Here is a 71733-nt window from a genome sequence, read left to right as displayed (position 1 = left end):
CCGGAGAGAGCCATCTTTCTTCACTATTGGAACGATAGGAGTGGCCCATGAGCTATGGGTAACTGGTATTAGGACTCCATTGGTGACCAGGCGCTCCAGGTCTGCTTCAACTTTTGGCCTGATGGCATATGGCACAGTTCGGGCTTTCAGATATTTTGGTGGACTGCCAGGTTTAATGTTCAATATCACAGTGATTCCCTTCATACTTCCCAAATCATCTCCAAAAACAGCAGCATGTTTCCTTAGTATAGGGGTTAGACTGGTTTCTTCTTTAGTCATCCAGTGCACTTCTGCCCAGTTCAGCTGAATCTTCCCAAGCCAAGACCTACCCATTAAGGCTGGGTAGTCACCTCTCACCACAAACAGTGGCAATTTAGCCGCCTGTCCATTGAGCTCCACCTTAACATCAATAGTGCCCAACATGGGCACAGCTTCACCTGTATACGTCTTCAGAACAGTTTTTGTTGCCTTAACGGAAGATGCTGTAGCTTTTCCTTATACACAGTCTCAGGAACCAGCGAGACAGCTGCACCGGTGTCTAGTTCCATGCGTATAGGTTTGCCCTCCAATAAGGGGGTTACCCAGTATTCATGTGAGCCCGCTGCCAAAGACAAAACATGCAGTGGCACTTCCTCTTGTGAGGAGGTGTCACTTTGATCATCCTGGGTCTGCTCTAGGGTATGCAAGGTTCCTCTTTTTGTCAGCCAGACCACAGGCCTCTTTTTCTTTTGTTTACAGGCACACTCAATGCCTTTTTGCCACAGTGTCGACACACCAGGTCCTTACACCAGCATTCTGATGCCTGGTGACCCAGCTTACCACAGAGGTAACATTCTTGACTCTGCACCGTTTTGTGGGTCAGTTCTTGTGACACTTTTTGCACCCTAGGGGATGCACCGATGTATTGTGCCTCCCTTGTAGCCAGTTCCATGGAGACAGCAATATCAACAGCCTTCTGTAATGTAAGCTGAGCCTCTGTCAGTAGGCGCTTCCATATAGCTTCACTGCAGAGGCCACACACTAACCTGTCACGCAGGGCATCATTTAACATCTCTTTAAATTCACAGCGTTCTGCTAACTTTTTTAAAATGGCTACAAATTGTACAACTGTTTCATCTTCCTTTTGGTCTCTTTTGTGGAACCTATATCTTTCAACAATTACCAGTGGTTTTGGGGAGAAATGAGACCCCAGGATTTCCACAATGTCACTGTAAGATTTAGTCTCAGGCTTAACAGGGTGTAGTAAGCTGCGTAGCAGAGAGTAGGTTTTAGCCCCTACAACAGTTAAGAATATTGGCACCTTCTTCGCTTCTGTAATGTCATTTGCAATACCAAAAAGCTCAAAACGCTCAGTATACACATGCCACTGCTCTGTATTCTCATCAAAAGGCTCCAGGGGCCTGGTCAGAGTAGCCATGATTTTTAGTTTCACTTTCACAGTCAGTGCAAACAAGCAGCTTTTTTTCTTTGTTTGGTCTTTACCTTGACTTCTACTTCCTTCTGTTACTGGAGCAGCACCGGAATCTCACCCTCGTCGCCAGTGTTATGTCCTAGGGGCAGCCGGTGTAGGAAGCAATCACTTGAGGCCAGAGAGCAGACAGCTAACCAAAACCTCCATTTTATTTACAGAAACAGAGAGCTCACTCAGCCGGTTGAAACTGTCTGAGCTATCCCTTAATAGTCTAACTCAGTTGCCATAGTAACAAAACCCATGACAACCAAATACACAACAACTGTGAGCTCCAGTGGGGAGTGTCTGTGTCTTACTATGTCTGTCTTCTGTACCCTTGTCAAGAGCATTGGTGTTCAGTGTGGGGCAGAGGCTCTGCTGCTAGAATAGGAGAGCTGGGTTTACTTCCCGTTAACCTCCTTTGTCTTCTTGGGTTGTATCAGGATAGCCAGAGCTTAGCTGGCCAGTTCAACTCCTACTCTAAGTTGAAAGGTGCTAGTGGGTGTAAAACACATTCTGTGGCTAACAGCTCTGCTTGTTACTCAATTTTTATCCTCTACTCGCTATTCCTTTGAAACAGAAATAAACACAGTTGCAATAGCACAAATGGATTGGAAATCATGATATTATTCAAAACTATTGATGCTTCCCACTTTTGCTTACAACTCCATTTCCAATAAGGGGCAGTCAGAAATTTTTGTTTGAATTTTTGTTTTCAAAAACAGGATTTTAAACTAAACAAAAATGGTCACGGAAAGTGTCTGTGATACTATTTTTTTTTTAAAAATTGGAAACCCCAGTTTTCTTTTGTTTTCAAATTAAAATTTTTAATTTTCAACAGTTTTCAGCTGAAAAAAATAGTTTTGGGCTGCCAAGTCTCCAAATTTTTTCTGATTTCAGGTTTCTGGTGCAAAGTCAAAATTTTCCACTGATTTTTTTTTTCTGACTGGATCTAGATGTATGACTAAATAGACAGCAAAAGTCGTACAGAGTTCAAAATGTAATTTACATGTAGGGTCTTATGTATGCTCTGTATATTAATCCCCAAATATATTTAATTGAAATAATGAACTTACTGTGCAGGCCATTGTGGATTTTTCCCAAACCTGTGATGCATTCGATCCTCCAGTGCCAGGATTCTTTGGTCATTATCTATCTAACTCCATTGTTAACACTACTGGAGTATCTAGAAGCCAAAAGCTAAGCTATGTAAGAATAATTTCTCCTCTCACTCTTAGACTGATCTGACAGAGCTAGGCACAGACCTGTTGCCCTCAGTAGATGAGCTGTGTGCAGCTGGCTTTGAGCTTCACTGATATTAAAGAACTGATGCTGTGGAAGGTGACTTATCCATGTCTATTTTCAGGCTTATGGAACTCACTCCCCGGAGCTCTGCACAGCTCAAAAGCAGAGGCCCAGAGGCAAAAGTTCAAAGAGTCATAGAGAAAGCCAAAAGGAGCCATTATGATCCTATAGTTTGACCCTCTGCATAGCACAGGCCCTAGAATCTCCTCCAAAGTTCCCCAACTCCAGCCCAGTTCTATGTTATCTGTGGGTTAGGATTACAAAGGTATTTAGGCACCTAAAGATGGAGACAGGTGCCTAGTTGGATCTATCAAAGCTCCTAAGTGAGCCAGGTGGCTAAGTCCTATTGACATTCAATGGGAGTTAGGAGCCTAATGTGCTTCGGTGCTATTGTAAATCCCAATAGGTCTGTATCTCCATTCTTAGGTGCCTAAACCCCTTGCAATGCTGGTCCTGTGTCTATCTCATTAACTTCCAAGGCCTGGGCTTCTCTTGAATTTCAGAAACATTAAGCCTGAATTTTGCAAAAGAGTCTAATGGAGTAAGACATGAACTCCCTTAGACTCCTTTTAACATCCCAGGCTACGATAACAAGTACTGCCAGGTAAGAGTGGGTAGAAAGGTGATCAAGACACTAAGTTAGCTCAATTCTTTGTGCCTCAGTGTCTCCAGGCCTAACATGAGACTTATAGTGATTCCTTAATTAGGGCCTGACCCACAATTTTTTTTTCTCTAGGTAGGTGCTGTGAACCTTCTCTTTGTTAAGCTATGTGTTGATATTTTGTTTGTTTGTTTGTTTGTTTTATGGAAAATTGGGTTTTCAGCTAAAAAAAAATTCTCAAAATATTGTATTGGAAATATTGATTATTCTTGGAAAACTGAAAACTAAAAAAAATGGTTTTCATCTTAAAATGTGCATTTTTCATCTGAATTTTTTTGACTGACAAAAAGTAAAAAATAAATACATAAATAAAAGTCATATTTTGAGGTGTCAGTGAAAATTCAAAATTTTGCAGAGGGGAATAAGATTTCTGACCAGCAGTAGATATTTCATTACATTGATACCAAAAGTCAAAAACAGTTCAGATTGAAATTTCACATTTATGTTCTTAAATTTCCCCTGTATATTAATCCCCCAAAATATAGTTAATTGAGATAGCAAATTTACTGTGCTGGTCTTTGTGGAGTTTGTCTCAGCTTGTGATTCCTTCAATTCTCGACCATCAGTATTGTTTAGTCTACCTACCTGTCATGCACCCATCATTGTATTAGCCCACAGTCGTTTCCATGTGTTCAGCTGAGTTACGCTGATTTACACAGGCTGGGATCTGGCCCACTCTCTCCAATGGAACTATGTCAATTTACACCAGTGGGGGATCTGTCCCATTACAGTTTCAAATCCATATTCTGTGCCTGTGAATCTGAACTGAAGACAAGTAACAAGTTCCTAACTCTTCTGCACATCCTTAATTCTTTGCCTTTGAGATAAATTAGAAGTGTGACTTTTAATGGTTAAGGATCGATTCATTCAATCCTCGGGACAGAACTTGGAGGAATTCAGTGTTGCTAAGATTTTCTGTATCTAGTCTTCCTTTTCTATTGGGATGAATGGCCCAACTTTCTTTCTTTCTTTCTTTCTTTCTTTCTTTCTTTCTTTCTTTCTTTCTTTCTTTCTTTCTTTCTTTCTTTCTTTCTCAGCAATTCCATTTTTTTTCTTACCTCATACAACAGCTCATCAAGCAGCAGGTGCAATGATTCATGACATTAGTATATATCAGCTGTAATTTTACTGAAGTCAGTGGGACCTGATCCCCAGTTTGTGTAAATTGGCATAGTGCTAAGGAGCTCTGTTGCTTTGCCTAAGTTGAGATTTTGAAGAACTTGCAAAAGAAACAAAACATAATAATAAATAATAATAATAATAATAACAACAGAAGCAGGAAGCCTGTCAAACAGTCAGTGGGCCAACTGGATGATTGAGATGCTAAAGGAGCACACAAGGAAGATAAGGCCATTTCAAAGAATCTAAATGAATTCTTTCTGTCAGTCTTCACTTCAGAGATTGTGAGGGAGATCCCCACACCTGAACCATTCTTTTTAGGTGACAAATCTGAGGAACTGTCCCAGAATGTGGTGTCAATAGAGGAGGTTTTGGAACAAATTGATAAATGAAACAGTAATAAATCAGCAGGACCAGATGGTATTCACCCAAGAGTTCTGAATGAACTCAAATATGAAATTGCAGAATTACTAACTGAGGTATGTAACCTATCGCTTAAATCAGCCTCTGGATCAGATGACTAGAGGATAGTTAATGTAATACTGATTTTTTTAAAAAGGCTCCAGAGGCAATCCTGGCAATTACAGGCCAGTAAGCATAACTTCAATACCAGGAAATTGGTTGAAACTACAGTAAAGAATAGAATTATTAGGCACATAGATAAACACAATATGTTGGAGGAAGAGTCAACATGGCTTTTGTAAAGAGAAATCATGCCTCACTAATCTATTATAATTCTTTGATGGTGTCAACAAACGTGAGGACAAGGGTGATACACTCAACACAGTGTACTTGGACTTTCAGAAATCCTTGACAAGGTCCCTCACCAAAGGCTGTTAAGCAAAATAAGCAGTCATGGGATAAGAGGGAAAGTCCTCTCATGGATCAGTAACTGGTTAAAAGATAGTAAACAAAGAGTAGGAATAAATGGCCATTTTCCCTATTGGAAAGTGATAAATAGTGGGATCTCCCAAGGATCTGTACTGAGAACAGTGCTGTTCAACATATTCATAAATGACCTGGAAAAAGGGGTAAACACTGGCATGGCAAAGTTTGCAGATGATACAAATTTACTCAAGCTAGTTAAGTCTAAAGTTGACTGCGAGGAGTTACAAAGGGATCTCACAAAATTGGGTGTCTGGGCAACAAAACAGCAGATGAAATTTAGAGTTGATAAATGCAAAGTAATGCACACTGGAAAACAGTCATGACCCTGTGTAGCAGGGTGGCCCCTGCTCCTGCCCTGAGGGGTTTAAAAGTGGCCTGGCAGGGCTTGAGAGCTGCTGCTCTAAAAGCTGGGTTGATTGAGGGAGTGGCTGCAGGTGAGGCCATGCCCCAAACTGAGCCACAGCTGGCCCCTATAAAAGGCCAGGGAGGCCAGAGGCCCAGGCAGACTCTCTCTGCTTTCAGAGGGAGAAGGGCCTGGCTGCAGGGAACTGAGATAAGGTACCTAGGGTGAAGCAGGGCTGGGGAAAGGCTGAGGAGCTGGGGAAGCTCCAGCCTAGAAAACCCCAGGCTGTGGCCTAGCATAGGGCAACTGGTACTGGAGATTGCAGAGGGAAGCCCAGGTGTAGGCCAAGGCAGCAGGTCCAAACCCCTTTGTCTGTGATGAGTAGGCTGATACTGCAGTCTGCCCCATAGTGTGGGGCTAGACAATGACTGGCAGTAGCCAATACTGAGGCAAGGTGGGGATAGAGGGTGGGGGTTCCCCAAGGAGGGGAGACCCAGAGAAAAAGCGGTTACTGCCAGGGGGCAGCACCCCCATGTAAAAGGGCACCGGGTCCGGGGAGGGACACGGGGGCCTGAGGACAGGTGGATCACCAGCCTGCAGAAAGTGCTCCAGCGCTGGAACGAGCTAATTCCCAGAGTCACCAGCAGGAGGTGCCGCAGGGGTGAGTCCGACCCGTCTACACCCTGGCAGCAGGTAGGGGATCTTGGGGGACAACTACTGCACTGGTGGGGTGCAAAATAAACTTTATTAAGAAAATGCAAAAACAGTGAAAAATCAATAGTGAGGGTTATGGGGTTTGTTAAGGTAGACAATTGTGGAGGGGTTTCTTTTAGTAAATAGTATAGGGGGTTTCAATAGTGGGGTACAATACAGTGGGGTACAATACAGTTGGTAACCAATTAACACTGAGGTATAAATGTAACAGGTAGCTAATGATTTCTATGTAAAGGGTGTGTCACAGCAGCATATAACCAACTAACAGTTATGGGTAAAATGTGTTAAATAACCAACAACTCTAGGTAAAAATGTGTTACAGTGGTGTAAATGTAAATTGTGAGGTGTGTCAGAGAGAAAAAGGGTAACCAATGGAGTTTTATGCTAGATTTCAGCAATACAATTGAGGTTTGGCAGCAGTAGGAGCGGGGTGAACACGTTGGGGAAGGGATTAAAAGAGAGAGAGATAGAGAAAGGCAGTGGTAGAGGAATGAGGTTGGGGGATGGGGGAAGAGGAGCATGTGGTGGAGCAGAGTCCAAAGGCAGAGGCGCTGCGGAGGGAGATTTAAACTCAGGGAGACACAGAGAGCAGACAGGCTGCAAGTTTAAACAGCAGAGAGACTGCAACAAGTGACTGGGGAGCTCGGGGAGAGACACGGGCAAGCTTGGGGGAGGGGGTTAGGGCAGCGGGAACACAGACTTAACCACAATTATACAGAACACAGCAAAATCTTATCTATGATCTAACTTAACCAAGACTACACAAATTAGCAAGCAACAGAGCACAAGGCAACAATTTTTAAACTTAACTTACAGAGCACAATACAAACAATTCTTTAAATCAAACTTAACCACAGCTATGCAAAAGGAAATTACAACTTATCTAGACTAAGAACCTGATTGCCGGCAGCCCAGGATACAGTCCAGGAAGGCACAGCTTAGTAGCGGCACAGGCTTATTTTTAGCAGCAAAGGCGCTGCGGAGCAAGAAACAGATTACAGATACAGACCAAGGAGTTAGCTTGGGTGTGTCTGCTGGGGAAACAAGGCCAGCAGCTAGGACAGGGGGAGTTTGCAAGAGGGAGTTCTTACCAATCCCCAGGACAGCAGCAAGCACAGAGACAGGAACAGCAGTAGCATCGGAGGATGGAGAGAGGACTCGATTCGCTTACAATAATCAGGAGATCTCCAAGCACAAATTCGTTGTTCGTGGGAGGGGAGTTTAAAAATGGGGGTACGCTCAAAAACAAACAAGAGCGGGGAGAGGGCCCCCCAAAGACCCCTAGCTGATCAGACCAGGTGGCAAAGCAAGGACCTTCTCTGAGGTCTGATCAGAAAATGTCTGGCTTTAAAGGCAAACTTAGGCAGTTTCCCACCAGTACTTTTGATTGGCTCCTCTTGATACAGGGGAGGAGAAAAGGCAGGGAAAGGCTGCAGGTAAGCATAGGCATGCCTGGGCATGTTCTGAGCCACAGGTATGACTCGTATGCTTAATTAGTTGGCCACTTCAGGTCTTGCATTTCTGGGCAGCGCTCCCCACACCGAGCCCGGGTCTGAACAAAGGAGCCAAACAAAGAAGCAAGAAGCCCCCTCCCTAGGCAGAGCAGTGGCTCCAGTTAGTCTGTACAGGCCATTCCTATGAATAGGGCTGTGACTTTAGTTAGCACAATGGCCGGGAGGGGCGGCCACACAGGACAAACAGAAAGGAGAGGGGGAAAAAGGAATGCAGCAGGGGGACAGCTGTAACAGACAATCCGAACTATACATACAATATTATGGGGTCTAAATTAGCTGTTACCACTCAAGAAAGTGGAGTCATTGTAGATATTTTTCTGAAAACATCTGCTCAATGTTCAGCGGCAGTCAAAAAAGCTAACAGATTGTTAGGAACTATTAGAAAAGGGATAGATATTAAGATAGAAAATATCATACTGCTTCTATATAAATCCATGGTATGCCTACACCTTGAATACTGCATGCAGTTCTGGTCACCCCATCTCAAAAAAGTTATATTAGAGGCAGAAAAAGTACAGAGAAAGGCAACAAAAATGATTAGAGGTATGGAAAAGCTTCCATATGAGGAGAGATTTAAAAGATTATTTTAAAAGGGCCTATTCAACTTAGAAAAGAGATGACAAAGGGAGGATATGATAGAGGTCTATAAAATCATGTATGGTGTGAAGAAAGTGAGTAGGGAAGTGTTATTTACTCCTTCACATAACTGAAGGGCCCGGGGGTCACCCAATGAAATTAATAGGCAGCAGGTTTAACACAAACAAAAGAAAGTACTTCACACATCGCACAATCTACCTGTGGAACTTATTGCAAGGGGATGTTGTGAAGGCCAAAATTATAATGAGGTTCAAAAAAGAATTAGATAAGTTCATGGAGGATAGGTCTATCAATAGCTATTAGCCAAGATTATAAGGGATGCAACCAGTGATGAACTCCCAAAATACTAACAACCAGTTCCCTCCTCCTCACCCCATGAGGGGGTCATGCCCCCCCCGGGGGACTCCTGCCCAATCCAACCACCCCTTCTCTCTGTCCCCTGACTGTCCCTGGATTCCCTACCCCTAACTGCCCGCCACCGCCCCATCCAACCCCTGCTCCTTCCTGACTGCCCCCCTGGGGTCCTTGCCCCCGTTCAATCCCCCTGTTCCCTGCCCTCTGACTGCCCCGACACTAATCCACCCCCCCAACTCCCCTGCCCTCTTCCAACACGGGGGCCGGACCCCGGGGACCGGGACAGGAGCCGCGCTGCCCGGCCGAGCTCGCGGCAGGACCCGGGGGCCGGGACAGGAGCCGTGCCACCCGGCCGAGCTCGCGGCAGGACCCAGGGGCCGGGGCAGGAGCCGCGCCGCCCGAGCTCGCGGCAGGACCCGGGGCAGGAGCCGCGCCGCCCGAGCTCGCGGCAGGACCCGGGGGCCGGGGCAGGAGCTGCTCCGCGCTGCCCTGCGAGGTCGCAGCTGGACCCCGGGGGACAGGAGCTGCCCCGCCCCGCCCCAGGGTCCTGCCGCGACCGCGCCAGGCGGTGGGGCGCCTGGAGTCCTCCTCCCGCTGGCGCCCCCGCCCTCCAGCCTTGGCCCCAGCTCAAACTCAACTGCAGGAAGCCTCTGCTTTCTTCTCAGCCCTTCCAGGCTTCCCGCCCGAACAGCTGATTTGCGGGAAGCTGGGGAGGGGGAGGAGAAGCCAGAGGAGCGTTCAGAAGAGGAGGCGGAGTGAGGTGAGCTGGGGCCGGGGGGAGGGTAGGGAGCTGCTAGAGTTTTTATTAAATTTAAAAGCCCTTTTGGAACTAGTTGTTCCTCCAGGAACAACCGGTTCTAAACGGTCTTCTAAATTTAACAACCGGTTCGCGCAAACCGGTGTGAACAGGCTGCAGCTCACCACTGGATGCAACCCCAAGCTCTGGGTTTCCATAAACCTCTGACTGCCAAAAGCTGGGACTGGACGTCAGAGGATGGATCACGCAATGGTTGCCTGTTCGGTTCATTCCCTCTGAAGCATCTGGCACTGGCCACTGGTAGAGACAGGATACTGGGCTAGATGGACCATTGATCTGACCCAGTATGACCGTTCTCAGGGCCAGCTTTAGGCCTATTCCACCAATTTCCCTGAATCGGGCCCCGCACCTAAGAGGGCCCCACACCCAGTGAGACTCCCTTCCCTGGCTAGAGATGCCTTTTTAATTTTTACTCACCTGGCGGTGCTTTGGGTCTTCGGTGGCACTTGGGTGGCGGGTTCTTCGCTCGGTCTGGGTCTTTGGCGGCGGGTCCTTCAGTGCTGCTGAGGACCTGGAGCGAGTGAAGGACCCATCGCTGAAGTGCCACCGAAGACTCGGAGCACTGTCCAGTGAGTACAATCCCCACATGTTTTTTAACCTATGTTTTTTTTTGGTTTTTGTTTGTTTTTTTAGTCATCCCTGCCAGGGGCCCATCGAAACTGTTCAAATTGGGCCCCACACTTCCTAAAGGTGGCCCCAGCTGCAGGGAATACATCACATCTCTCTATGTGAGACAGATGCATGTATATCTATGATTCTCTATAGAGATAGAAAGAGAGTCATGTACCTTTATTTGCTATTTTTCTCACTGTCTCTGATACTATGGGATAGTATTAAAATGGAAAAAAGTGAATGATGGTTATGAAGGAGATTAGAGAGATACAATGTCAGATAGTAAACAGTCAGTCTGAAACCTTTAGAGTTCACTTAAATAGCTGAAAGCTAAGAAATAAAAATGATGACACAACATGACAAAGCACCAGGTTTAATTTTTAAAGCAAATTTTACTTAACATTTTCTACTGATGCCCAGGCATATTTCCCTCTATGCCCTTCCCTTCCCTTGTATGGTGACAATGAATACATGATGTCAAGTAACACACAGACTGAAACAATGTTAATGTCAGCTTTTGCCTTTTGGCCCTGCTCCCCCAGCTGGAGCCCCACAACTCCGCCACACCGCTCCCGCGGCCGAAGTCCTGCAATCCCGCTCTCCCAGCCGGAGCCCCACAATCCCACGGCCCCGCTACCCCGGCCAGAGCTCCACAACTCCATGGTCCTGATCCCCCAGCAGGAGCTCCGCAACCCTGCAGCCCCGTCCTCCCCACCGGAGCCCCACAACCACGCGGTCGCGCTCCCCTGGCCGAGCGCGGCAAGTCCCGCGGCCCCGCTACTCCGGCCGGAGCCCCACAACCCTGCGGTCCCGCAATGGGAGATGCTGAGTAGAATAATAGAATCTCAGGGTTGGAAGGGACCTCAGGAGGTCATCTAGTTCAACCCCCTACTCAAAGCAGGACCAATCCCCAATTTTTGCCCCAGATCTCTATAAATGGCCCCCTCAAGGATTGAACCCTGGGTTTAGCAGGAAAAAAGCTCAAACCACTGAACTAGCCCTCTCCTTAGGGTTTGTGCTAAGCCCTACCCCTGTTGCAGTGAGAGATGCCTCAGTGTAGGCTGGTGGAAGGCATCCATCTTAGCTTGTGATCCAAGGGTCAGGCACATATGGTATTTTTTTGCAATGTGGCTGAGCCTCTAGCTCATAACTGTCAGACCGGTGGCTCGGATACTCAGCTGGTATGTGGGAGAGCCCTAGTTCAAATCCTTCCTCTGCCTGATGAGGAAAAGGGACTTGAAGAGGGATCTGCCATCTCTCACGTGAGTCCTCTAACCACTGCACTGTTGGATATTCTGATATGGGTGCCCTCAATTTGATTTGTTCCATCTTGAATAAAGATGTCATTGGGACAGAGAGAAAGCAAGCATCAAAGTGACTTTCTAGCCTGGTGGTTAGCACAATCCCCTGGGCGGTGGCAGACCCAGGTTCCCGTCCCCTGCTCCAATGACTCTGTAATTATTTACTGATAGGGAGCCCCTCTTGATAATACCCCATAGCACTGATGATGTGGAAAGTGGCACTCAATCCTTTCTCAGAGCAAGTCCTTGTCGGTGTTTTTCTCTCTGCTCATCCACACTTTTGCCCTGCTATTCAATCCCAGGTGACAGGTTTAAGTTTGGGGCTGTGGCTGGGTCAGGTGACCAGGAATCACAGGAGGGAGCCTGATCCATCAGAGCAAGGGGGACCAGTGGGTAGGACAGACCCAGTGGAGGTCTCTCTGGAGAAGCCCAGAGTCTGGAATGGGCCTGAGGAGCAGAGAGAGCTGGATCTGATGATCTGATCCAAGGGTAAAGACTAGAAGAATTTCAGGGCACAGGGAGTCTCCTGAAGGGACCCAGAGGGGACCCAGGGTCAGAGAGGACTTGGGAAGAAGCTCTCCATAGCAACCAGAGGGGAGGACTGACTGGAGTGACTTGTACTGCAGGACAGGAACAGAACCCGCAGAACCCGCAGGAGCCCAGGAGGAGTGTAATGGCCTGGTGAGCCTGGGGAAAGCAGCCTTGAGAGACTGGCTTTGAGATAAATTTTATTTTATGTCAATAATCAGACCCCAGAAGCAGAGATAAATTTAAATGCACCAATTATAGCAGCAGCAAAGAGTCCTGTGGTACCTTATAGACTAACAGATGTTTTGGAGCATGAGCTTTTGTGGGTGAATACCCACTTCGTCGGATGCATGTGGTGGAAATTTCCAGGGGCAGGTATATATATATATATATGCAAGCAAGAAGCACGCTAGAGATAACAAGGTTAGTTCAATCAGGGAGGATAAGCAGCTGAGGTGTGAGGTAGCAGCTGAGGTGTGAAAACCAAGGGAGGAGAAACTGGTTTTGTAGTTGGCAAGCCATTCACAGTTTTTGTTTAATCCTGAGCTGATGGTGTCAAATTTGCAGATGAACTGAAGCTCAGCAGTTTCTCTTTGAAGTCTGGTCCTGAAGTTTTTTTTGCTGCAGGATGGACATCTTAAGATCTGCTATTGTGTGGCCAGGGAGGTTGAAGTATTCTCCTACAGGTTTTTGTATATTGCCATTCCTAATATCTGATTTGTGTCCATTTATCCTTTTCCATAGAGACTGTCCATCGGCCAAACTGGTAAATCAGCCCCAGCCCCACGGAAGTCGATTAGACCAATTCCTCAGCAGCTGTAAATTGGCATAGTGATATGGAACCAGGCCAGATGACATGAGCTGAATATCTGTGCCCTGATGTCTAGTTTTATGTTTATTCCTGTATCTGAGATTCTCATTGCTCTACATCACAATCCCATCTCAATGCTCATGGAATATTCCAATAATATGGTTAATAGAAAGCTATGAGATAGGTACCCAGCCAGTAAATGAACAGATGAATATTATAACTACACAGGATCACCCCGATAGTGAAGATTGCGCCATGACTTCTGTTTAAAGTTCCACCTCTCTTTAAAAAAATGATACGCTTAGTCAAATTTCTTTGATATCACTGCTCTACAGCCAAAATGCTTCTGAAATAAATGTAGTCAAACTTTACTAATTCTGGGTCACTGAGAACGAAAATGATGTTTAAAATTCTTGATTGGCTCTAGTTTTCAAGTTATGCTATTGGGGCAGTATATACGACCCTTGACTTGGGAATGGCGGAGGATAAGTGAGTTATAAAGGGAAGGGATCTCAATTTAAACCAGAAATGACTAAAATACATCTTTGACTGGATCTATGAATAAATCTATGATTGGATTTGGACAGTACTTGCTTTTTAGGCAAAACAATGAATGATGCAATCTGAAGCTGGTATTGCGTCATACATGATATGAATTGCATCATGTTATTCCTAGAAGTCATGGATGATGCAATCAGAACAAAACTTACATCACTCTGCTGAAAAAATTGCCCTATATCAGCTCTAGAAATCATACAGTGTCGTGCTTTCTTATTTGTCAGTGTTTGATTTTGCAAAGGGACACATTTCTGTTTAGCCAAAGTGAGCAGAGATGCCTCGTACTTTTGTGTGAACAGTGCAGATAACATCTGCTATGTTTGTGGTGAAGTGACTTTTGCATCACAAAAGTGCAGTATAAGCACTATGGTTAAGAAAGCCTATCACCTTTATTTTGGCTGCAAAATTTGAAATCAGGACAAGAGGTGGGCCCCACACATATGCTGCAACACTTGTGCAACAAATCTTCGCCAGTGGTTGAACAGGAAAAGGAAATCTATGCCTTTTGCACTGCCAATGATTTGGAGAGAGCCAACAGATCATACCAGCAATTGTTACTTCTGCATGGTGCCTCCAGTTGGGAAAGGTGTGTCAAAGAAGAAAAGGTGGACTGTGCATTATCCAAACATTCCATCAGCTATACGCCCAGTACCCCACGGAGAAGGACTGCCGGTTCCTGATGCACCAGAATCATTCTCATTTGAGTCAGACGAGGAAGAGGATGAAACTTCTGGTCCTGAACCATCAATGTCACAGGACCCACATTTTCTCCCATCCTCCTCCTCTGAACCACACCTCATAACACAAGGTGAACTGAATGACCTTGTCGGGGATTTGGAACTACCCAAGAGTAAGGCAGAGCTGTTGGGCTCCAAACTACAGCAGTGGAATCTCCTGGCAGGTGATGTTAGGGTTTCCATGTTCCGTGACCGTCAAAAGGATCTTGTCCCATTCTTCTTCATGGGAAGTGATCTTGTAGCCTGCAACATCGATGGTGTGATGGCAGCCCTCAACATCGTTCACGATCCAGAGGAGTGGAGACTGTTCATTGATTCATCGAAGACGAGTCTTAAAGCTGTTTTACTGCATAATGGCAATGTTTTGCCATCAATTCCAGTTGGTCATGCAGTCCATATGAAGGAAACCTATGACAACATGACATAACTTTTGAGGTGCATAAACTATGACCAACATCAGTGGCAGCTTTGTGGTGATTTGAAGGTTGTTGCTCTCTTGCTTGGTCTGCAGACTGGATACACAAAGTACTGCTGTTTTCTCTGCTAATGGGATAGTCGTGCAAGAGATTCCCACTACATCAAGAAAGATTGGCCACTCTGACAGTCATTGGAGCCTGGGCGGAAAAGTGTTCAGCATCCACCAGTTGTTGAGTCAAGGAAGATTTTGTTACCACCCTTACACATCAAGCTGGGTCTGATGAAGAACTTTGTCAAGGCCATTGACAAAACACAAGCAGCTTTCAAGTACCTCCATGGAAAATTTCCAAGGTTAAGTGAAGCTAAGATAAAGGAAGGTGTCTTTGTTGGTCCTCAGATTCGTGAACTTCTTCGAGATGATGCATTTGACCATGCACTGCGTGGCAAGGAAAAGACGGCATGGAAAGCCTTCCAGTTAGTGGCAATACATTTTCTCGGAAACAACAAGGCAGACAACTACAGGTTGTTGGTGGAAAACCTCCTCAAGGCATACAAAAGCCTTGGTTGCAACATGTCAGTAAAGAGACATTTTTTGCACTCTCATCTAGATTTTTTTCCACCGAACTGAGGAGCAGTGAGCGACGAGCACGGTGAGCGATTTCACCGGGATATTGCAACAATGGAGAAACGCTATCAGGGCAAATGGAACCCATCAATGCTTGCAGACTATTGCTGGACAGTGACAAGAGATGCTCCATTTAATGAATACAAGAGACAAGCCAGGAAGCGCCGAGTAGACACTGAATAGGACTAAACTATGTACATAATAGTTTTTTGCCTTTTGTTTCATAATAAATTTTATTTAGATAACCCTTTTGCTGATTTTTAAAGTGTTACAGGACAGGTGACATATTACCATGTAAAGCAACCATAAACATATGAAAAGACCTAGGTTTACAATTTATGATTAAAACTCTACTATCTACACAATATACATAGACATAAAATGTAAAAACTTAAATACCTTAGAAACAGTAGCCAATCAGTTTTTTAATTGTCATATTTGAATTCAGCACATCAAAATACATAATAAATAGCACATTTTATCTCTGAAGCAGACAACGTCTCAAAAATTGTAGACCAGTGTATTTTGCACCAGGATTTTGCACCAGGAGGGTGCAGGGTAGGGTTAGTGACCTAAATTTGGGGTCATTTGAGCTAAGGGTTGTGGAGATATGAGCCCAGTTACAAGTTTCTAGGTTTGTTTATTTTACTCAGAGCTAGAGCTCAAACTACTGATGTGATGCAGGACAAAATGGTCTCAAGCTGTTAAGTTTTACACAATGTAGTACATGGTCCCCACTAAATGTTCTCTGAGCTCATGCAGTCCTCCAGCACTGAAAGAGCTCAGCAAAATGCATGGATGCAAACAGTGTCAGAGTCCACGAAAGCAGATAATGAACGCAATGACAGGAGGGATGAGTGAGATGAGAGGTGGCAGGAGCGAGATGAGAGGTGAAGGCAGTGCGATGAAAGGAGGCAGGATCCAGTGCTGAGGCTACTGGGGGATTAAACTGAAGCCTGGTCTACACTAGGCGTTTAAATCGATTTTAGGAGCGTAAAACCGATTTAACGCCCAACCCGTCCACACTGAGAGGCCCTTTATATCGATATAAAGGGCTCTTTAAACCGGTTTCTGTATTCCTCCCTAACGAGAGGAGGAGCGCTAGTATCGGAATTGCCATATCGGATTAGGGTTAGTGTGGCCGCAAATCAACGGTATTGGCCTCCGGGAGCTATCCCACAGTGCACCACTGACCGCTCTGGACCGCAATCTGAACTCGGATGCAGTGGTCAGGTAGACAGGAAAAGCCCCGCGAACTTTTGAATATTTCCTGTTTGCCTAGCGTGGAGCTCCGATCAGCACGGGTGGCGATGCAGTCCGAAATCAAAATCAAGAAAGAGCTCCCGCATGGACCATGCGGATGTGATCGCTGTAAGGGCAGGCAAATCCGTTCTATCAGCGCTCCGTTACAGAAGACGAAATTCAAAATCATTTTTAAAAAATCTCCAGACAGACGCCATAGCAGGGGCTCAGCGCACTGCTGCGTGACAAGCGTAACGGAAAGCCAAAGAATCAAATGGATGCTCATGGACTGGAGGACTGAAGGTATCCCACAGTTCCTGCAGTCTCCGAAAAGTATTTGCATTCTTGGCTGAGCTCCAAATGCTTCTAGGGTCAAACACAGTGTCCGCGGTGGGTCAGGGCATAGCTCGGCAATCTACGCACCCCCCCACCCACCCCCAGAAGTGAAAGGGAAAACAATCCTCTGACTGTTTTACATGTCACCCTATCTTTACTGAATGATGCAGATAGATGCGATGCTGCAGCCGTCAACACCAACATCCTCACTCCCCCCAGCCATGGGTGGCTGATGGTGCAAAATGACTGGTACCCGTCCTCATCATCAGCCTATTGGCACTCCCCCCGCCATGGGTGGATGATGGTGCAATAAGACTGATACCCGTCATCGTCATCAGCCTACTGGCACATGGGGCAGTGCAAAAGGGCTGGTAACCATGCCGACTAGCATCCGTCAGGTCAATCAAGGGCGCCTGGCCCTAATTTTTCCTTGTAGATGGTGCAGTATGGCTGGTAACCATCCTCATCATAGCAACAGGGGGCTGAGCTCCATCAGCCCCCACCCTTCATGTGTAAAGAAAAGATTCAATTGCCCCTGGACTAGCACAGGGATGCTGGGCTCCTCTCCACACTCCTTACTGTCCTGTCTGGACTATCATAGCAACTGGAAGCTGCCTTCCACTCATTTCTCACTAACAAGTCACTGTGTCTTATTCCTGCATTCTTTATTAATTCATCACACAAGTGGGGAGACAATGCTATGGTAGCCCAGGAAGGCTGGGGGAAGAACGGAATCAACAGGTGGGGTTGTTGCAGGAGCACCCCCTGTGAATAGCATACAGCTCATAATTTCCGTGGGATCTGACACAGAGCAGCTGTGCTCTCTGGCTCTATGATACAGTGGTTCTCTAGTACACTTGCCCATATTCTAGGCAGGACTGATTCTATTTTTAGATACCAAAAAGGAGGGATTGACTCAGGGAGTCATTCCCAATTTTGGCTTTTGCGCCCCTGGCTGATCGGCCAGGGGCACTTATGACAGCAGCAAATGGCACAGTGCAAAAGGACTGGTAGCCATGACTATCTTATTACCAATTTATGGTATGGTAGATGGTGCAGTATGGCTAGTAACCATCTCTGCTGTCATGCAAAAGCAAAAGCATGCTTCTGTGTAGCGCTGCTGAATCACCTCTGTGAGCGGCATCTATTACACATACGGTGACAGTCACAAAAGGCAAAACAGGCTCCATGATTGCCATGCTATGGCATCTGCCAGGGCAATCCAGGGAAAAAAGCCGCGAGATGCTTGTCTGCCGTTGCTTTCCCAGAGGAAGGAGTGACTGACGACATTTACCCAGAACCACCCGCAACAATGATTTTTGCCCCATCAGGCACTGGGATCTCAACCTGGAAGTTCCAAGGGGCGGGGGAGGCTGCGGGAACTATGGGATAGCTACGGAATAGCTACCCACAGTGCAACGCTCCAGAAATCGACACTAGCCTCGGACCGTGGATGCACACCACCGATTTAATGTGTTTAGTGTGGCCACGCACACTCGATTTTATAAAATCTGTTTTACAAAACCGGTTTATGCAAATTCGGAATAGTCCCGTAGTGTAGACGTACCCTGATACTCTCCGGCATCTGGTGGAGCTGCAGGAAAGGCAGTCGGAGTAGAGACCACCACTGCAGTCCCTGTGTAACTGCCCTCCCCATGTTCCATAGCCTCCTCACCCAGATGCCCAAGAATGTGGGGAGGGGCCCTCCGGGGACCCAACCACTCCACCCCAGAAGACTGCCCAAGCAACAGAAGGCTGGCATTCAATAAGTTTTGAAGTGCAGTGTGTCTTGTCCTTCCCTCCTGCCCTCATCCGCCACCCCAACTGCTGCTTCCCTCCTCACTCACCCCTCCCGGGATACCTTGCGAGTTTTCCCCCTATTTGTGTGATGAATTAATAAAGAATGCGTGATTTTGAAACAATAATGACTTTATTGCCTCTGCAAGCAGTGATCGAAGCGCGGAGGTCGGTTGGACTCTACAGGGAAGAAGAGTCAACCAAGAGGGGTGGGTTTTCATCAAGTAAAAACAAACAGCACTGTCACAGTGTAGCCTGGCCAGCCATGAAACCGGTATTCAAAGCTTCTCTGATGCACAGTGTAACCAGCTGTGCTCTTCTAATCGCCCTGGTGTCTGGCTGAGCGTAATCAGTGGCCAGACAATTTGCCTCAATCTCCCACCCCACCGTAAACATCTCCCCCTTACTCTCACAGATATTGTGGAACACATAGCAAGCAGCAATAAAAATAGGAATAATGTTTTCGCTGAGGTCTAGCTGAGTCAGTAAACTGCCCCAGCGAGCTTTTAAACGTCCAAATGCACATTCTACCACCATTCTGCACTTGCTCAGCTTATAGCTGAACTGATCCTTATTACTGTCCGGGCTGTCTGTGTATGGCTTCATGAGCCATGGCATTAAGGGGTAGGCTGCGTCCCCAAGGATAACTATTGGCATTTCTACATCCCCAACGGTAAGTTTCTGGTCTGGGAAGTAAGTTCCTTCCTGCAGCTGTTCAAACAGATCAGAGTTCCTGAAGATGCGCGTCATGCACCTTTCCCAGCCATCACACATTGATGTCTGTGAAATGTTCCTTGTGATCCACCAGTGCTTGCAGCACCATTGAAAAGTACCCCTTGCAGTTTACGTACTGGCTGCCAAGGTGGTCCAGTCCCAAGATAGGGATATGCGTTCCATCTATCACCCCACCACAGTTAGAGAATACCATTGCAGTAAAGCCATCCACTATGACCTGCACATTTCCCAGAGTCACTACCCTTGATAGCCAGACTTACAACACTATGCGGTCCTACCAGTCTGTGCTTGTTTCCAAGCCCAGAATCGGCATTTCAGGGCATGAACCTGCCCCATTACCAACCTGATGTCCAAAATGCCAGGGCTCATGCTCTGAGGGAAGTCTGTGTCCATCTTCCCATCACTATCATGATCATGCTGTTGTCGCTTCCTCGCCTATTGTTGCAGGTTCTTCACATACTGCAGGATAATGTGCGAGGTGTTCGCAAAGCTCACAACAGCAGAGGTGAGCTGAGCGGACTCCATGTTTGATGTGGTATGGCATCTGCAGGAGATCAGAGTTGCAGTGGAAGAGGTGGATGACGATGGTTAGCAGTCCTACTGCACCATCTGCTGACAGCAGTATGGCATCTGCATGGGAAAAAGGTAACTCCACCAGAGAGGTCCTTTGGGGCCATCTGCCTGTCCCAAGTCAGGGTAAAGGAGGAGGGTTGGGCGTGGGGCTAGCAACTTCACCCCGTAAAAAATCAACTTGCTACAGAAACGCCAACAATAGAGATAACAGAGACTTTTAGCCTGGAAAAAGAAGGATCTTCAACTCGAAGACGCATGACGCTGGGTGGTGAAAGCTGCGAGGAAGCCACTAAGCCGATTACCCTTCTTGCAACCAGGAGGATTACCATCGGCACATGGAACGTGAGGACCATGTACGAGTCAGGAAAGACAGTGCAGGTTGCAGCAGAGATGAGGAGCAACAACCTGACCCTACTAGGCGTTAGCGAGACAAGATGGATGCAAGCTGGACAGAGACGACTGCTGACAGGAGAGCTGTTGCTGTATTCAGGACATGAAGAGAGCGACGCACCCCATACACAGGGAGTAGGCTTCATGTTGTCCAAGCAGGCACAGAGAGCACTGATTGGTTGGGAGGCACATGGTCCCAGGATCATCACAGCATCCTTCAGAAAGGATGAAGAGGATTAAGATGAATGTTGTTCAGTGCTACGCTCCAACTCATGACAGTGAAGAGGAGGACAAAGACTACTTTTACAACAGACTCCAGAAAATATTAGAGATTCTCCCAGACAAAGACATCACCATCCTTATGGGAGACTTTAATGCCAAAATTGGACCTGACAACACAGGATACGAACAAGTCATGGGGACCCATGCTCTGGGAGAGATGAGTGAGAATGGAGAGAGATTTGTGGATCTGTGTGCACTTAACAACCTGGTCATAGGAGGTAGCATCTTTCCTCACAAGCGGATCCACAAGAGTATCTGGGTATCGCCAGCAGGCACAACAGAAAACCAGATCGACCATGTCTGCATTAGCAAGAAGTTCAGAAGATCCTTGCAGGACGTTAGAGTTAGAAGAGGAGCAGACGTGGTGTCCGACCATCACTTAGTGGTGGCCAGATTGAAGCTGAAGCTGAAGAAGAACTGGATAGATGCGTCAGACAGAAGAGTGAAGTACAATGTCAGCCTTCTGAAGGACCATATGACCAAGGAAGATTTTGGACTGACACTGAAGAATACGTTTTCAGTACTACAGGATCGGTCTGAGGAAAAGGAAGACAGCATACTCAACAGATGGCAGAAAGTGAGGGAGACACTTAGGTCAGCATGCCAGGAAGTGCTTGGAATTAAGAAACACCAGCAGAAAGAGTGGATCACAGCAGAGACCTTGACTAAGATAGAAGACAGAAAGAAGAAGAAGGCAGCAGTCAACAACAGCAGGACTAGAGCAGCAAAGGACAAAGCTCAAAAAGCGTATGCTGAAGCCCACAGAGCAGTGAAGAGGAATATTAGGAAGGATAAGAGAGATTATGTGTATGGACTGGCAGCAGAAGCGGAGCAGGCAGCATACAACGGCAACATGAAACAGCTGTACGATACTACCAAGCGACTGTCTGGAAAGTTCAGCAAGCCAGAACGTCCCGTTAAAGACAAGCAGGGAAAGTCTATAACAGGAATAGAACAACAGATGAACAGATGGGCGGAACACTTTGAGGAACTCCTGAACAGACCAGCACCACCAAATCCACCAGACATCGACCCAGCCAACGAGGACCTCCCATCAATTGCAATAAACCAACCAGAGATGAGATCAGAAAAGCCATCACCATGATGAAGAACTGGAAGGCAGCTGGACCTGACGCCATCCCAGCAGAGGCCCTGAAAGCAGACCTGGATGCTTCAGTGGAAATGCTGTACCCCCTCTTTGAGAAGATATGGGAAGAAGAAGTGATTCCGGCAGACTGGAAAGAGGGATACCTCATCAAAATCCACAAGAAAGGAGACCTCAGCAACTGTGCCAACTATAGAGGAATCACACTCCTGTCGGTGCCAGGGAAGGTCTTTAACCGAGTCCTCTTAGAGAGAATGAAGGATGCCATCGATCCACAGCTACGAGATGAACAGGCAGGTTTCCGGCAGAACAGATCATGCACGGACCAGATAGCAACACTCCGCATCATAGTCGAGCAGTCTATGGAGTGGAACTCCTCGTTGTACATCAACTTTGTTGACTATGAGAAAGCGTTCGATAGCGTGGATCGAGAGACCCTCTGGAAGCTCCTTCGGCACTATGGCATCCCAGCAAAGGTGGTCAACCTGATCAAGAACTCATACGACGGTATACACTGTAGAGTGATCCATGGAGGGCAGCTCACAAACAGCTTCCAGGTGCGAATTGGAGTCCGACAAGGATGCTTGTTGTCACCATTTCTCTTTCTCCTCGTCATCGATTGGATTATGAAGACATCCACTTACGAGCGTAGGAACGGAATCCAGTGGATGTTGTGGACCCAGCTTGATGACCTGGACTTTGCCGATGACCTGGCACTCCTTTCGCACTGTAAACAGCAGATGCAAGAGAAGACCAACGTAGTGGCAGCCACGTCATCACAGGTTGGCCTCAACATCCACAAGGACAAGACCAAGATCCTTAGGATTAACTCCATCAGCAGTGACCCAGTCACACTGAACGGAAGCCCCCTGGAAGAAGTGCAGTCCTTCACCTACCTAGGTAGCATCATCGACCAGCAGGGTGGCACAGATGCAGACATCAAAGTAAGGATTGGTAAGGCAAGAGCAGCCTGCTTACAGCTTAAGAACATTTGGAGCTCCAGAGAGCTGTCTTTGGCAATAAAAATTCGACTGTTCAACTCCAACGTGAAATCAGTCCTACTGTATGGAGCTGAAACCTGGAGGACAACCAAAACAACCATCAGGAAGATCCAGACCTTCATTAATAGCTGCCTCAGAAGGATTCTCCAGATCCGCTGGCCAGACACCATCAGTAACATCCACCTCTTGGAGAGGACCCGTCAACTCCCAGCAGAAGAAGAAATCAGAAGGAGAAGGTGGGGCTGGATAGGACATACACTACACAAGCATCCAACTAACATCACCAGACAGGCACTGCAGTGGAACCCCCAAGGCAAGCGGAAAAGAGGCCGTCCAAAAAACACCTGGCGACGTGACCTTCAGGCTGATAGCAAAAAAATGGGCTATATTTGAAACCAGCTAGAGCAAATGGCCCAGGATAAAGGACTCTGTGGTTGGCGGCCCATACCCCGATTGGGGTGACGGGCATGAAAAAAAATGGGAAAAAGGTGCAAAATGATTGTCTGCCACTGCTTTTATGGAAGGAGGAGTGACTGATGACATGTACCCAAAACCGCCCGTGATAATGTTTTGCCCCATCAGGCATTGGGAGCTCAACCCAGAATTCCAATGGGCAGTGAAGACTGTGGGAACTGTGGGACAGCTACCCACAGTGCAACACTCTGAAAGTCGACGCTAGCCATGGTAGTAAGGACACACTCCACCGACTTAATGTGCTTAGTGTGGACATACTCAATCTTCTTAATAAAATCAATTTCTAAAAGTTGACTTCTATAAAATAAACCTTCTTCCACACTACAAGAAGGATGTGGAAAAATTGGAAAGAGTCCAGCGGAGGGCAACAAAAATGATTAGGGGACTGGAGAACATGACTTATGAGGAGAGGCTGAGGGAACTGGGATTGTTTAGTCTAGAATAGAAGAATGAGGGGGGATTTGACAGCTGCATTCGACTATCTGAAAGGGGGTCCCATAGAGAATGGACCTAGACTGTTCTCAGTGGTACCAGATGACAGAACAAGGAGTAATGGTCTCAAGTTGCAGAGGGGGAGGTTTGGGTTGGATATTAGGAAAAACTTTTTCACTAGAAGGGTGGTGAAGCACTGGAATGTGTTCCCTAAGGAGGTGGTGGAATCTCCTTCATTAGAGGTTTGTAAGGTCAGGCTTGACAAAGCCCTGACTGGGACGATTTAGTTGGGATTGGTTCTGTTTTGAGCAGAGGGTTGGAATAGATCACCTCTCAAGGTCCCTTCCAACCCTGATATTCTATGATTCTATGAACTGATCCACTCAGGGAACGGAAACAGAGAATGTTAAAAACGTTTCCAGTTGAAACAACTTAAAGTTCAAACACCGAGTACTTAGGATGAACTGTTTGTAGATGAGCTGTGGAGTAAGGAATTGTGAGAGAAATTCTTTGGTAAATAATGTTTAATAATTAATTTTTATAAGAAAATCATGATCTGGGCATAGTCTTGGATAGGAAATGAGTCTCAATAATTTGCTTAAACTAGTCATTATCTATATATCTATCTATTTATCTATCTATCTAACAATTCACAATCAAATAGAAACCTATCATTATGACACAATTAGGTTGTGTGTTAGGACAAAGAATGGTCCTTTCTCTCTGTCTATCTAATTTCAGACTCTGCCTTTGTCTGTCATATATGAAGTGTACACAACCATGCACAAAGACAGCATTCTAATACTAATAACAGCCCAATTTCTTTCTCTCAGTTTGGATGTGACTAGATTTACACTGGACGGCATATGGAATACCAGATCGGTGCATGTGATGGCATTTTCCCATTCACACCAATATTACAACCAAATGACCCCTGACAAATAACTTGCACCAGAGTTTATGTTACTACTGAACTTAATCCCTTGTCTTTGGTCCAAGACCTTGTCAGTTTCAAACTGATGGTGTCAATGGAGCTACTCTGCATACGCTCTGGTTTACCTGAGATGGGAATCTCACCCTTATATCTCTGTTGCATTCATTTTCTCCAGGCTGCCTTTACCCACACTTGTATCCTTGTGTGTATTGGCCACTGATCAAATCATGATTCCTTTCAAGTGAGTGGCTAAATTCCAGTTACATCAATGGGATCAAAATTTGGCCTCATTATCCAGAGTCTGATTGTCTTTAGGAAACATTGCTAAAGCTTTCTCTTAAATAAGCCTTTCAACAACATCAAGAATAACACAACACTGATTTATGCAGTGGTGTTGTCGCCATGTTGGTCCCAGGATATTAGGGAGACAATGTGAATGAGGTAAGATCTTTTATTCCTCATCTTCTGTTGGTAAGAGAGACAAGCTTTTCAGCTTACACAGAGCTCTTCTTCAGGTCTGGGAAATGCAAATAGAGTGTTACAGCTAAATACAAATTGGAACAGATTGTTCAGTGTAAATAGTTAACACTTATTGCAAGGGACCATTCAAGGTGAATTGGCCTGTTGACGACAATAATAATAACAAAGTATCTTCAATGGATTGTGTTTGTAAAGAAACACAGATAAAATCCATGTTCATAGGAGAAATATAGACATTTTATTCTTGCTGAATAACCTCCACCCTATGAGTTTCCTCAGGGAAGCTTTGATTTCCTTGTTCCTCATGCTGTAGATGATCGGATTCATCACTGGTGGCAGCACAGAATAAAGAACAGCCACCATGAGATCCAGATTTGATGGAGAACTGGAGGTGGGTTTCAGGTAGGCGAAGATGACAGTGGAAACAAACAAGGAGACAACAATGAGGTGCGGGAGGCAGGTGGATAGGGCTTTATGCCGACCCTGCTCAGTGGGGATTCTCAGCACTGTTTGGAAGATCTGAGTGTATGACAGAATTATAAAAACAAAACCGCTTAAGGCCAAGCATGCACTAAAGATGAGTAACTCAACTTCAGCAAGGTACATGTCAGAGCAGGCGAGCTTGAGTACCTGGGGAATTTCACAGAAGAACTGATTCACCTCATTGCCGCCACAGTAGGAGATTGCAAATGTGTTCCTGGTGTGCAATGAAGAATAGACAATTACACTGATCCAGGCACTGGCTACCATTTGGACACAAGCTCTCCTGTTCATTATAGTCTCATAATGCAGCGGTTTGCAGATGGCGACATATCGATCGTACGCCATGATGATGAGTAAGGCGAAGTCAGCATCAGCAAAGAAGACGAGGAAAAAGACTTGGGCCACGCATCCAGAATAGGAAATGGACCTGGTGTTCATGAGTGAATTAGCCATGGATTTGGGGATGGTGACAGAGATGGTGCCGAGGTCTAGGATGGACAAATTCATCAGGAAGAAGTACATGGGGCTGTGAAGGTTGTGGTCTAGGGCTACAACCATGATGATGAGAAGATTCCCCATCATGCCTGCCAGGTAAATCGATAGAAACACCACAAAGTGCAAAATCTGCAGCTCCCGAATATCAGAGAATCCCAGGAGAAGGAACTCAGTTATGTTGGTTTGGTTGGACATTTTCTTTCTTAGTTCATCATTTCCTGCCTGTGGAGGGAAAGACGAGGGCAATGGTCAGGATTATAGTGAGAGACAGAGTGACCCTGATTCCCCTCTCCATAATCTCTCATGATGTGAATGTCAAAGGTGAACAGCATTCGTCACTTCTATTGGATGGAGTAGCTAGTGTTCCTCACCACTCACAAACAGAGCGCTACTCTGGTGTGTTATCACAGGAGTGTAAATTGGCATCGCTCCATTAAAGTCAATGTAGCTTGGTCAGTTTACACCATCTGAGGATCTGGCCCAATATGTGGCTTGATCAAATGCAGCATGGAGGATGGAACAAAGTACAACTCAAATCCAACAATGTTAGCTGGCAGGGGTTGCAAGTGCTTTGGAGGATAGGATTATCATTCAAAATGATCTGGACAAATTGGTCAGATGTAAATAGGATGAAATTCAATGAGGACAAATGCAAAGTACTCCACTTAGGAAGGAACAATCAGTTGCACACATACAAAATGGGAAATGACATCCTAGGAAAGTTTACTGCGGAAAGGGATATGGGGGTCATAGTGGATCACAAGTGTAACACTGTTGCAAAAAAAGCAAACCTCATTCTGGGATGTGTTAGTAGGCGTGTTGTAAGCAAGAAACGAGAAGTAATTCTTCCACTCTACTCCGCGCTGATTAGACCTCAACTGGAGTGTTGTGTCCAGTTCTGGGAGCCACATTTCAGGGAAGATGAGGACAAATTGGAGAAAGTCCAGAGAAAACCAACAAAAATGATTAAAGGTCAAGAAAACATGATGTGGGAGGGAAGATTGAAAAAATTGGGTTTGTTTAGTCTGGAGAAGAGAAGACTGAGAGGGGACATGATAACAGTTTTCAAGTATATAAAAGGTTGTTACAAGGCAGGGGGAGAAAATCTGTTCTTAACCTCTGGAGATAGGACAAGAAGCAAGGGGTTTAAACTGCAACAAGGAAGGTTTAGGTTGGACATTAGGAAAAAATTCCAAAATTTCAGACTGGTTAAGCACTGGAATAAATTGCCTAGGGAGGATGTGGAATCTCCATCATTGGCGATTTTTAAGAGCAGTGTTTTTCCCCCAAAATATATCTGGGTAGTTGAAGTCCCCCATCACCATCAAGTCCTGTGCCTTGGATGATTCGGTTAGTTGTTTTAAAAAAGCTTCATCCACCTCTTCTACCTGAACATAACATAACATAAGAACATAAGAATGGCCGTACCGGGTCAGACCAAATATCCATCTAGCCCAGTAACCTGTCTACCGACAGTGGTCAATGCCAGGTGCCCCAGAGGGAGTGGACCTAACAGGCAATGATCAAGTAATGTCTCTCCTGCCAGCCATCTCCATCCTCTGACAAACAGTCTAGGGACACCATTCCTTACCCATCCTGGCTAATAGCCATTTATAGACTTAACCACCACGAATTTATCCAGTTCTCTTTAAATGCTGTTATAGTCCTAGCCTTTACAACTTCCTCATGTAAGGAGTTCCACAAGTTGACTGTGCGCTGTGTGAAGAAGAACTTCCTTGTATTTGTTTTAAACCTGCTGCCTATTAATTTCATTTAGTGACCCCAAGTTCTTGTATTATGGGAATAAGTAAATAACTTTTCCTTATCCACTTTCTTCTCATCACTCATGATTTTATATACCTCTATCATAGCCCCCTTTAGTCTCCTCTTTTCCAAGCTGAAGAGTCCTAGCCTCTTTTATCTCTCCTCATATGGGACCTGTTCCAAACCCATAATCATTTTAGTTGCCCTTTTCTGATCCTTTTCTACTGTCAGTATATATTTTTTGAGATGAGGAGACCACATCTCTATGCAGTATTCGAGATATGGGGTTACCATCGATTTATATAAGGACAATAATATATTCTCAGTCTTTTCTCTATCCCCTTTTTTATGATTCCTAACATCCTGTTTGCTTTTCTGACCTTCTCTGCACACTGCGTGGACGTCTTCAGAGAACTATCCACGATGACTCCAAGATCTTTTTCCTGACTTGTTGTAGCTAAATTAGTCCCCATCATATTGTATGTATAGTTGGGGTTATTTTTTCCAATGTGCATTACTTTACATTTATCCACATTAAATTTCATTTGCCATTCTGTTGCCCAATCACTTAGTTTTGTGAGATTTTTTTTAAGTTTGTCACAGTCTGCTTTGGTCTTAATTATCTTGAGCAGTTTAGTATCATCTGCAAACTTTGCCACCTCACTCTTTACCCCTTTCTCCACCTGGTTAGGTGGTCTGCAGTAAACCCCTATTATGACATCACCCTTTTTTTTTAACCCCTTTTATCCTTACCCAGAGACTTTCAACAAGTCTGTCTCCTATTTCTCTCTCAACCTCAGTCCAAGTGTATCCATTTTTTCCCTGCATGTCCTTCCTGACTAAAATGTACCTTTCTATACCAATATTCCAGTCATGTTTATTATCTCACCAAGTCTCCATGATGCCAACTATGTCACAGTTGTGTTTATTTACTAGCATTTCGAGTTCTTCCTGATTATTCCCCATACTTCTCACATTAGTATACAGACATCTAAGATACTGATTTGATTCCACTCCCACCCCCGCAGCTCTGTCTTGTCTCTCCCTTATTTCTGCTATAGCAGCCCATGCTCCCCCCAGATTCCAACCCTTCTCCCAGGTATCCAAGTTTTTGATTTACCTGTGGGCTTTGGTCACTTGGCCCTGTTGAACCTAGTTTAAAGCGCTCCTCACTAGGTTAGCCAGTCTGTATCCAAATATGCTCTTGCCCTTCTTCTTTATCCCAATTTGCAGTGCATTTGATCTTGCAGTGTTAGGAATCATGGGTCATTATCTATCTATCTATCTATCTATCTATCTATCTATCTATCTATCTATCTATCTATCTAACTATCTATCCACCCACTGCCAGGATTGTTTGGTTCTCTCTCTCTCCGATGCCCTCATCACTGTATTATCCAACAGCTGTTGTTGTGCCCTTTCAATGCATGTTCTAAGTTGCAGCGTCTCTTTGCACTTCCTAGCACAGATGGGTGCTCCCTGCTTACTTCCTAGGGCAGGCTTGGGTGAGAGGCGATAGGCTAATTTGGTTCAGAGACTGAAAGCCCTTCCCAGCTCTAGAGCTGATGTCGGCTTGTGCATATTTCAGACACAGTCGCAGCCCAGGATGATCCTGTTGGGGCTAAATAGCTGAATCCAGTCTCCAGAGCTGTGAGCCCAGCTCTGATCTCACCTCTGGAACAAACTACCCTGACAATCTGCATTAGCTGATCCTAACCCCCCAGAGGGGGAACAGCACCTGCCCTGGATCTCACACGATGGCAGCATCCCTGGAAAGACCCTTGGCTAAAACCAAGGCAGGGCTGAGTCACAAAGGGGGTCCCCACAGAATGACAAAATAAAATATAAATTAGTAGCCAGACGTGTGATCTACAATAGCTAAGAGCCTAATGGCACCAGAGTCTCAGCTGGCCTGGAATGGCCTGTTCCTTCATTAACTTCACATAATTACCTCTCGTATCAGAGGGGTAGCCATGTTAGTCTGGTTCTGTAAAAGCAGCAAAGAGTCCTGTGGCACCTTATAGACTAACAGACGTTTTGAAGCATGAGCCTTTGTGGGTGAATACCCACTTCGTCGGATGCATGTCATCCGACGAAGTGGGTATTCACCCACGAAAGCTCATGCTCCAAAACGTCTGTTAGTCTATAAGGTGCCACAGGACTCTTTGCTATAATTACCTCTGAGTGAGTATAGATGGTCTTCTCCTCCATTGCACCAGCAACATGTGGGATGCAGCCACCAGAGGAACCCTCAGCTCAGGCTGTCCTGGCTGCTTGAAGTTGGTCAAACAGTGTCAGAATCCAGGAAAGCAGATAATGAACGGAAGGACAGGAGGAACGAGCAAGGTGAGAGGTGGCGGGAGCAAGATGAGAGGTGGCGGCAGCACGATGAAAGGAGGCAGGATCCAATGCTGATGCTACTGGGGGAATCAAACTGATATGCTCCGGCACCTGGTGGAGGTGCAGGAAAGGCAGCCGGAGCTCTGACCACCGCTGCAGACCCTGTGTAACTGGCCTCCCCCCTCCCCAAGTTCCATAGCCTCCTCACCCAGATGTCCAAGAACATGGAGGTTTGGGGCTCCGGCAACACAACCACTCCACCCCAAAGGACTGCCCAAGCAACAGAAGGCTGGCATTCAATAAGTTTTGAAGTGCAGTGTGGCCTTGCCCTTGCCTCCTGCCCTCATCCACCACACCACCTGGTGCTTTCCTCCTCACCCACTCCTCCCGGGCTACCTTGCGACTTTTCCCCCTATTTGTGTGATGAATTAATAAAGAATGCATGATTTTGAAACAATAATGACTTTATTGCCCCTGCAAGTGGTGATAGAGGGGGCGAGGTTGGTTGGCTTACAGGGAAGTAGAGTCAACCAAGGGGAGTGGGTTTTCATCAAGGAAAAACAAACAGAACTGTCACAGAGTAGCCTGGCCAGCCATGAAACTAGTTTTCAAAGCTTCTTTGATGCGCAGCATGCCCAGCTGTGCTCTTCTAATCGCTCTGGTGTCTGGCTGCGTGTAATCAGTGGCCCGGCGATTTGCCTCAACCTCCCACCTCACCATTAACATCTCCCCCTTACTCGCACAGATATTGTGTAGCACATAGCAAGCAGCAATAAAAATGGGAATATTGGTTTCGCTGAGGTCTAACTGAGTCAGTAAACTGCCCCAGCGAGCTTTTATATGTCCAAATGCACATTCTTCCACCATTCTTCACTTGCTCGGCCTGTAGTTGAACTACTCCTTACTACTGTCAAGGTTGCCTGTGTATGGCTTCATGAGCCATGGCATTAAGGGGTAGGCTGGGTCCCCAAGGATAATTATTGGCATTTCAACATCCCCAACGGTAAGTTTCTGGTCTGGAAAGTAACTTCCTTTCTGCAGCTGTTCAAACAGATCAGAGTTCCTGAAGGTGCGAGCATCATGCACCTTTCCCAGCCATCCCATGTTGATTTCGGTGAAACATTCCTTGTGATCCACCAGTGTTTGCAGCACCATTGAAAAGTACCCCTTGCAGTTTACATACTGGCTGCCAAGGTGATCTGGTCCCAAGATAGGGATATGCGTTCCGTCTATCACCCCACCACAGTTAGGGAATCCCATTGTAGCAAAGCCATCCATTTCCCAAAGTCACTACCCTTGATAGCCAGACCTGCAACACTATGCGGTCCCAGCAGTTTGTGCTTGTTTCCCAGACCCAGAATTGGCATTCCACAACATCAACCTGCCCCATTACCACCATGATATCCAAATTGCCAGGGCCGTGTTTGAGGGAAGTCTGTGTCCATGTCCTCATCACTATCGTGATCCTGCTGTTGTCGCCTCCTTGCCTGCTGTTGTAGGTTCTGCATATACTGCAGGATAATGCATGAGGTGTTCGCAATGCTCACAACAGCAGTGGTGAGCTGAGCGGGCTGCATGCTTGCTGTGGTATGGTGTCTGCAGGAGAGCAGGAGAGCAGAGATGCAGTAGAAGAGGTGGATGGCCATGGTCAGCAGTCCTACTGCATCATCTGCTGACAGCAGTATGGTATCTTCATGGAAAAAGGTGCAAAACGATTGTCTGCCACTGCTTTCATAGAGGGAGGGGTGACTGATGACATGTACCCAAAACCACCCGCGACAATGTTTTTGCCCCATCAGGCATTGGGAGCTCAATCCAGAATTCCAATGGGCAGCGGAGACTGTGGGAACTGTGGGATAGCTGCCCACAATGCAATGCTCTGAAATTCGACACTAGCCATGGTAGTGAGGACACACTCCACCGACTTAATATGCTTAGTGTGGAAATACAAAATCGACTTTATAAAATTGCAAAGTGTCCAGCGGAGGGCAACAAAAATGATTAGGGGGCTGGAGCACATGACTTATGAGGAGAGGCTGAGGGAACTGGGTTTGTTTAGTCTGCAGAAGAGAAGAATGAGGGGGGATTTGAAGCTGCTTTCAAGTACCTGAAAGGGGGTTCCATAGAGAATGGATCTAGACTGTTCTCAGTGGTACCAGATAACAGAACAAGGAGTAATGGTCTCAAGTTGCAGAGGGGGAGGTTTAGGTTGGACATTAGGAAAAACTTTTTCACTAGTAGGGTGGTGAAGAACTGGAATGGGTTCCCTCAGGAGGTGGTGGAATCTTCTTCCTTAGAGGTTTGTAAGGTCAGGCTTGACAAAGCCCTGGCTGGGACAATTTAGTTGGGGATTGGTCCTGCTTTGAACATGAGGTTGACTAGATGACCTCCTGAGGTCCCTTCCAACCCTGATATTCTATGATTCTATGAACTGGTCCACTCAGGGAAGGGAAACAGAGCATGTTATTAATGTATGCAGTTGAAACAGCTTAAAGTTCAAACACCAAGTACTTAGGATGAACTGTTTGTAGATGAGCTGTGGAGTAAGGTATTGTGAGGGAAATTCTTTGGTAAATAATGTTAAATAATTAATTTTTATAAGAAAATCATGATCTGGGCATAGTCTTGGATAGGAAATGATTCTCAATAATTTGCATAAACTAGTCATTATCTATCTATCTATCTATCTATCTATCTATCTATCTCTCTAACAACTCACAATCAAATAGAAATTTATCACTATGACACAATTAGGTTGTGTGTTAGGACAAAGAATGGTCCTCTATCTCTATCTATCTAATTTCAGACTCTGCCTTTGTCTGTCCTATATGCAGCGTACAGAACCATGCACAAAGATAGCATTCTAATACTACTAACAGGCCAATTTCATAGATCCTCTTTCAGTTTGGATGTGACTAGATTTACACTGGACGGCATATGGAATACCAGATCTGTGCATGTGATGGCATTTTCCCATTCACACCAATATTATAACCAAATGACCCCTGATAAATAACTTGTACCAGAGTTTATGTTACTACTGAACTTAATCCCTTGTCTTTGGTCCAAGACCTTATCAGTTTCAAACTGATGGTGTCAATGGAGCTACTCTGCATCCGCTCTGGTTTACCTGAGATGGGAATCTCACCCTTATATCTCTGTTGCATTCATTTTCTCCAGGCTGCCTTTACCTACACTTGGATCCTTGTGTGTATTGGCCACTGATCAAACCATGATTCCTTTGAAGTGAGTGGCTAAATTCCAGTTACATCAATGGGATCAAAATTTGGCCTCATTATCCAGAGTCTGATTGTCTTTAGGAAACATTGCAAAAGCTTCCTCTTAAATAAGCCTTTCAACAACATCAAGAACAACAGTGATTTATGCAGTGGTGTTGTCGCCATGTTGGTCCCAGGATATTAGAGAGACAAGGTGAATGAGGTAAGATCTTTTATTCCTCAACTTCTGTTGGTAAGAGAGAGACAAGCTTTTGAGTTTACACAGAGCTCTTCTTCAGGTCTGGGAAATGCAAATAGAGTGTTACAGCTATATACAAATTGCAACAGATTCTTTAGTGTAAATAGTTAACACATATTGCAAGGGACCATTTCATGTGAATTGGCCAGATGATGACAATAACAATAACAAAGTATCTTCAATGGATTGTGTTTGTAAAGAAACACAGATAAAATCCATGTTCATAGGAGAAATATAGACATTTAATTCTTGCTGAATAACCTCCACCCTATGAGTTTCCTCAGGGAAGCTTTGATTTCCTTGTTCCTCATGCTGTAGATGATCGGATTCATCACTGGTGGCAGCACAGAATAAAAACAGCCACCATGAGATCCAGATTTGATGGAGAACTGGAGGTGGGTTTCAGGTAGGCGAAGATGACAGTAGAAACAAACAAGGAGACAACAATGAGGTGCGGGAGGCAGGTGGATAGGGCTTTATGCCGACCCTGCTCAGTGGGGATTCTCAGCACTGTTTGGAAGATCTGAGTGTATGACAGAATTATAAAAACAAAACAGTTTAAGGCTAAGCATGCACCCAAGATGAGTACCTCAATTTCACCAAGGTACGTGTCAGAGCAGGCAAGCTTGAGTAGCTGGGGAATTTCACAGAAGAACTGATCACCTCATTGCCGCCACAGTAGGAGATTGCAAATGTGTTCCCCGTGTGCAATGAAGAATACACAGTTACACTGATCCAGGCACTGGCTGCCATTTGGACACAAGCTCTCCTGTTCCTTATAGTTTCATAGTGCAGTGGTTTGCAGATAGCAACATATCGATCGTACGCCATGACAGTGAGTAAGGCGAAGTCAGCATCAGCAAAGAAGACGAAGAAAAACACTTGGGCCACCCATCCAGAATAGGAAATGGACCTGGTGTTCATGAGCGAATTAGCTATGGATTTGGGGACAGTGACAGAGATGGTGCCAAGGTCTAGGATGGACAAATTCATCAGGAAGAAGTACATGGGGCTGTGTAAGTTGTGGTCTAGGGCTACAACCATGATGATGAGAAGATTCCCCATCATGCCTGCCAGGTAAATCACTAGAAACACCACAAAGTGCAAAATCTGCATCTCCCGAATGTCAGAGAATCCAAGGAGAAGGAATTCAGTTACGTTGGTTTGTTTGGACATTTTCTTTCTTAGTTCATTGTGTCCTGCCTGTGGAGGGAAAGACGAGGGCAATGGTCAGGATTATAGTGAGAGACAGAGTGACCCTGATTCCCCTCTCCATAATCTCTCATGATGTGAATGTCAAAGGTGAACAGCATTCGTCACTTCTATTTGCTGGAGTAGCTAGTGTTCCTCACCGCTCACAAACAGAACACTACTCTGGTGTGTTATCACAGGAGTCTAAATTGGCATCGCTCCATTAAAGTCAATGTAGCTTGGTCAGTTTACACCATCTGAGGATCCGGCCCAATATGTAGCTTGATCAAATGCAGCATGGAGGATGGAACAAAGTACAACCCAAATCCAACAATGTTTGCCAATGTTTTGCCCCTTTTGCTACAGAGACCAGACTCATAACTTGGCCATGAATCTAAAATGCTCACACAGCCTGATTCCCACTTTCCTGGGAAATGAAGCAAAGACTTATCCAGAGTCCCACATGGCAGCTCATATGTGATTATTTATCCCGACACCACACAGACAGCCTGCTGCCTGTTTACACATTAATTTATGGCACCAAATCGTAGCTGCATTTCCATCTCTGGGAGATGATGGGCTAGTAGCTTTGTTCAGTTACTGCTAGGTTGTATTGTTTCCCTCTGCGACTTTATGTCTGTACTGTGCGGTCAGTGGCAGCCAGGAGACTTGGGTTCTACTCTTGGCTCTGCCACTGACCTTCACTGTGACCTTGGGGCAGTCACTTCTGCCTCTCTTTCTCCTCCCTCCATTTGTCTGTCTTGTCTTCTTTGAATGTAAACTCTTTTGGGGATGGACTGTTTCTTCCAAAGTGTATGTTCTGTGCATGTGTGGACAGTATTTTTGTTTAGCGGGCAGCAGTGTGGGACAGAGACAGTGATGGTAAAAGAGGGGAGCTGGGTTCTAGTTCCATCAACCTCCTGTATGTCCTTGAGTAGGATCAAGATAGACAAGCTTTGTCTGGGGGCTTCAACTCACTGGGCTTCAGTTTAGAGAGGTTAGTATGCTTAAAACGTATTCTGTGGGATACCAACTTCGCTACCTACTTAATTTCACCATCCTGCAGCTACCCCTTTGAAAGACATAAACACAGTTGCAATAGAAGGAATGGGTTGGAAACTGTGGTGTCATTGGACAATATTCATGTTCCCCACCCTGGCTTAAAGCTAAGTTTCCAGTTAGGAGTACTTAGACAATTTCTGCTTTATTTCAAAGGAAAATTGAGTTTTCAGTTGAATACATTTTCATGGAAAGTCTCTGCTAGCTGTAAAAATGAAAATAGTTTTTTGTGATGACTAAAATTTTTCAATTTCCAACAGTTTTAGGATGAAATTGTTTGGATCTCACAACCTCAATGAAAAGTCAATTTTTGCTGATCAATTTAAAAAAAAATCTGATCATCTCTAGATGTCTGCATAATTTGATAGTTAAAGTCTTAAAGAGTTCTAATGGCAATTCATATTTCTGATATTAAATTTTCCCTGTACATTAATACTCTAACATATTTAATTGAAATAGAAAACTTACTTTCATAGACTTTAGAATCATAGGACTGAAAGGGACCTTGAGAGGTCATCTAGTCCAGTCCCCTGCATTCCTGGCAGGACTAAGTATTATCTAGACTATCCCTCACAGGTGTTTGTCTACCCTGTTCTTAAAAATCTTCAAGGAAGGAGATTCCACAACCTCCCTAGTCAATTTATTCCAGTGCTTAACCAGCCCTAATGTCCAACCTAAACCTTCCTTGTTGCAGTTTAAACCCCTTGCTTCTTGTCCTATCCCCAGAGGTTAAGAACAGTTTTTCTCCCTCCGCCTTGTAACAACCTTTTATATACTTGAAAACTGTTATCATGTCCCCACTCAGTCTTCTCTTCTCCAGACTAAACAAATCCAATTTTTTCAATCTTCCCTCCCACATCATGTTTTCTTGACCTTTAATCATTTTTGTTGCTTTTCTCTGGACTTTCTCCAATTTGTCCACAACTTCCCTGAAATGTGGTTCCCAGAACTGGACACAACACTCCAGTTGAGGTCTAATCAGCACAGGGTAGAGTGGAAGAAATACTTCTCATTTCTTGGTTACAATACTCCTACTAACACATCCCAGAATGAGGTTTGCTTTTTTTCAACAGTGTTACACTGTTGACTAACATTTAGCTTGTGATCCACTATGACCCCCAGATCCCTTTCCGCATTAAACTTTCCTAGGATGTCATTTCCCATTTTGTATGTGTGCAACTGATTGTTCCTTCATAAGTGGAGTACTTTGCATTTGTCCTCATTGAATTTCATCCTATTTACATCTGACCAATTTGTCCAGATATTTTGAATGATAATCCTATCCTCCAAAGCACTTGCAACCCCTGCCAGCTTGGTATCATCTGCAAACTTTATAAGTGTACTCTCTATGCCACTATCTAAATCATTGATAAAGATATTGAACAGAACTGGACCCAGAACCGATCCCTCTTATGTAGCTCCAGCGTGAGTGTGAACCACTACTCTCTGGGAACAGTTTTCCACCCAGTTAAGCATCCACCTTATAGTAGCTCCGTCTAGGTTGTAGTTCCCTAGTTTGTTTATGAGAAGGTCATGCCAGACAGTATCAAAAGCCTTACTAAAGTCAAGATATACCACATCTATCACTTCTTCCCTATTCACAAGGCTTTTTACCCTGTCAAAGGAAGCTATCAGTTTGGTTTGACATGATTTGTTCTTGACAAATCCATGCTGACTGTTACTTATCACCTCATTATCTTCTAGATGTTTGCAAATTGATTGCTTAATTATTTGCTCCATTACCTTTCCAGGTACAGAAGTTAAACTGAATCATCTGTAATTTCCTCGGTTGTCCTTTTTTTCCCTTTTTATAGATTTGCACTATATTTGCCCTTCTTCTGGATTTTCTGGAATCTCTCCTATCTTCCATGACTTTTCAACGATAATCGCTAATGGCTCAGATATCTCCTCAGTCAGCTCCTTGAGTATTCTAGAATGCATTTCATCAGGCCCTGGTCATTTGAAGACATCTAACATGTTTAAGTAATTCTTTCCCTATCTTAGCCTCTGATCCTACCTCATTTTCACTGGCATTCACTAAGTTAGACTTCCAATCGCCATTTACCTTCTTGGTGAAAACCAAAACAAAGAAGCCATTAAGCACCTTTGCCATTTCCACATTTTCTGTTATTGTTCCCCACCCCCCTCATTGAGTAGTGGGCCTATCCTGTCTTCCTCTTGCTTCTAATGTATTTGTAGAATGTTTTCTTGTCAACCTTTATGTCCCTAGCTAGTTTGACCTCATTTTGTGCAGTGGGATAGTTTGCTCTTGTGCCCTTGGTAATGTCTCTTTGTAAAACTATCAACATCTTCAATTGTTTTTGCCCCTTATGCTTGCTTCCCATGAGATTTTGCCTACCAACTCCCTGAGTTTTCTAAAAAGTCTGCCTTCCTGAAATCCATTGTCTTTATTGTGCTGTTTTCCCTCCTACCATTGCTGAGAATCAAGAACTCTGTCATTTCGTGATCACTTTCACCCAAGCCACCTTCCACTTTCAAATTCTCAACCAGTTCCTCCCTATTTGTCAAATAAAATCTGGAACAGCCTCTCCCCTAGTAGCTTTCTCCACCTTCTGAAATAAAAAAAATGTTTCCAATGCATTCCAAGAACTTGTTGGATAATCTGTGCTCTCCTGTGTTATTTTCCCAACAGATGTCTAGGAAGTTCCCCATCATCATGAAGTCCTGTGCCTTGGATGATTTTGTTAGTTGTTTAAAAAAAGCTTCATCCACTTCTACCTGAACATAACTTAACATAAGAAAATAAGAACGTTCATACCGGGTTAGACCAAAGGTACATCTAGCCCAGTATTCTGTCTACTGACAGTGGCCAATGCCAGGTGCCCCAGAGGGAGTGGACCTAACAAGTAATGATCAAGTGATGTCTCTCCTGCCATCCATCTCCATCCTCTGACGAACAGAGGCTAGGGACACCATTCCTTACCCATCCTGGCTAATAGCCATGTATGGACTTAATTTATCCAGTTCTCTTTAAACACTGTTATAGTCCTGCCTTCACAACATCCTCAGGTAAAGAGTTCCACAAGTTGACTGTGTGCTGCGTGAAGAACTTCCTTGTATTTGTTTTAAACCTGCTGCCTATTAATTTCATTTGGTGGCCCCTAGTTCTTGTATTATGGGAATAAGTAAATAACTTTTCCTTATCCACTTTCTCCACATCACTCATGCTTTTATATACCTCTATCATAGCCCCCCTTAGTCTCCTCTTTTCCAAGCTGAAGAGTCCTAGCCTCTTTAATCTCTCCTCATATGGGACCTGTTCCAAACCCCTAATCATTTTCGTTGCCCTTTTCTGAACCTTTTCTAGTGCCAGTATATCTTTTTTGAGATGAGGAAACTGCATCTGTACGCAGTATTCGAGATGTGGGGTTACCATCGATTTATATAAGGACAATAATATATTCTCAGTCTTATTCTCTATCCCCTTTTTAATGATTCCTAACATCCTGTTTGCTTTTTTCACCGCTTCTGCACACTGCGTGGACATCTTCAGGTGACTCCAAGATCTTTTTCCTGATTTCTTGTAGCTAAATTAGCCCCCATCATATTGTATGTATAGTTGGGTTTATTTTTTCCAATGTACATTACTTTACATTTATCCACACTAAATTGCATTTGCCAATTTGTTGCCCAATCACTTAGTTTTGTGAGATCTTTTTTAAGTTTGTCACAAACTGCTTTGGTCTTAACTATCTTGAGCAGTTTAGTATCATCTGGAAGCTTTGCCACCTTACTCTTTACCCTTTTCTTCACCTGGTTAGGTGGTCTGCAGTAAACCCCTACCATGACATCACTCTTTTTTTTTACCCATTTTATCCTCACCCAGAGACTTTCAACAAGTCCGTCTCCTATTTCTTTCTCAACCTCTGTCCAAGTGTATACATTTTTAATATATGTAAGCAGAGTCAGGATGAGCCCCACCCTGACATCTGGTGGTAAATTATGGGGAGTGCGGAAAGTGTTGCATTGGTATTTCGGTTATTTGCATGGGCACTCCCACCCCACTTAGCATACCGCAAAGCAGCATGGGATGGTTATTTTCACAGCTGTGGGAGCCCCAATTTCGTTGTTATTGGGGCAGGAGGAATGAAATGTTGTCACCCTGATTGGGTAAATGGGGAACTACAAAATTGTCTTGTGATGGGGGGTTTCATTGTCAGCTGGATAGCGCTTGCTAGATGGGGCACATGGGTTCCAAAACCCATTGAGAAGAGAGAGGCTGGGGACAGATATCTGTACTGGGTGGTGCAGGCTTCATGTGTGAGCCAGATGCACCAGTTCCACCTGTGCCTCTCTCCACTGTGGAATGTCAGAGTTAATGTTTGATTCCCTTAAGAATCTAGATACAGGTTACTGAGCTGAACTCACTGGGGCTCCCCTACTATGAGCTGGAATCACTAAGAGCTGAAATCACTAAAGAGCTGGACTTGCTGAGCTGGACTTGCTGAGCTGAGAGCACTGAGTACTGTGCTTACGAGTGGGGGAGCCTGAAGCAATACCATGGAGCAGAGCAGCTGGCAGAGCGGAGTGGAGCAGTTTGTGCAGCCCTGGGTGAGTGGAGCCAAGCAGCTCGCGAGGACGGCCGGAGCAGATCACAGGACAGCTGGTGGACCAGAGCAGCTGGCAGAGCAGAGCAGCCCACAGAGCCAGCGGAGCTGAGCGGTTGCGGGGACAGCTGGTGGAAGCAGAACCCCACGAAGAGGCAGGGCAGTTGGCCCCGAACCACGTAAGGTGCCCCTTTCTACCCAGGCTGGGGAGGGGGACCTCTGCAAAGAGACTCTTGAACTCTGGGGCTGCACTGACCCGGGACAGAGACTTTTGGATTGTGGGACTTTTGGGACTGTGGGTCATTTGGGGGGTTGCTGGACTCAAGGGCCCAGAAAAAAGGGCACGGCCCAATTTGCTGGGGTGGGTCTTTGCTCACGGTTTGACCCATGATCTCTAGTTAAGGTATTTTCCAAATTTAATGCTTGTTGTTGTTTATCTTATGTAATTAAACCTTTTCTGCTACACCAAGAGTCTGTGCTTGCGAGAGGGGAAGTATTGCCTCCTTGAGGCGCCCAGGGGTGTGTGTAGGATTTTCCCAGGTCACTGGGTGGGGGCTCGAGCTGGTTTGCATTACGTTGTGGGGAAGGGACCCCTAGGTATTGAACCTGGCCCTTGCTGCTATCGTTTCAGCCTTGCAGAGGGGTTACATATATAAGGCAACACCTCCTCCATTTTTCCCTGCCTGTCCTTCCTGATTAAACTGTACCCTTCTATACCAATAATCCAGTCATGTGTATTATCCCACCAAGTCTCCATGATGCCAACAATGTCACATTTGTGTTTATTTACTAGCATTTCAAATTCTTCCTGATTATTCTCCATACTTCTCACATTAGTATACAGACATCTAAGATACTGACTTGATCCCCTTCCCATCCCTGCAGTTCTGTTTTGTCTCTCCCTTATTTCTGCTATAGCAGCCCATGCTCCCCCCAGATTACAATCCTTCTTCCTGGTCTCCATGGTTTTGACTTACCTGTGGGCTTTGATCACCTGCCCCTGTTGAACCTAGTTTAAAGCCCTCCTCACTAGGTTAGCCAGTCTGTATCCAAATATGCTCTTGCCCTTCTTCTTTATCCCAATTTGCAGTGCTTTTGATCTTGCAGTGTTAAGAATCCTTGGTCATTATCTATCTATCTATCTATCTATCTATCTATCTATCTATCTATCTATCTATCTATCTATCTATCTATCTATCCACCCACTGCCAGGATTGTTTGGTTTTCTCTCTCTCCCATGCCTCCATCACTGTATTATTCAACAGCTGTTGTTGTGCCCCTTCACTGCATGTTCTGAGTTGCAGTGTCTCTCTGTAGTTCCTAGCACAGATGGGTGCTCCCTGCTTTCCTCCTAGGGCAGGCTTGGGTGAGACGCGTTGGACTAATTGGGATCAGGGACTGAAAGCCCCTCCCAGCTCTAGAGCTGATCCCACCTTGTGCAGGCTTCAGACATAGTCACAGCCCAGGATGTCCCTGTTCTGGGGCTAAATAGCTGAATCTGGTCTCCAGGGATGTGAGCCCAGCTCTGATCTCACCTCTGGAGCAAATCACCCTGACAATCTGCACTAGCTGATCCTAACCCCCCAGAGGGGGAACAGCACGTGCCCTGGATCTCACACGATGGCAGCATCCCTGGAAGGACCCTTGGCTAAAAGCAAGACAGGGCTGAGTCACAAAGGGTGTCCCCACAGGATGGCAAAATAAAATATAAATTAGTAGAACAGACATGTGACCTACTATAGCTGAGAGCCTAGTGGCACCAGAGTCTCAGCTGGCCTGGAATGGCCTGTTCCTTCATTAACTCCACATAATCACCTCTGAGTGAACAGAGATGGTCTTCTCCTCCATTGCACCAGCCACTCTTGGGATGCAGTCACCAGAGGAATTCACAGCTCAGACTGTCCTGGCTGCGTGAAGTTGGTAACTAGAAGGTACCCAGAGGCAAACGCTAACAACTAAGGACCAGGACCTGAGCTGGTGTAAATTGATGGTGTAAAGTTCTATTGACTTCAGAGTAGCAAGGGCTGTTTACACCAGTTGGGATCTGGATCACTGGCTGCCATGGAGCTACATCCATTTACACCATCTGGGGATCTGGCCCATGAGGCAGTTTCCAATCCATATTCTTTGCCTGTGAAACTGAACCAAAGAAGAGCCAAAAGTTTGTAAACAGTCTGCTCTTTCCTAGCGCTTTGTCCATTGAGATTAGTTACAAATGTAATTTGTAAGGGTGACAGAGTGATTCATTCCCCCTGGGCAGGGGTGATCTGGAGCCGGTTCCACCGATTCGCAGGAAATGGTTGTTAAATTTAGAAGCAGTTTTAGAACCGCTTGTTAACTGGCTTCCCTGCAAGAGAAGCTGTCATAAACAGATAGTTAAGGGTTAAGGTCTTTTTTAGCTGTAAAAGGTTAACAAGCTCAGTGAACCTGGCTAACACCTGACCAGAGGACCAATCAGGAGACAAGATACTTTCAAACCTCAGTGGAGGGAAGCCTTTGTTTGGGTTCTTTGTTTTGGGGGATGTTCTCTCTTTGGATCTAAGAGGGGCCAGACGTATATCCAGGCTCTCCAAGCTTCCTGAAATATTCTCTTCTATTCAGTATAGTGAGTATTAGAAAGGCGGATTAGTCTTTTGATTAATGTCTGTATTTGCAAATGTATATTTTGCTGGTACGATTTTTACCTCTGTTTGCTGTATTTGTACTGATGCTAGCTCTCTAGTTTTTATAAGCTATATATCCTGTAAGCATTTCCATCCTGATTTTACAGAGATAGTTTTTTACTTTCTCTTTCTTTAATTAAAAGCTTTTCTTTTTAAGAACCTGTTTGATTTTTCCCTTGTTTGAGACCCCAGGGGATTAGTCTGACTCACCAGGGATAGGTGGGGGGAAGATAGGAGCGGGGAAGGTGAATCCCTCTTTGTTTTAGATTCAAGGAGTTTGAATCAAGGTAGTCTTCCCTGATGATCAAGGTAGGGAAAGTCTGGGAGGGGGGAATGGTTTATTTCCCTTTGTGTTCAGATCCCAGGAGTTTGGATCTGTGTTCCCCAGGGAAAGGTTTGGAGGGACAGGGAGTGTGTCAAAACACTATATTGTTGGCTGGTGGCAGTGTTAACAGATCTAAGCTAGGATTTAAGCTTAGAAGGGTCCTTGCAAGTCCCCATCTCTTGGAAGCTAAAGTTCAAAGTGGGGAACAAACCTATGACAGAAGCTTTGATGGGCTCTGGCCGGGAAGCCTGTAATTCCTGCTCCCGGCCCCTGGGGGGGCACTGCGCTGTGCTGCAGGAGCCATATGGGCTGCCTCCTGGCCATGTTGCTGCTGCTCCTTGGACCTCTGGCCCTGGGACTCCTGCCGCTGCCTGGTGAGTCTCCGACTGCGTCCTGCTGCTCGGGCTGCTCCCAGCCGCTCCCCCCGGGTGAGTGTCTGCACCCCTCCCCCGCCTTCCCTGCCCACAGCCACACCCTGCCTGCAGTCACCCGCAGCCAGCCCCTGTCTGCCTCACCTGCCCACAGCCAGCCCCTGTTGCAGCCACCCCGTGTCACACTCCCTGCCTCCAGCCAGCCCTGCCCCACGCCCCTGTCTGCAGCCAGCCCCATGTCCACTGGTGCCCTGCAGTTCTCAGGGAAGTAACCCTGCACACCTGTTTCAATGAGGAGGGGCAGAGAGCAGCTGGGACCCACACATGCACACCCTAGGGTCACCAGACAGCAAGTGTGAAAAATCAGGACAGGGGATGAGGGGTAATAGGAGCCTATATAAGAAAAAGACCCAAAAATTGAGACTGTCCCTATAAAATCGGGACATCTGGTCACCCTAGCACACCCCAAGGAAGTGGCGTGGACCCACACATGTGAAAAGGAGCTCATTTCTAGTTCAGCCCCATCTTTTTAAAAAAGAACTTTAGGTAGGGTTAACATACAACTGTATTTTCCTGGACATGTCAGGCTTTTCAGTTCTTAAATCGCTTTTCAGTTCTTAAAACTTCCTCCCAGGAAAATACGGACGTATGGTAACCCTATTGGTAGAAAAAATACATGCTGTGGCACATCCCTTAAATCAGAACTTTGTATAGGGAACCGGTTGTTAAGATTTTAGCAGCTCTTCACTGCCTCTGGGGATAGAAATTTGGAGGAATTCCGTGTTGTGGAGATTTTCGGTATCTGATCTTCAGCTTCTATTGGGATGAATGGCCCCGCTTTTCTTTCTTTCTCAGTAGTTTTATTTTAGTGTTGTCTGCAGAAAGGAAAAAATGTAAGACTCCATTGGCTGCAGATGCACTGTTTAAAAGTGTTACATTCACTCTAGACATTCATGTCAGAGAATGAAATACGAAGGGCCAGATCCCCAGTGGGTATAAATCAGCCCTAGATCTATTGGAATCAATGGTTCAGATCCTCAGCTAGTTCAAATCAGGGTAGCACCGCTGGAGTGAATGGGTCAGAGCCCTATTTTTTGTAAAGCTGCCTTGGAGTCAAAGGGTCCAGATCCCCAAACAGATCTTGTGTAAATAAGTCCAAGCCCCACTGAAGTCGATTAGTTCCTCAGCGGCTGTAAATTGGCATAGTGCTATGGAACCAGGCCAAGTGACATGAGCTGAATATCTATGCCCTGATGTCTTGCTTTTGGTTTGTTCCTGTATCTGAGATTCTCATTGCTGGACATCACAATCCCGTCTCAATGCTCATGGAATATTCCAGTAACGTGGTTAATAGAAACCTATGAGATGGGTACCCAGCCAGTAAACGAACAGATGAATATTATAACTACACAGGAACACCCCGATAGTGAAGGTTGTGCCATGACTTCTGTTTAAAGTTCCACCTCTCTTTAAAAAAATGATATGCTTAGTCAAATTTCTCTGATATTTAATGTGCCTTAGGAGGGTGCAGGGTAGAGTTAGTGACCTAAATTTGAGGTCATTTGAGCTAAGGGTTGTGTAGACATAAGCCCAGTTAAAAGTTTCTAGGTTTGTTTATTTTGCTCAGAGCTAGAGCTCAAACTACTGATGTGATGCAGGACAAAATGGTCTCAAGCTGTTGAGTTTTACCCAATGTAGTACATGGCCCCCACTAAATGTTCTCTGAGCTCATGCAGTCCTCCCGCACTGAAAGAGCTCAGCAAAATGCATGGAAGCAGGAAAGCAGATAATGAATGCAAGGATAGGAGGGACGAGCGAGATAAGAGGTGGTGGGAGCAAGATGAGACGTGGCGGCAGCGCGATGAAAGGAGGCAGGATCCAATGCTGAGGCTACTGGGGGAATCAGACTAATATGCTCTGGCACATGGTGGAGCTGCAGGAAAGGCAGCCGGAGCACAGACCACTGCTGCAGCCCCTGTGTAACTGCCCTTCCCCCTCCCCCTTCCCCATGTTCCATAGCCTCCTCACCCAGATGCTCAAGAAGGTAGGGGGGCGCTCCGGGGACCCAACCTCTCCACCCCAGAAGACTGCCCAAGCAACAGAAAGCTGGCATTCAATAAGTTTTGAAGTGCAGTGTGGCCTTGTCCTTCCCTCCTCCCCTCATCCACTACCCCACCTGCTCCTTCCCTCCTCACCCACCCCTCCCAGGCTACCTTGCGACTTTTCCCCCTATTTGTGTGTTGAATTAATAAAGAATGCATGATTTTGAAACAATAATGACTTTATTGCCTCTGAAAGCAGTAATCAAAGTGGGGAGGTCGGTTGGGTTACAGGAAAGTGGAGTCAGCCAAGGGGGATGGGTTTTCATCAAGGAAAAACAAATAGAACTGTCACAGTGTAGCCTGGCCAGCCATGAAACTGGTTTTCAAAGCTTCTCTGATGCGCAGCTTGCCCAGCTTTGCTCTTGTAATTGCCCTGGTGTCTGGCTGTGCAAAATCAGTGGCCAAGTGATTTGCCTCAACCTCCCACCCCACCATAAACATCTCCCCCTTACTCTCACAGATATTGTGGTGCACACAGCAAGCAGCAATAAAAATGGGAATATTGGTTTCACTGAGGTCTAACTAAGTCAGTAAACTGCCCCAGCGCACTTTTAAACGTCCAAATGCACATTCTACCACCATTCTGCACTTACTCAGCCTATAGTTGAACTGCTCCTTACTACTGTCCAGGTTGCCTGTGTATGGCTTCATGAGCCATGGCATTAAGGGGTAGGCTCGGTCCCCAAGGATAACTATAGGCATTTCAACATCCCCAACGGTAAGTTTCTCATCTGGGAAGTAACTTCCTTCCTGCAACTGTTCAAACAGACTGGAGTTCCTAAAGATGCGAGCGTCATGAACCCTTCCCAGCCATCCCACGTTGATGTCGGTGAAACGTCCCTTGTGATCCACCAGTGCTTGCCGCACCATTGAAAAGTACCCCTTGCGGTTTATGTACTCACTGCCTTGGTGCTCCGGTGCCAAGATAGGGATATGTTATCCGTCTGTCGCCCCACCACAGTTAGGGAAACCCACAGACTCCTCTCCCCACAGATCTAGGAGATCCACCCCCTCCCATGTAGTCCAGGCAGGTGCCTGTTTGCTGCAGGAAGCCAGCATGCTCAGCTATATGAGCTCTCCACACCAAGCAAACAGGAAGAACAATTTAAATCTTCCTATGGCTTTGAAAGAGGAGGGGTGTATGCCTGTGTAGCTGGATGCAGGGCAGCTGAGTTCAAAAACGGTGACCAGAGCAGTAACGGTGGGCATTGTGGGGTACCTCCTGGAGGCCCATTCCAGTGATGTGAGGAATGCAGTGTCTACAATGACGTTGTGTCGCGCTATCTATGTTGCAAAAAGCTCTACGTCTCTTGCCAAGGTGATTTTATTATGTCAGCGTAGCAGGAGAGTTAAATTGGCGGGTGGAGCATTGCAGTGTGTACACTGCCACTGTTTTGTCAACAGAAGCTGCCTTTTGTCGACAAAACTGTGTAGTGTAGACAAAGCCACAATGTTACAGCTAAATATGAGGTAGAAAACATAGTTTAGCATAAGTAGTTCACACATATTCCAAGAGACTATTCAAGATGAAGTGTCCCGTTCACACTCCTCCAGTCATAGAACAAAACAGAGCACACAGAAGCCAAAGTGGAATCTTCCCCCTCTACCCTGCCCTGGAAGGAGCCTTTCTGTACATAAAAGGAGAGTCTCTTCTCCATATCCCTGCATGCTTTCTTGGTAATGGACCACAAGAATGATTGTGGCAAATTATTGCCAGTAATGTTGATATTAGTGTGATGGGGAGACATCTTCTGTGAATTGGACAAAGATCCCCTGTGTATTTCATACGGGCTACCATAAAGAAATCAGAAAAAAAAAAACCCTAACAATTATTTAACCAGAGTGGAACAGCTTCAAATGGAGTGATTGTGGGAGGCTGTAGCAGGGTGGACCCCTGTTCCGGCACTGAAGGGGTTAAAAACAGCCCTGGGAAGGGGCCGAGGCTCAAGAAAGCAGCCTTTAGGCTGGGCTGAGTGGGGCAGTGGCTGCAGCTGAGGCCATGCCCCAAACTGAGCCACAGGGCCTTATAAGAAGGCCAGGGAAGCCAGAAGCCAGGCAGTCTCTCTCTGCCTTCAGAGAGAGAAGGGCCTGGCTGCAGGGAGCTAGAGACTGAATACCTGAGTGAAGCAGGGCTGGGGAAAGGCTGAAGAGCTAGGGAGCTCCTGCCTGGAAAGCCCCAGGCTGCGGCCTAGCAGAGGGCTAACAGGTACTGGGGGGTGCAGAGGGCAGCCCAGGGGTAGGCCAAGGCAGCAGGTCCAAACCCAACCTTGCCAGTGATGAGTAGGCTGATACTGCAGTCTTCCCCAGGATGTGGGGCTAGCCAATGACTAGCAGTAGCCATATACTGAGGCAAGGTGGGGATAGAGGGTGGGGTTCCCTAAGGAGGGGAGACCCTAAGAGAAAGGGGTTATTGCTATGGGGCAGCACCCCATGTAAGATGGCACCGGGTCCAGGGAGGGACATGGGAGGCCTGAAGACAGGCGGATCACCGGCCTGCAGAGGGCGCACCGAACTGGAACAGAGCTAATTCCCAGAGTCACCAGCAGGAGGCGCCGCAGGGGTGAGTCTGACCCGTCTACAGGCCTCACATCAGAAAACCCCTAACACTGATGACATGGACGGGACACTGGATCCTTTCTCTATGCAAGGCCTTGTCAATTATGATCTCTCTCTCTACTCCATTCATCAATGTGGTGTCTAAATTCACTGACACACCAGGTCCCAGAATCCTAATTTTTGAAAGAAGGCGGCAAGAGTGGCAGAATGGTGTCAGAGGGCACAACATTAATGAAGATAACATTGCCCTGACAGTTTACATAAGAGCTGAATTTGTGCTGTTCCTCGCGAGACCCACAGCTCCAAGTCTGGAGACTTCTTGCAAGTTCTCAGATGTGAAATGCCGTAAAATCAAGTGACAGCAATATTTGTATTATTTGTTCATTTGGACTGGTAAGAAAGCCCAAACGCTAGACCTCTGCTCTGTATTGTAAGAATATATGCAAAATACACTGACTTGGTCCACCAAATCCTGGGTAACATTCTCCTTCCTTCAGCATTAAACTCTCCCATTAACCGACTGTAATTTTTCGCCATTAACCAATGGCAAAATTTCCCCCATAAGTCAACTGGAACTTTCGCCTCCTTCAACCACCCATAGACTCCTCTGCTCTCCACTAACCAGACAAATCTGTCTTTCTCCACCCGTAGACTCGTCTACTCTCTACTAATGATAAGATTATCCTCCATTCCCCCACCAAAACATTCTCCAGAAGAACCAGCCATAGACCTTTTTACCCTTCACCACACAGAGTCTTCTGCACTTTACAACAATTACAGACCTTCCCTCCTCCTTATTCCCTATTCACAATCCGTACAATTTGCTTTAACCAAACTAGATTTCTTCCCTTTTCACTGACCAGGAGATCATTCCTCATTCATTGACTTTAACATTCTCCCTCCTCAACCAATGAAACTTCCATATAATTTTCTCATCAACCCAGCCAAGCCCTCAAGGAAAGCTTGGGAGAACAGGTAAGCCAGCAGCCCATCCTGAAGATTAACAGACTTGGTTTGCAGCTTCAGAAGACAATTCCACTGTCAATGAAGCACCACTGGTTTATTCACGTGTCTCAGCAGATTACTGTTGCCCTGGTGTCTACCTTAGGATGAGAGAAGGGACACTTTACCTTGATGTTTTCTAATGAGGCCATAAGAACAAACAAAGCTTGAAAGCAGAGCTGGCCAAAACATGGAATTTCCGCTTTGTGGGAAATGTTGCTATTTCAAATTTTCCCTCTAACTGAAAACTCGGGGGCGGAGGTGTTTTAGAAACACCAACACATGAAAAACAAAAGTTTCTCCACAGGACTCCAGCATCTGCTGAGAGAAATTGACATTCTTGTCAGTTTCATGGCTACTAATAGGAGCAGAATGTGAGTTTCGCTCAACTGCTGATTCCAGGCTCCAAGCCAGCTGGATGTCCATATTATGTGACTTAGTGGCCATTTTGGGAAGCCAGCTGGCCTGGAAGTCTGGAAGCCCTGGTGTTCCTGGGCCAAGGTTGTCTGCATGCTGAGATTGCCTTAGAGCCACAGCCCCTGGGAGCCCATACCAAGGTCTTCAAACTTCCTGCTCCTTAGCAGCTCAGCTCAGCAGGCAGGCAATCCATTGCCAATCTGACCTTGCTTCCCTGAAAGTTCATCAAACCTGAGATGTTTCTGTGAATCATTTTTGGGTTCTATGAATCAGCATTTTTGGACAAAACTCTGTTTCAATCAGAAATTTTCCATTCAGCTCTACTTGTGTGCTACCCTGTGATTTATCTCTGCCGGAAGCTGAACTGAGCTCCTACTCTGTATCACTGGCAAAACGGAATGAATACAGTTAACTCTTTTTGCATGAAAAATAATTTTGCTTTTTCAGGGAATGTGATTCAGCTGAGCATTCCAGCCATGCAGACCGGAACATTTATGGAAACAGTGACATTTAGGCAAATGGGATGGGGGTTTGGTCAGTGCATGCAATGGAACTTGCATGGAAGCTAGGGAAGAAACTGGTCTTCCAGGTGCACACTATGTTGGTCAACACCTTGGTGATGAGCATGCTGGTGAGCAGGATTTCCAGGTGGGAGAGGTCGATGATGAAGAGTCATAATGGACTGGTAAGTCGAGAGAAGAAGGCCCAGTGATTCTAGCTTTGAGATAAAAAAAATATTTTATGTTAATAATTCAAACTCAAGAAGGGGAGAGTAATTCCAATGCACCAATTGTAATGCTTTATTTGACTGGGAAAGGAGAGAAACGGAGACAGTGTCAGGGTCTGTCACCAGTTTGGTGTTAGCCTTGAGCCCTATCCATATCCTTAACCCATATCCAACAGAGAATTAAGCATGAGTTTCCCTTTAAACCTACAATTAAAGTAAAGAATGTGCTGAAGTGGCTGTGGAATCAGAGCCTTTGTACAGAGTATTCAAAGGGAGTGAGCATGAAATTCATAATCATGAGTGTTTGGAGCAGATCCTCAGGTGGTGAAAAGTCTCCGAGATCTATTGACTTCAATGGAGCTATGACAATTTAAACCAGCTGAGGACTGCCTCCTTGATTTTTAAGGATTCCGAGTGTGACACTTCCATTTGTTCAGAGAAATGAAAGAGCGTGTTAAAAATGTATCCTGTCAAAACAGCTCAAAGTTCAAACACCAAGTATTTTAGGATTAATTTTTTGTAAATGACAGATAGGGTAAGATATAGCCATACAAATCTTTGTTAAATAATGTTTAATAAGGAGTATTTATAAGAAAATTATGATCTGGACACAGACAATCATTAACAGGAAAAGAAGCACAATAATTTGCACAATAATCTCCATAGATTATTCATTATCTAGCTAGCTAGCTAACATAATTCACAATCAAATGGAAATCGACCATTATGATTAATGAGGTTGTCACTCTGGGGAGTAAACCTTCAGCTCGCTCAGAAAACCCCATCAGAGAGATGACATAATGGCACTTCCAAGAGAGGGCAAACATCAAAAATCCTGTCTAACCAAACCCTCACCACCTCCCCAGGCTTTCCCACCTCCAAAGAAACAAACCAAACCAGACAACAAGTTAAGCAAAATAAATAAATAAATAAATAACTGACAAACAAGTAAAGAAAAAACACAAAGAACAATTGGATTGATACCTTAATCAGAGATTATCCCCCAAAATAAGAAGAGCCAGAAACCTCACTAAGGACTTTGGTATGGGTTCTGATTTTATGGGCAAGGTGCTCAGATAGTATGCTGGCATGGGCGCCGGGTTATATGGGCTGAAGGAGCCCCAGCCCCAGGAATATTCAGAGCTGTGGGCGTGCTCCACCAATATCTGGAGCTGGATTTCTCCCCTGGCCCTGCCTGGAGCAGGCACTGGCCCCTGGCTGCCACTACCATCATCCCCAGCCCCGGAGCATCCCCGCCCACCCAGTAGCGTAGTGGGGTGGAAGGGGGGAAGCAGCCGCTCCCCTTTGAGCACATTTTACAAAATCAGCACCTTTCCAGGCAGCCAGCACTGGGCTCCGGACTTGGAGTCCGGACCGGATTTGCGTGTGGCCGCCAGCTGGCTCTGGGCTCTGCAGGCAGCGTGGGCTGGTTGCCGGGCTCCCCCGGGGAGAGGAGGAGGAGCTCGCAGCTGCCTGCTCCCGGAGCCAGGGTGGGCTCTGCCGGAAGGGGGAGGGGCGGCAGCGCGGCCCCCCCCCCAGTGCGGCAGGGGACTGAGGAGCAGCAGCCCCGTTGGTCCTGGCAGCCTCGTGCAGAGCAAGGCAGCCATGCGGTAGGGAAGGGGGCTCTGAAGCCCAGCTGGTGCTGGTGGAGAGGGAAGGGGGGGGATGTTTTTTTCTCCTGGTCTCTCTTCAGCAGAGGGGCTGAAGGATCAGCAGGACCAGGAGGCAAAGGAGTGACTTTGGGTTATTGCCCCCCCCCACTCCCCTCCCCCTCAGTGTTGCACCCAGGGCTGTGAAAGGGTGCTTAGTGCAGCTTGTGAAGGAAGGGGGGGGTAAACGTGCTTTAAGGTGCCAGTTGTGTCTCCTCATCTCACTGCTGACTAGCTGCAGCCCCAGTGCTCAGAACTCAGCAGTGATCTCAGGGGCTGCACAGTGCTCTGTAGGAGTTTTCAATTGCCTGCTAAATGCTTCCACAACGCCACCTTTTCACTCAGCTACATCCTGAATAGTGGGGACTGGGGGCGGGGGAGGGGGGAGTGTAGCAGATGCCAATTTGAGGTGAATAGTCTCTTGGCCAGATTCTACTGCGTTTATGGTGCTTTGTGCCATGGGCTGGAGCAAAGTGGCTGGTGGATAACCAGGAATCTGGTTAATAATTGTTCTCTAAATTCAGCTTTCTTCTTTCTCTCTCTCTGAATTATCACTAATTCAAAATAGTAGTATGCAAGCTGACTGGATAATGGTAATAGCATAATCTCTTGTTATAGCACTGCCTGATTAGTAATTGAATATGTTGGCTGGCACCTTTTTTTACGTGTTCACTCCCCCTGATGTTAGAACCTGGCTACACCACTGGGGAGGGGAGCTTCCTAGACCTGTGCAGCTGGGGCTTGGGTGAATTTTGTGATACTGTGCCCATCCCCAGCTACTACCCTGCAGTCCCCACTCCTGCACCATGCTGGGCAAGGGGCAGCCCCATCCCCAGTGAGGCTATGGTGAGGGGTGGCAGCAGGGGAGGCCACACGTGATGGCAATTTCCCCCCCCCCCCGGTACCCACCATAGGGGAGGCGAGTGGGCTTTCTGGACCTGAGAGGGACCCTAGGAGCATGTGCAGTGACTGGGGGGGCAGGAGGGGTCCCTCCCCTGGAGCTTGCTGCTGCCAGGGAGGGTGGAGGGGAGTCCTCTTTGGCCCTAGCCCTGGGGCAGCCTGTCTGCACCCCAAGTTCCTTATCCCCAGCCCTGCCCCAGAGTCCTCACCTGACGGGAAAAACACGCAACTTAAATTTGGTGGTCAGTTTAGAGTATCATAGAATATCAGGGTTGGAAGGGGCCTCAGGAGGTCATCTAGTCAACCTCATGTTCAAAGCAGGACCAATTCCCAACTAAATCATCCTAGGCAGGGCTTTGTCAAGCCGGGCCTCAAAAACCTCTAAGGAAGGAGATTCCACCACCTCCCTAGGTAACCCATTCCAGTTCTTCACCACCCTGCTAGTGAAAAAGTTTTTCTTAATATCCAACCTAAACCTCCCCCTCTGCAACTTGAGACCATTGCTCCTTGTTCTGTCATCTTCTACCACTGAGAACAGTCTAGGTCCATCCTCTTTGGAACCCCCTTTCAGGTAGTTGAAAGCAGCTATCAAATCCCCCCTCATTCTTCTCTTCTGCAGACTAAACAATCCCAGTTCCCTCAGCCTCTCCTCAGAAGTCAAGTGCTCCAGCCCCCTAATCATTTTTGTTGCCCTCCACTGGACTTTCCAATTTTTCCACATCCTTCTTTGCAATGTGGGGCCCAAAACTGGACATAGTACTCTAGATGAGGCCTCACCAATGTTGAATAGAGGAGAATGATCATGTCTCTCGATCTGCTGGCAGTGCCCCTACTTATACAGCACAAAATGCTGTTAGCCTTCTTGACAAAGGCCAGAGGAGGGAGTGTTAGTGCCTGTGTGTACTTCCGGGAAGCGCATGGTGTGGAAGGGGATGCTGGGATGCTCTGGAGGAACCACTCCTTCAAAGCCAGTCAGGACTCTGGGGGAGCCTCCTCTCTGAGCAGACTGTCTCCAAGGCAAGAAGTTTACACCTTCCTGGGTCTGACAGAGCATTCAGCATGCCCTTCCACACCATGCACTTTCTGCAGTGAGTCCGCACAGGCGGGGTCCTGGGGCAGCCAGAGGTCCCTGCACCCCAACTCTGCAGTCAGACGTGACTCTCAGCCAGCCAGTAAAACAGAAGGTTTATTAGATGACAGGATCACAGTCTAGAACAGACCATGTGGATACAGAAAACAGGACCCCTCAGTCAGGTCCATCTTGGGGGATGTGGAGCCCAGACCCAAGTTCTGGGCTTCTCCCCATTTCTCCAGCCAGCTCCAAACTGACACTCCATCCTCTGGCCTTTGTGTCTCGATTCTGGACAAGGAGGCCACCTGATCTTTGTCCCCAACACCTTCAGTTGGCACCTTGCAGGGGAAACTGAGGCACCCACACAGTATTCAGAGAAAATATTAAGAACATTCCCACTTCATCACAACAGGTGCAACAAAATATAATACTGTATATTGAAGTAGGCAAGTGCTGCTTCTGACTTTCCACTTGTAATTGACCCTTGTAATCTTGTGGCACTAACGTGTTGTAGCTTCATTTTATATCGGCTTACAGGGCAGGAGCGGGGGGGGGGCACCACCATTTTGGGCCCCACCAAAAATTACACAAACCTGCCGCCTATGTATGCTGGTGGATAGCAGTATATGAAGATAGATTCCAATCATATTTACATTGGTGTAAACCTATAATAACTCCTTTTTTCTTGAGTCATGTTTGTCTGGATTTTTCCTAGTGTAAATACCCAATTCTGCATAAACAGATTGAACAGTATTTTCTCCGTGAGGCAATAATGTCATCAGCTGATTATATAAAGAAACACAGAATGAAATTGTTACTGATGGAGAAACATGGACATTTTATTCTTAGAGAATAAGCTCCAAACTATCAGTTTACTCAGTGCACCTTTGAGCTCTTTGTTTCTCATGCTGTAGATGATCGGATTCATCACTGGTGGCAACACAGAATAGAGAACAGCCACCATGAGATCCAGACCTGAGGTTGAGCTGGAGGTGGGTTTCAAGTAGGCAAAGGTCCCAGTGCAAATAAACAAGGAGACCACAATGAGGTGAGGGAGGCAGGTGGAGAAGGCTTTATGCCGGCCTTGCTCAGAGGGGATTCTCAACACTGTGGTGAAGATTTGAACATATGATACAATTATGAAAACAAAGCAGCTTGAGGCTAAGCACACACTAAAGATGAGAAACCTGACTTCACTGAGGTCTGAGTTAGAGCAAGCAAGCTTGAGGAGCATGGGGACTTCACAGAAGAACTGATCCACCATGTTGCCTCCACAGAAAGATATTGCAAATGTGTTTCCAGTGTGCACTGCAGAGTAGAGAATAATACTGATCCAGGCACTGGCTGCCATTTGGACACAAGCTCTTCTGTTCATCACTCTCTCATAGTGCAGTGACTGGCAGATGGCGACATATCGGTCGTATGCCATGATGGTCAGTATGGCAAAATCTGCTGAAGCAAAGAAGAAGACAAGAAAGACTTGGCCGACACATCCAGAATAAGAAATCAATCTTGTGTTCATGAGGGAGTTGGCCATGGATTTGGGGATGATGACAGAGATGGAGCCGAGGTCTAGGATGGACAGATTCATCAGGAAGAAGTACATGGTGGTGTGAAGTTGATGGTTGAGGGCTATGGCTGTGATGATGAGAAGGTTCCCCAGTAGGGATGCCAGATAAAGCACTAGAAACACCACAAAGTGTAAAATCTGCAGTTCTGGAACATCAGAGAATCCCAGAAGAAGGAATTCGGTCATGGTGGTTTGGTTGGACATTTTCTTCCTCAGTAACATTGTGTGATGGCTGTAGGGGGAATGAGAAGGACAATGATCAGAGTTAGAATGACAGTGGGAATGGCCCTGATTCCTTTTTATGTAATATCTCATTATATAAATGTCAAACTTTCACAGCACTCGTCACTTGCAATGATGAGATATTGTTAGTGCTGCTCACCTCTGACAATCAATCAGTCACGTTATCACATTAGTGTAAATTGGGTCGGCTCATTTAAAGTCAATGGAGCTTCGTTACTTTACCCCTTTTGAGGATTTGGCCCAAAATGTGGCCTGTTAAAATCTTTATGAAGGATGGAACAAAGTACAATCCAAACCCAACAATTCTTCCAAAGAAGGTCCCTCTACTGCAACCATCACCAAGCTCACAGGTTGGCCATAAATGGATAGACTAAAATGCCAACACAGCCTGATTCTCATGTAGACTCACCCAGCATCATAAGTAGCAGCTCATCTGTGATTTTTCTACGCCAAGCTCTGTGCCTAGATGGCCTGCTGCCTGCTTCCAAACCTGCCTAGATGGCCTGCTTCTGTGCCTGGTGGATTTATGGCACCAACTCCCAGCTGCACTTCGGCCTGGGTGTAACAATGGACTAGCGGCATCCCTCTGTCACCATGTTGTATCATTTACTCTGCACTGTGCAGTGCAGGACACTTGGGCTCTACTCTTGTCTCTGCCAGTGACCTGCTGTGTGACCTTAGACCAGTTATTTCCCCTCTTTCTGCTTCTGTTTCCCCTCCCTCCCTCCCTTTCTCTGCTCTGTCTACTAGGACAACTATCCCTTTGGAAGAGAAATCACATAGATGCAGTAGAATAAATGGTTTGAAATTAAGGTCTTATCAGGCAATATTAATGTTCCCCAATTTATTTGAAGTTTAAGGCAGGTTGGAAATTTTCATCTGTGTTCTTTTTAATGGAAAGCGGGTTTTCAGCTAAACAGCAACAAATGTCAGAATCTGTCTGCTTTTCTCCAAACATATTGTGATTGGTTTGTAAAGAAATTGAAAACTCAAAACCCAAACATTTTTGGTTTTGTGATAAAAATAATCCAGTTTTCAGCAAAAAGTTTTCATTTGCCAAAAACTGCAAAAAAAAAAATGGATTTGAGGTTTTCAGTTAAAAGTCAAAATTTTCCTGAAGGATGGAAAAATTCCAATCAGCAGTAGGTATTTGATTAAATTGAGAATAAAAGTCTTAACAAGTTCATATTGTAATTCATATTTGTCATCTTAATTTTCCCCTGTATGTTGATCCCCCAACGTATTTAATTGACATAGAAAACTTACTGTGGTGATCTTTGTGGATTTTTTTCCCAATGTATGATCCATTCAGCCATCCAGCACCAGGATTCTTTGGTCAATATCTACCAGAATCTAGAAGCAAAAGGCACAAGCATCTGAGAATCCTTTCCCCCTTCAATTTTGAGACTGCTCAGCCAGAACTTGACTCAAACCTCTTGGCTCTGCAGATGAGCTGTGTGTAGCTGGCACTGAGCATCATCGGCATTAAAGGGCAGATGCTGCGGGAAGGTGATTTATTAATGTCTATTTTCTAAGGGCTAGCGGGACTCACTCCCTGGAGCACTGCACAGCTCAGCAGCACAGGCCCACAGGCAAGTGCATAGGTGCCTAGGTGATAAAGCCAAAAGAGCCATTCTGATCCTCTAGTCTGCCCCTAACATAGCACAGGCCTATGATCTCCCCCAGCGTTCCCTGAATTCAGCCCAGCTTCTGTGTTACCTGTGGGCCAGGATCACAAAGATGAAGACAGGCACCTACGGGAATTTATCAATGTTCCTAAATGAGCTAGGTGTCTAAGTCCCATGGTCATTCAGTGGGAGTGAGGAGCTTAACCTGCTTAGATGCGATGCTATTGTCAATCCCAATAGGCAGCTATCTCCTCCTTTAGGTCCCTAGACCCCTTTGTAATCCTGGCCCTGTGTTTCTCGTTAACTTCCAAGGCCTGGGCTTCCCCTGAATTGCTGAAAATGGTGCCTGGGATTTGCAAAGGAGCCTATGGCAGTAAGGCATGTACATCTTGGGCTCGTAAATCCCTTAGATACCCTTGAGAATCCCAGCCTGTAATGATAACTAGGACAGCCTGGTGTCTAGAGAAAGAAGGTCGAGATGCTAAGAACTCCTGTGATGGAAGCCCAGCTATGCAGCTATGTTACCTCAACTCTTTGTGCCTCACTTTACCAAAATCTGTGGGATAATAATTAAGACTGGATGAAAATTTTATAAAGAAACATTTATTTAGAGATGATCCATCATTCACCCACTGAACCCATCTTACCCTAGACTCTGAGTGTTTCTCTCCCTCTCCCTCACCTAACCCAGACCCCGAAGCAAACACCCACAGCCCTTAATGTTCTCTGACCCCTCTCAAAACCCCCACCCCACAGACCCTATCAGCCCCTGTTCTTTGAGATTCCCCCTCCCATGGCCGAGTCAATTCTCACCCAGAGTTCCTGACTCAGCTTCCTCAGAGATCCCTGCTTAACCCCTCTGCCCACCAGTCCCCTCTTCTGCCTACCAGTTCTCTCCTCTGCTTAGCCCCACTCCCCTGATATGGCCCCAGCTCCAGGAAACAGCCACTCACCCCTGGCTCCAAACACCTGCCCATTCTCTCCTCCTTCTCCCCATTGGCAAGCCCTGGCCACCACTTCCTTCCTTCCCCACTCTCCTCTTTCCTCTTCCTGGCCAAGCCCCTTTTCTGAACAGTATTTCCAGGGTGGCCTCTGCCAACCAGCACACAGCTAACCTGGGGAACTCACTTCCACAAGGTATTGCTGAGACAAAAAGGTCAGCGGGGTGAGACATTGGCATGGATCACGAGAGCCTTCGTGGTTAAATTAGATCAGAGAATGAATTAAATTGCCATGGTGCAGGTCTTCAACCAGCCATTAACTCACAGGGAACCTCCCTGAAATGGAGATCAGTGCAGAATTGTCCACTGGGAGTGGTCCCTGTCCCTCTATTTTCAGCAGCTGGTGGTGGTCCCTCCAAGAGTCACAGCTCCGAGCTGGGCTGTTCCCAGGAGCCTGTGGAAAGAGGCACATTTGCTCCCATAAAGCTCTGCTGACTCCCAGGGCTGGATTCAGACACTCCAGGGCCATGCATGGAGGTGGAGAGGGCTTCAAAAAAGGCTGGGACAATGGCATGGGACCCTGCTCTGTCCCAGAAGAGGAGCAGGTGACTGTCCCCCAACCCCTTGGGATCAGCTAGGTGCCCACAGACAGGCAGAGGGCAGTCATGGTCCCCACAATCCTTACCTCCCCAGCCAGGATGTGTCTGCTAGGGTGAGGTGGTCAGGACTGCTGCGCTCTTCCCCTCCCCTGCACAGAGAGCCCCCTGCATTGGTGGGGTTGTTGGGGTGCTCCAGAGCACTGGTGCTGGGAATTCAAATGCCATGGAGATGCCTGGGGCAGTTCCCTTCTCCCAGAGCCATTGTCTCAGACCCTCTTCAGACTCAGGCAGACAATGCGGCAGCTGCTGCACTGGGGGCAGATCTCCCCATCCCACCACTATTGTTCCAGGCTGTGGATAGTGCAGCATCTGTTGCTGGCCCCAGTCAGACCAAGGGCACTGGACACTCCCACCCATCGTACCCCAGCATGTCCCGTTCCTGGTATCTAGTCATGCTGTCCTTGATGCGTACAGCAGGCACTCTGATATCAGTGGGTGCTCCTTGAGATTCACCAGATGGGGAGTTTACAGAGTGGGGGCAGAGGGATAGTGAAATGAGGTAGGAGACACTGCGATTAGTGGGGTCTGAAGGGCAGAGCACCTCATAGAGAAGGGCCATGCCCCAGGGGATTCTGGGGTTGAACGGCCCAGGACCACACAGAAGGGCCACACCTCAGCAGGGACTGGAGTCAAAGGACCTGAATCTCCTCTTCCTTAGACCAGACATACTCCATTGTAACACCCTGGGGTGAGTGAGGGGGAAATCAGCTTCATTCAGTACAAAGGAGTTATTCCTGATTTATACCAGGGTGAGTGAGAGGGAATCAGCCCTATTGACTCCAAAGGAGTCACTTCTAACTTTTCTTAACGTTGGTGTTTTTTGGTGCTGATTTATTGTGCACAGACAGAGAACAAACCAGGGCTCAGATCTGCACAGCAGGGAGCATTTCCAGTGCTCAAGGGCCACTCACCAGCTCTTTGGAGGAAATAAAGTGACAGCGTTATTAGCCAAAGGGTTTAGCTTTCAGTTAGGCCCGTTAGCCTTCAAAGGGTTTGGAGTCACACCGAATGGATTACGCTGAGCACGTGCATGGAGAGAGGATGAACAGGTTCAAAGCTACCTCTGGCTCACAGACTGTGAGTCCTTGAAGGGGGAATGTCCAGTAGTGGCTGATAAACCCTCATGCCATCTGGGCACTTTGAGTTCAGTTCTAACCCTGAGCCGAAATCTGAACCTAAGAATAAGGAGGCACCTGGCTTTGTCTGAGGGTTTCTAACTGTAGGGAAATGTCGCCTGGGCACTGCAGGATATTTAGATGGTAATGAAACAATTTTTGAAATACACTTACCTGCTGGGAGAGGAAGATGATGAGGGTGGAAGAGATGGTGGGAATTGCGGGAGTAGGGATTGGGGAGCAGCAAGTGGAGGGAGGTTATGGGGAAAGGGACTAATAGGGTGGGTGGGTAGGAGATGGGTTGGGGGTCAGGAGATGAGGGGTGGGACACTGGGAAGAGGGGACATGAGGGTGAGTGATGGGGGACTGGGAGACAGAGGGGTGTGATGTCCTGTCTCTTTCAACGTTCAGAGGGCTCTATGTTCTCTTCCCTCCCCAGTGCAAAGCCTCACTTTCCTGTTAGGTCCAGTTTTGCAGCGTGAACAATAAAGCGAGCACAGCACCGAGCTGTGTTTCCATCAGCGCTCTCTGCACCTGTGTGTCTATCTCCTACGCTGCTGGATCCAGTACTAGAACGAGGGGCAGGGCGCCTGACAGCCCCACACTCACCTCCCTTGTGTGTGCCAGTATCAGGGGGCTCGCGATGCATTTATGGTGTCGGATACCCCTCCCTCTCCCTCTTTTGTGACCTTGGCGCCTTTCTCCTTCCCTTTTGACAGGAGGGGGAACTAAGCCTCTCCCTAATCACCCCTCCCGATGTGTGCCATGGTCTGGGGAAGCGCAGCCGCTCAGGGTGTGAAGCTGAGGGGAACCCAGAATGACCAAGTAGTGCACAGAATACAGCTCCTTTCTAGAAAAATGTGATGATTCTTAAAAGAGCCTTTTACTTCACTCATCATCCATATCCATGGCCACCTACAGCTGCCACAATGACCACTAACTCAAATCAACAAGCTTCCTTTCTGTTGAAAAACTAGGAAATAAAATGGCAAAAAACATTATTAACACAGAGTTAACGTTTCCCAGTGACAGCTGGTGCTTGCCCCTCTTGCAAATTGCCCCTCTTGCCCCCCCCCCCCCCCCGGGCGGCCCTGTAAAAGAGTTTGGCTAATTAACTGAGCAAAATGCCGGCTGAGAGGGGTTATGATCACTCTCTATAAACACATCGAGGGGATAAACATGAGGAAGGGAGCAGAGCTATTGATGCTAAAAGAGAATGTTAACACAAGAAGTAATGGGGATAAATTGTCCATGAGTAAATTTAGCTTGGAAATGAGAAGAAAGTTTGTCCCCATCGGAGGAGGGACGATACAGAGCAACCTCCCAATAGGAGCCATTGGGGACAAACAACCTAACTGGTGTTAACACTGAGCTGTGTCAGTTCAGGATGGGGATTATATGACTGGGTTGCCAGTGAGAGCAGGGGATTGGACTCAGTGACCCAGGTCCCTTCTAGTCATATCTTCTTAGAAGGGGCAGCTCTAGGTATTTTGCCTCCCCAAGCACGGTAGGCGGGATCTTTTCGGTGGCTTGCCTGTGGGAGGTCCCCGGTCCCGCGGATTCAGCAGCCCACCTGCAGGAGGTCCGAGGAAACCGCGGGACCAGCTGACCCTCCGAAGGCAACCTGCCTGCCGCCCTTGCGGCGACCGGCAGAGTGCCCCCTGTGGCTTGCCGCCCCAGGCATGTGCTTGGTGTGCTGGTGCCTGGAACCGTCCCTGCTTCTTAGGACAAACAGCAGGCTAACAACTTGGACAGGAAAGTAAGCTTCTAAACCAGAAGCACAGCCTGATCCCCTCTTCCCAGGGAAACACGACACAGACATACCCAATGGCCCGAGCACCAGCTCATCTGTGATGATTCCACACTGAGTTCTGTGCAGAGACGTCCAGCTACCTGCTTACAGACTGATTCATGGCCCCTGTTACCTGCTGCACTTGTGTCTCTGTGTAATTATGGGACAGGAGCATCCCTCTGTTACTGCTATAGTTTATCGTTTCCCTCTCTACCTTCATATCTGCGCTGTGCAGGTCAGTGGCAATCAGGAGACCTGGGTTATGTTCTTGTCTTTGCCACTGACCTTCTGGGTGACCTTGGGCAAATCGCTTCCCCTTTCCGTGCCTCTGTTTCCTCTCCCCCACTTTCACTGCCTTGTCTACTAGGACTATGATCTTGGTTAGGGAGGGGCTGTGTTTTACTATGTGTATGTTCTATGAACCTGTTTACAGCTTTGGTGTTCAGGTGGCAGCAGTGTGGGACAGAGGATATGGGGCTAGAGCAGGAGGTCTTGATGCTCTCCCCTTCATTTCCTCTGTGTCCTTGGGCAGGGTTGAGATAGACAGGCTTCAGGTGGCTGGTGCAAAGCTGACTCTGAGTTTACAGTTTACAGGTGCTAGAGTGTACAAAACACAATCTGCAGGCTTTGTTGCTATCCTGTTTTTGCTACTGTGCTGGTTTTTTTACCTTTCCATAACTATTCCTTTGAAACAGAAATAAACACAGTTGCAATAGAAGAAACAGGTTTGAAATGGATGTATTATTAAATATAAAAATAGTGGTTCCCAACTTTGTTTAATGCCCAATTTCCAATTAAGGACAGTCAGAGATTTCCTGCCCATTTTTGTTTTTTAAAAATGTCCAGGTAAAATTTCTGCTATACTTGAAACAAGTTTTTTTAAACTGAGAACCACAATTTTCTTTTGTTGGCGATGTAACATTTTCACTTTACACTAGTATTTTGCTAAAAACAAATACATGTTTGGTTCCCAAATCCTGATTTTTTTCTGATTTTGGGTATCTGATGCAAAGTTTTGCACTGATTTTTTTCTCTGACTGGCTCTAGCCCTCTGACTTAATTAATGGCAAAAGCCTTAAAGGGTCCAAATGATAATTTATGTTTAGTGTCTTACATTTACTCTGTATCTTAAACCACAACTATATTTAATTGAAATAATGAATTTACTGTGCTGCTCACTGTAGATTTTTCCCCAACTTGAGATGTATTTGATCTTCCAGCACCAGGATTCTTTGATCATTATTTTTCTATCTCCCATTTCCCTACCACTGTAGTATCTAGAAGCCAAAGACAGAGCTATGTAAGAGCCCTTTCACCCCTCACTCTGAGAGTGAACTGACAGAACTAGATTGAAACCTAATGCTCTCTGTATATGAGCTGCGTGTAGCTGACTTTGAGCTTCCCTGACATTAGAGGGCTGACGCGGTAGAAGGCTGTCTATCCGTGTCTATTTTCTAAGGGCTTGCAGGGACTCACTCCCTGGGGCCTAAACAGCTCAGAGGCAGAGGCCCAGAGGCAAAATGTCAAGAATTCATGGATTTTCAAGCCAAAATGTAAATATAATCCCCTAGTCTGATATCTGCATAACACAGGCCCTAGGATCTCTTGCAGGGTATCTTGACTCCAGCCCAGCTTCTGTAAGTTCTGTGGGCCAAGATTACAAAAGGATTTAGGCACCTAAAGATGGACACAGGTACCCAGTAGAATTTATCAAAGTTCTTAAGTGATGCAGCGGCATCGATATACCGGGTCTGGTGAAGACACACTACATCAATGGGAGAACGCTTTCCCGTCGACGTCGGTAATCCACCTCAACGATAGGTGGAAGATACGTCAAGGGGAGAGTGTCTCCCTTTGACATAGCATAGTGTGGACACCGTGGTAAGTGGATTTAAGCTACGTCAACTGAAGTTACATTGTTTATGTAACATAAGTAGTGTATCTCAGATTGACATAGCATGGTAATGTAGACCAGATTTAACAGTTCAGATTGTAATTTCACATTTATGTTCTTAAATATTAATAGCCCCAAAATATGTAATTGAAATAGCAAACTTACTGTGCTGGTCGTTGTGGAATTTGACTCAGCTTGTGATGCGGTCGATTCGCAGGCATCAGAATTGCTTGAACATTATCTATCTATCTATCACTGTCTTATCCAGCAGCCCTTTGCTGTCCCCTTGCTGTGTGTCCTGAGTTGCTGGCTCTCTCTGCAGTTCCTAGCATATCAGGATCTATTCCACAGATGGGCACTCCCTACTCCCCTCCCCAGGTAGGCGTGGCTGAGAGGCAATGGACTAAATGGGATCAGGGACTGAAAGCCCCTTCCACCTCTAGAGATGATCCCAGCTTGTGCAGGCTTCAGACATGGTCACAGCCCAGAATGTCCCTGCTCTGGGGCTAAATAGCTGAATCCGGTCTCCAGGGCTGTGATCCCAGCTCTGATGTCACTTCTGGAGCAAATCACCCTGACAACCTGCACTAGCTGATCCTAAGCCCACAGAGGTGAAACAGCATCCACCCTGGATCTCTCATGATGGCAGCAACCCTGGAAGAACCCTTGACTAAAAACAAGGCAGGGCAGAGTCTGAAAGGGTACCCTCAAGGTGTTTGCAGAAATAAAATATATAGCACAGACATGTAACTTGCAATAGCTAAGAGCCCAGTGGCACCAGAGCCTCAATACCTAAAATACCCCCTTCCTTCATTAACCCCACATAATTACCTCTGGGAGAACAGAAATATTTTTGTCTCTTGCATTGCACTAGCATTTCTTGGAATGCAGCCACCAGAGGTACCTGCTGCTCAGGCTGACCCAGTTGCTTCAAGCAGATCACTAGGAGGTACCCAGAGGCAAAGACTAAAAACTAAGGGCCAGGTACAAAGCCAGAGGAAAATTATACAGTTCCAATGACTTCAGAGCAGTTGGGACTATTTACTCCAACTGGGAATCTGGTCCTTTGATTTGAATGGAGGTATGCTTGTTTACACCAGCTGGGGATCTGGCCCACTACATAGTTTCAAAACCATATTCTTTGCCTGTGAAACTGATCAGAAACTGATTCCAAAGTTCCTAACCTGTCTGCACTTTCTTAGCTCTTTGCCCCTTGGGATTAATTACAAGTGAAACTTTTAATGGTGATGGAGAGATTCATTTCTACTCGGGATAGAATTTTGGAGGAATTCAGTGTTGCTAAGATTTTCTGTATCTGATCTTCAGCTTCTGTTGGGATGAATGGCCCAGAATCTTTCTTTCTTTCTTTCTTCCTTTCTTTCTTTCTCTCTCAATATTTATATTGTTTTTCCTCTTACTGTGAACAGAACTAAACTAAAAGGTTCATTGGGCTGCAGATGCAAGGTTGCATGACATTTTGAATACCTGTAATTCATATTAGTTGCCCAGTATGTGTAAATTGGCTGTAGCTCCTTTGGAGTCTGCGTCCATAATCACCTACTTCATGTTAATTATCCACTTCGTTTTAAGTGGTCTCTTACAACTTGTGTGCTCTTCTTAGTGTAACAATATGTCCCTTCTTGTACTAAGCTTGGACACTCTGATTCTCTTCTCCAGACCCAAGGAAGAGCTCTGAGAAGTATAAAAGCTTGTGGTTTCCACCAGCAGAAGTTGCTCCAATAACAGGTGTTACCTCTCCTACCTTGTCTCTTTCAAAATCTTGACAAGTCTTGCAGGACAGGATACCAATTTTCCACCCAACTTTAATCTTCAAGTATTCTTCTGTGCTTTCTGTCTGGTCACCATGTACATGTAGACAAAATAAAATTTAGCAGTCGATCTCAAAGTGATTTATCAAGCAGGGTCGGTATCATCAGTCACATTTTCCAGATTGCACAGAGAGGGGAAATGACTGGCCTGAGGTCACACAGCTGCTCAGAGGAACAGAACTCAAGTGTACTGAGTCCCAGTCCCTTACTCATGTTGCAATGACTGAGGAAGGATATGCCAGTCATTCAAATCCCATGCACTGCTACACATTAGGGACTGAATGGCTAGGCAGCAGTTTTGCCGAAAAGAACCTTGGGGTTACAGTGGACGAGAAGCTGTATATGCATCAACAGTATGCCCTTGTTTCCAAGAAGGCTAACAGCATTTTGGGCTGTAGAAGCAGGAGCATTGCCAGCAGATCAAGAGATGTGATCATTCCCCTCTATTCAACATTGGTGAGGCCTCATCTGGAGTATTATGTCCAGTTTTGGGCTCCACACTACAAGAAGGATGTGGAAAAACTGGAAAGAGTCCAGCAGAAGGCAACAAAAATGACGAGGGGGCTGGAGCACATGATTTATGAGGCAAGGTTGAGGGAACTGGGATTGTTTAGTCTGCCAAAGAGAAGAATGAGGAGGGATTTGACAGCTGCTTTCAACTACCTGAAAGGGCGTTCCAAAGAGGATGGATCTGGACTGTTCTCAGTGGTAGGAGATGGCAGAACAAGGAGTGATGATCTTAAGTTGCAGTGGGGAAGGTTTAGGTTGGATACTAGGAAAAACTTTTTCACTAGGAGGGTTGTGAAGCACTGGAATGGGTTACCTAGGGAGGTGATGGAATTTCCTTCCTTAGAGGTTTTTAAGGTCAGGCTTGACAAAGCTTTGGCTGGGATGATTTAGTTGGGAAGTGGTCCTGCTTTGAGCAGGGGGTTGCACTAGATGACCTCCTGAGGTCCCTTCCAACCCTGATATTCTATGATTCTAACCTGGAAGACTCAGCTGAGATCCCTGCTTTGCAACAGATTTCCCATGTGATCTTGGGCAATCACTCTCTCTGGGCCTCAGTTCTCATCTGTATCATGGGTATAATAACACGGCCCTGCCTTATGAGGATGGGGTGAGGATAAATACAGTAAAGAGGTAGGGGTTAAAACAGAGGTAGGTGGACATATTTGTACTTTCTGAAAATTTTGACTTTTTCTCAAAACAATTCTGAAGCTGGACATTTTTGTCTGAAAATTGCCAGAAACTATTAAATTACATTTAAAAATTCAATTTTCAGCCAAAATGTTTCTTTTTCCAGATTTCATTTTTTTAAACAAAAAAGTGAAAAATTGCAAGCACAGGAGAGACTTTTTTGAATTTTTTTTTCAGTGAACCCTGCAATTTTCTATTGGAAAACGTTTTGATGGAACATTTTTTAACACTTCTGGCTCAGATACTGCAGTCATGGCAGGCAAGTAGACACACTCTAGAAAGATTGAATGGTGAATAATGGGACTGTTTTTTTCCTGGTCATCTTTAGCGTTGAGTTGTGTTGGTTCCCTCACTTAGAGGGAATCATGAGGCTTTTTTTATTATCAGATGAAATTTTTCCTGGGCACCATTTAGTCTGGTGTCTAAATGGGAACTGAGTTCTTCTGAAAATTCTGGCCTAAGGGGTAAGTGTGACAGACTACACTGTAGCTGTTAATTTCAGAAAGGGGAACTACACAAAAATGAGGAGGTTAGTGAAACAGAAATTAAAAGATACAGTATCAAAAGTAAAATCCCTGCAAGCTGCGTGGAAACTTTTTAAAGACACCATAATAGAGGCTCAACTTAAATGTATGCCCCAATTTAAAAAATATAGTAGGAGAACTGAAAAAGAGCCACTGTGGTTAAACAACAAAGTAAAAGATGCAGTGAGAGGCAAAAAGGCATCCTTTAAAAAGTGGAAGATAAATCCTAATGAGTAAAATAGAAAAGAGCATAAACTCTGGCAAATGAAGTTTAAAAATATATTTAGAAAGACCAAAAAAGAATTTCAAGAACAGCTAGCCAAAGACTCCAAAAGCAATAGCAAAAAAACCTTTCAAATACATCAGAAGCAGAAAGCCTGCTAAACAACCATTGGGGCCACTAAATGATCGAGATGCTAAAGGAGCACTCAGAGACGATACGGCCATTGCAGAGAAACTAAATTAATTCTTTGCATTGGTCTTCACTGTTGAGGATGTGAGGGAGATTCCCAAACCGGAACCATTCTTTTTGGGTGATAGATCTCAGGAACTGTCCCAAACTGTGGTGTCATTAGAGGAGGTTTTAGAGCAAATTGATAAACCAAACAGTAATAAGTCTCCAGGACCTGATGGTATTCACCCAAGAGTTCTGAAGGAACTCAAATGTGAAATTGCAGGACTACTAACTGTCATTTGTAACCTATCATTTAAATCAGCTTCTGTACCAAATGACTGCAGAATAGCTAATGTAACCCCAATTTTTAAAAAGGGCTCCAGAGGTGACCCTGACAACTACAGGCAAGTAAGCCTCACTTCAGTACCAGGCAAACTGGTTGAAACTATCATAAAGAACAAAATTGGCAAACACATAGGGTATGTCTACACTACAAGAGTAGTTCGATTTAACTTAGGTCGAATTTGTGGATTCGACCTTATGAAGTCGAATTTGTGTATCCACACTAAGGACACTAATTCGACTTTGTGAGTCCACACTAACGGGGCAAGCGTCGACATTGGAAGCGGTGCATTCTGGGCAGCTATCCCACAGTTCCCGCAGTCCCCGCTTCCCATTGGAATGCTGGGTAGAGCCCCCAATGCCTGCTGGGGGAAAAATGTGTCGAGGGTGGTTTTGGGTAACTGTCATCATTCAACCGTCACTCCCGCCCTCCCTCCCTGAAAGCGCCGGCGGGAACTCTGTTCACGCACTTTTCTGGTCAGTGACAGCACGGACGCCACAGCACTGTGAGCATGGAGCCCGCTGCGATCATCGCTGCACTTATGGCCGTTGTCAACTCCTCGCACCTTATCGTCCACCTCTTCCACAGTCAGCTGCTGAGAAATCGGGCGAGGAGGCTCCGGCAGCGCGGTGAGGACATGAAGTGTCAGAGTGGCACAGACCTCTCACAAAGCACGGGATCCCGTGCCGCGGAGATCATGGTGGCAATGGGTCACGTTCATGCTATGGGACGGCGATTCTGGGCCCGGGAAACAAGCATGGACTGGTGGGACCGCATAGTGCTGCAGGTCTGGGTTGAATCACAGTGGCTGCGAAACTTCAGGATGCGTAAGGGCACTTTCCTTGAACTGTGTGAGTTGCTGTCCCCTGCCCTGAAGCGCAAGGACACCCGGATGCGAGCAGCCCTGACTGTGCAGAAGCGAGTGGCCATAGCCCTCTGGAAACTTGCAACGCCAGACAGCTACCGGTCAGTAGCGAACCACTTTGGCGTGGGCAAATCTACCGTGGGGGTTTCTGTGATGCAAGTAGCCCACGCAATTGTTGAGCTACTGCTCTCAAAGGTAGTGACCCTGGGAAACGTCCAGGTCGTCATAGATGGCTTCGGCGCGATGGGATTCCCAAACTGCGGTGGGGCTATAGATGGGACTCACATCCCTATCCTGGGACCGGTCCACCAGGCCAGCCAGTATATTAACCAAAAGGGCTACTTTTCAATGGTGCTGCAAGCACTGGTGGACCATAGGGGACGTTTTACCAACATCTACGTCTGGTGGCCGGGCAAGGTTCATGACGCGCGTGTTTTCAGGAACTCTTGTCTGTTTAGACGCCTGCAGGAAGGTAGTTTCTTCCCGGACCACAAAATAACTGTTGGGGATGTGGAGATGCCTACAGTGATCCTCGGGGACCCAGCCTACCTGCTAATGCCCTGGCTCATGAAGCCCTATACAGGCGCCTTGGACAGTGACAAGGAGCTCTTCAACTACCGGCTGAGCAAGTGCAGAATGGTGGTGGAGTGTGCTTTCGGACATCTCAAGGGGAGATGGAGGAGCTTACTGACTCGCTCGGATCTCAGCAAAACCAATATCCCCATTGTTATTGCAGCTTGCTGTGTGCTCCACAATCTCTGTGAGAGCAAGGGGGAGACCTTTATGGCGGGATGGGAGGTTGAGGCAAATCGCCTGGCTGCTGATTACGCTCAGCCAGACACCCGTGCGATTAGAAGAGCCCAGAGGGAAGTGCTGTGCATCCGGGAGGCTTTGAAAGCTAGGTTCCTCAGAGAGCAGGGTAACCTATGACTGTCCAGTCTCTTTACAGAGAAGCTGAACCTGCCCCTGTTTCAGTTACTATTGACTTTTTTCATCGGTTACATACCCTGTTCACCAGGTTTCCCCCCTTCCAACAGACGTTTAAAAATAAAGTTATTGGAACATTGTTAATTAACAAAGTTTTCTTTACTAACAAATTTGCGTTAAAGGGTTCAAACAGGGATGCAGACTGTGGTGGGTACGGTGTGCAGTGATGTACAGACCGCTTCTACACTCGAGGAATGACAGGCTCCTGCTCCTACAGCGGTCTCTGGGGGGAGGACGGTTACAGGAGGGTGTGCAGGAAGGGGTGGGTTTGCAGGAAGGGGTGAGGGGTGTGTGGGAAGGGTGAGTAGGTGTAGGGGGATGATGGCTCTGGCTGGGGCTCAGGGCATCAGAGAGGCTCATGGCTAGGGTGGAAGGGCATGGTAAGGGCAGCCTGCCTAGCCATTTGTGGATGCCAGGCGCTCGGACCCTGGGGCAGCATACACCTCCCAGACTGACCTGGGGCAGCAGACACCTCCCAGAGTGACCCAGGTGCCTAGTGACTGCACTCTGTGTGTGACCTGCTGTTGATCCTGCCCCATGTCTGTACCCTGGTAATGGTGGCTGTCCTATGCAATTAACAAACCCCTCCCCCCCCTTCACACAAAGTCTTCTGCAAAGAAACATGACAGAAACAGTAATTAACAGCAAACTATTTTTAATACTCAACTACACAGTTGGGGGATGAAACTGGGATTTGGGATTGGGTGAGCCAGGAAGGGAAGCAATTCTCATACTTTAGGGAATGAGAGCTGTTTGGTACATGAGCGCTCTGCTGGGGTGGAGTGACAGTTTTCACGGCCCGTAGCGCCCCTCCTTCTTGTTATTTTGGGTGGGGGGGGCAGGACTTTGTGGCGGGGGAGGGCGGTTGCAGATACAGTGCAGGGGGGCTCTCTCCTCCTGCTTGCGGTCCTGCAGAACATCCACAAGGCGCCGGAGCGTGTCCGTTTGCTCCCTCATTAGTCCAAGCAGCATTTGAGTCGCCTGCTGGTCTTCCTGCCACCACCTGTCCTCCCGTTCGCTGTGTGAGCACTGCTGCTGAGAGAGGATCTCCCTCCACTGGCTCTGCTGGGCCGCCTCGGCTCTGGAGCAGGCCATCAGTTCAGCGAACATCTCGTCCCGAGTCTTTTTCTTTCGCCGCCTAATCTGCACCAGCCTCTGTGAGGGGGATGCCGGGGCAGGTCGGGAAACAGCCGCAGCTGTGTGATGGGAAAAAGGAAGTGATTTCCTTGCAAAGATACATGTTTGTGAACACTGAACACAGTCTAGTCTGTTTCTGTGAACAAGACCATACACGGCACCTATCTCATGCGCTCTCAGGACAAGTTCGAATTTTCGGCATTCGCTTTCATTGCACTGGAGATCAGACAAGCGGGGCAGGACAGCAGAATCCGTGTAGCAGCCAGGCCTGGTAAGCCGTAAACTTTAGGCTGCTTAAAAGTTAATGTATAGCAGTGCCCTC

General features: G+C 46.4%; 2 protein-coding genes and 1 pseudogene across 3 annotated transcripts; all 3 read right to left on the bottom strand.

The window, feature by feature from the left end:
• Positions 1-25348: 25348 nt before the first annotated feature.
• LOC123346730 (olfactory receptor 14A16-like) lies at positions 25349-26305 on the bottom strand. Its single transcript, XM_044984199.1, has one exon. It carries the CDS (start codon positions 26303-26305, stop codon positions 25349-25351), a length of 957 nt encoding a protein of 318 aa, XP_044840134.1.
• Positions 26306-33933: 7628 nt separating this feature from the next.
• Positions 33934-34867, bottom strand: LOC123346729 (annotated as a pseudogene).
• Positions 34868-55107: 20240 nt separating this feature from the next.
• Positions 55108-64432, bottom strand: LOC123346256 (olfactory receptor 14A16-like). Of its 2 annotated transcripts, XM_044983554.1 has the most exons (4): positions 64301-64432; positions 59001-59129; positions 57373-57459; positions 55108-56095 (listed from the first exon to the last, which is right to left on the bottom strand). In XM_044983554.1, the coding sequence occupies exons 3-4, from the start codon at positions 57420-57422 to the stop codon at positions 55108-55110; spliced, it is 1038 nt and encodes a 345-aa protein (XP_044839489.1). In that variant the 5' UTR covers positions 57423-57459; positions 59001-59129; positions 64301-64432. The 2 variants fall into 2 exon arrangements, with proteins under 2 accessions (XP_044839489.1, XP_044839490.1); XM_044983555.1 differs by lacking the exons at positions 59001-59129; positions 64301-64432 and adding an exon at positions 58863-58889.
• Between the last annotated feature and the right edge of the window lie 7301 nt (positions 64433-71733).

The sequence above is a fragment of the Mauremys mutica genome, chromosome 12 (assembly GCF_020497125.1).
Source record: "Mauremys mutica isolate MM-2020 ecotype Southern chromosome 12, ASM2049712v1, whole genome shotgun sequence".
NCBI lineage: Eukaryota > Metazoa > Chordata > Testudines > Geoemydidae > Mauremys > Mauremys mutica.
This window is presented reverse-complemented; position numbering and strand designations above follow the sequence as displayed.

What these genes read in the sequence shown, in the direction of transcription:
- LOC123346256 (XM_044983554.1), bottom strand. Translation starts at nt 57,422, where the DNA reads ATGGCTGAATGGATCATACATTGGGAAAAAAATCCACAAAGATCACCA. An exon ending in AATCCACAAAGATCACCACA is followed by an intron (nt 56,096 to 57,372) that starts GTAAGTTTTCTA and finishes TTCCCCCTACAG; the next exon opens with CCATCACACAATGTTACTGA.
- LOC123346730 (XM_044984199.1), bottom strand. Translation starts at nt 26,305, where the DNA reads ATGTCCAACCAAACCAACATAACTGAGTTCCTTCTCCTGGGATTCTCT.